The sequence below is a fragment of the Brassica napus genome, chromosome C9 (assembly GCF_020379485.1).
Source record: "Brassica napus cultivar Da-Ae chromosome C9, Da-Ae, whole genome shotgun sequence".
In the NCBI taxonomy this organism is placed as follows: domain Eukaryota; kingdom Viridiplantae; phylum Streptophyta; class Magnoliopsida; order Brassicales; family Brassicaceae; genus Brassica; species Brassica napus.
In genome coordinates this window covers 45773227-45845315 of record NC_063452.1, presented here as the reverse complement: position 1 = coordinate 45845315, position 72089 = coordinate 45773227, and the positions used below count along the sequence as shown (strand labels likewise).

The 72089-nt window shown below is 39.4% G+C and overlaps 1 protein-coding gene, 3 long non-coding RNA genes and 1 pseudogene across 8 annotated transcripts; 2 read left to right on the top strand and 3 right to left on the bottom strand.

The window, feature by feature from the left end:
* Positions 1-1804: 1804 nt before the first annotated feature.
* LOC111211693 lies at positions 1805-9691 on the bottom strand. Of its 5 annotated transcripts, none has more exons than XR_007328748.1 (9): positions 4337-9690; positions 3906-4153; positions 3745-3807; positions 3333-3414; positions 3111-3224; positions 2853-3010; positions 2655-2769; positions 2389-2567; positions 1805-2299 (listed from the first exon to the last, which is right to left on the bottom strand). It is a non-coding gene; the product is annotated as an uncharacterized LOC111211693 (long non-coding RNA). The 5 variants fall into 5 exon arrangements; XR_007328750.1 differs by adding an exon at positions 3535-3592 and having other exon boundaries at positions 3906-9687; XR_007328749.1 differs by having other exon boundaries at positions 2383-2567; positions 3535-3807; positions 3906-9691.
* Positions 9692-22308: 12617 nt separating this feature from the next.
* On the bottom strand, positions 22309-22614 carry LOC125592935. The gene is made up of 2 exons (XR_007328744.1): positions 22442-22614; positions 22309-22347 (listed from the first exon to the last, which is right to left on the bottom strand). It is a non-coding gene; the product is annotated as an uncharacterized LOC125592935 (long non-coding RNA).
* Positions 22615-23286: 672 nt separating this feature from the next.
* LOC125592936 lies at positions 23287-24451 on the top strand. The gene is made up of 2 exons (XR_007328745.1): positions 23287-23494; positions 23717-24451. It is a non-coding gene; the product is annotated as an uncharacterized LOC125592936 (long non-coding RNA).
* A 390-nt stretch (positions 24452-24841) lies between these two features.
* Positions 24842-28436, top strand: LOC106355369 (annotated as a pseudogene).
* Positions 28437-32964: 4528 nt separating this feature from the next.
* On the bottom strand, positions 32965-45244 carry LOC111211692. Its single transcript, XM_022712958.2, has 16 exons — positions 42274-45244; positions 41910-42177; positions 41565-41679; positions 41365-41489; positions 41177-41258; positions 40966-41077; positions 40724-40887; positions 40535-40655; positions 35586-40405; positions 35244-35502; positions 35088-35159; positions 34297-34831; positions 33773-33877; positions 33532-33613; positions 33277-33420; positions 32965-33196 (listed from the first exon to the last, which is right to left on the bottom strand). Exons 1-9 carry the CDS (start codon positions 42718-42720, stop codon positions 40097-40099), a joined length of 1743 nt encoding a protein of 580 aa, XP_022568679.1. The 5' UTR covers positions 42721-45244; the 3' UTR covers positions 32965-33196; positions 33277-33420; positions 33532-33613; positions 33773-33877; positions 34297-34831; positions 35088-35159; positions 35244-35502; positions 35586-40096.
* Between the last annotated feature and the right edge of the window lie 26845 nt (positions 45245-72089).

The following is a 72089-nucleotide window of genomic DNA, read 5'->3' as shown; positions in this document are numbered from 1 at the left end:
TCATCGTTACAATAAATATATTCAAATATGGCATTATTAATTTCGAAATATAATTTAATTATATATTTTTAAATTATACAATTTTATTACTAAAATTTTCAAAAATGTATACAATTCTTTTAGAAAATTATAAAAATTTAATCATAAAATCATTATTTTCTTATATATCTACAAATTTTATAAATATTTTTTAATTTTAATTTTTGGTAATTATGCAACTTTTACATATTTATTTAATATATTTAATTAAAATTAATAGATAAAAAAATCCATCTAAGATTATAATTTCAAATATATACATGCATATTCTTAAATATAATTTTTATGTTTAATTAAATAAAATTTATATTAAAATATTATACGAAAAATAAAATTTACAATATTAATAAAATTTTATTTTAAAATATAATTTATATTTATCTATTAAAAAATATTTTAAATTTTTTTACTGCACATGGTGCAGGAAAACACCTAGTAATAGTGTAAATAACTTTGAAAACTAAGAGATATTTTTTAATGGTACTTCTCTTTTAATAATAGAGATATTAAAATTTTTGAACTTTACTTAATGGACCATAGGCATATGATTGTCTTGTGCAACCGCAATGTAATGAACTTCGCCCGACCAAAAACGTAAATGAAATCTGATTTTTATAGACTAACTTAGTGGTTATACATATATTGAGATTCCATATAAGATTATAAAATCAATTATTACATACCAAATTTTAGCACTTTTTCGATGTCATTAATACATTGCTAAAATTGCATTATAACTTATGGAAACTATCATCGCATACACCAAGTGTATTTTATATGTGTATTTTATAAAACTTGGCCGATACTTCAACTAAACCCGTATAAATGGCATATTTGGTATGAAATTTACATAGTTGTAAAGAAAAGGATGAAGTTTGTTTAGGACTTACCATTTTTTTATGGCTTTTTTTTTGGTTATAGATGATGATGATGCTGTAGAAGCTTCAGAAACATTAAGGTTTTTGGGAGGTCTCCCTCTCCCTGCTTTGCCTTTTACTTCAACTTGAGTCTTCACCATGTCTTCTGGGAACGTCGTTTGTTGAGCAATCGTAGTTAGAGAGTTTGCATCAGAACAATGAAGAGGAAGAATATGAGTATACGTCTGTAACGGCTGTCTGTTGAAATCACTTTGCATTTGCATTGCTAGTTAATCTTTATTTGGGAGTCGTATAGACACCATTTAGCAGTTACTATTAATTTGGTAATCGAAGTCCAAATAGTCTCCTCCATGAATATCTTCATAACCAATCTATAAAGGTAAGGATGATGAAATGTCAAGTGAATTTGGTTGTTGTACTAGCAGGGATGACGAGAATATAATAGGATGGCTAGTCAGAAACTAAACCTGAAGAGAAACAGTCTCTGGAGATGCATGTCCGATGTGCTTCTTGCCTGAAACATCTCTTCTCGACAACTGTCTTGTTGCTTGTTGAAGGTGGTAAACTGTCTCTTTGCTTGTACTGCACGGAAGCATGGTATTATTTTGTTATAATATTATGATGGCTGTGTGTTTAGATCATAGTTAAAATGTAATGTTTATTATAGCATGGAGTATAAATGTGAAGTTAATGGAATATATATGCTAACCGTCTCTCATTTGTGTGACTTATGGTAACAAAAAGTTGGAAAAACTTCCAAGCTCGGTAGGGAGAAGCTTAAAACTGTTGTTAAGTAAAATGAATTAAGTTGGATGACTGCAAAGTTTTAATCACAACATGTATATGGTAAGACTGTCTTTAAAACGGAAAAAGAGTAGTAGATTATATAATAAAAAGAACAACCACATTTTTTTTAAAAGCCAAAGATAAATAGTTCAAAACCATATGGAAAACACTAAAGCATAACACATTGCTTTATAAGAAAAAGAAGATTATATAATAAAAAGAACAACCACATATTTTTAAAAGCCAAAGATAAATAGTTCAAAACCATATGGAAAACACTAAAGCATAACACATTGCTTTATAAGAAAAAGAGAGAGAGAAATAGTCCAACGGGAAAATGGAAACACTAAAGCATAATTAGAAACAGAAGCAGTTGTGGTTGTTCTAGCTGTGGAGTGATGGACTCATTCCACATGTGCCTTCTTCGGGGCAGTCTTGTCGACATCGTCTTGGTCTTTGGCCGGTGGTGGACGTTTACCAGTTGAAGCATCAGATATAGTTGGCTTATCTGCTCCAGTGGAAGTGATTCCAACGTTGGCATTTGTTCCTTGTGCCACATCTTCGGCCTGAGCATCCGCAGGAACATTTGCAACTTCCTATAAATAATGCAACATACACATATATTAGTTATTGTAACCAGCAAGTAAGTAATATATTTGGCTACATATGAGGAACACACAGTTACCACAAAGGCTGGCATGGGCACAAGCACTCGCTCAGGAAAGATGCGAGAAATGGTGAAGGTCTGGTGCTTTGAGGAGAAATTGAAATGTTCAGTTTGAGCTGGAAAGTGTAGGGTTTTCCAACAATATCAGCAAGGGACCGAGGAAGTTCCGTGTCAACCTGAGCATCAACACCTATCCCCTGCAGACCGAACAACATAGTCTTATAAGTAATGTTATCAACAGCCATAGCACCAAGTATTAGCGAGGGGTTGATGTAAGGTCATACCACAATCTGAGCAGCCTCAGAAGCTTGAACGTTGGTCAGTTTAGCCATCTCCATATCAAAAGCTAGGAAAGATGCGGTATCAGTGTAGTCGGACACAGACAATGTGATTCGGTACCTATTTCATACAACATTAGTGACTGCAACTATATGTTAATTGCTTCTACTATGCTAAATACACACAATTTACATTTTTCTCACCTGAGTGCAGCAACAGCATTAGTTTCATTACATGAAACACATGCGAAGGAAGATATCTCTCAGACAAGTTTCTTGGAACACCCGGAGCAGCCAATATAACACCAACCGTCATCTTGCTGGATACCAGTAAACTTAGCGGTGCAAAGAAACTCTATTATCTGTCAAGGGTTGAAGATGGAGAACAGTCATAAGAATCACCTCAGCCTGTTTTATTAAAAAAAATTGGCAACATTTATATATAAGAAAAGAAGAATTCACCTGAGAATCAGCAGTAATAATAAACTGGTTAAGCTCAGAGGTGGTCATTGGTTCAATCTTCTGTGCACGAACTACCTTCGAAGTAAATGCTCCTAGGTCTGCTGACCTGGCAAGCTGAAAGGAGAAGGAAATCAAATACATTCACCAAATGAGGAAACTAAGCGTTGCTCTACTTGCAATATCAAAAACTTGAGCCACTCTAAGTAGAATTATGAGACGTACGTGTCAAACACTTTTTTCCCAGCAGCTGTCTCAGAGTCAAAGTAGAGATGTGTGCCGGAAGTAGCATTCAAAAATAAACGGCCTGACAAAAAATACAGGGATTAACAAGGAGGACTCGAGTCCAAAACAAATAGAGACTGCCATGCATTTGACGAATATATGTGTGAATGCAACCAAAATTCAGAAACATAAAAACATCTACCCCAACTATCTTAGGATTCACGCTTGTAGCAATTATGATTTTGGGCTCTCTCCCATAGCTGTCAAATTTGGTATGAAACGCAAGAGCCAAGGAGTCAAACATACTCACACAAACGTTCTCACCATTGCAGAGAAAGAAAAATGTAAAGTCAATTGAAGATATGCGGTAAAAACATCCCTTAAAACAACCATTATGTAAAAGAGAAAGAACCTTTCAAGACGCAGAGTTAGCATCACACGCTGTGCCCCTGGTATACGGTCCGTAATTGTGCTTCTGATTGCATTCAACTCACCAATTATGTCTGATAAACAATTAAGGGGGTACATGCTATAACAGAACCAACAAAACTACTCAGTATAAACAATACATACCAGGAAGTTGTTTGCCAGTGTTTGCGAGCTCAAGTATCTGACCATATGGCATGAATCTTAAAAGCTCCGTAGGTATGGGCCTAGCAGACGCCGTTATCTTCTCAAGAGAGGTTCCTTCATTGAACCGAATTGAGAAAGGAGCATAACACAAATGAAAATTGGTGTTGCTGCGTGTGACGTCAAATCCGGTTAACGTGTAGAGAGAGCCCTAGCTGAGACGTTTCCTGAACCTAAGCTGACGGTTTGAACTAACAGATCCTTGCGTAAGCGTTGATTGTCAGTAAAGAGAAATTAAAACGTTAAGAAAATGATTATGGAACAATCGCTAAAAGAACTAAACTTTACAGAATATGAACAATCCCTAAAAGCGTAAAACTTTCCAGAATATTAATGGAGTAAACTGTAAATCAGATTTATGAAAAGAGGCTTACATTCTCATTGACAAAGAGCATGTCAACACTCATCAGTTCACCACCTTTCCTAACATGTCTTGCCTCCCAGTATCGGAGTAACCGAACCTCCGCAACGTTGGAGCACCGTCCTGCGTTCAAATCGGCAAGAAGGACTTGGGGATTCGCCATTGTAATAACCAGAAATTGAACAGAGTGATCTTCTGGTTCTCGTCGAAGCTGTGATGCTCATGTCTGGATGAAGAGGTATTTATACCCGAAGCTCTACTGAGTAACTCAGGGAAGAGAAGGAGACGGATTGAATGCTGAGAAGTGGGGAAATCACGGTTTAACACGAAGTAAAGAAGAGCAAAGCGAAACGTTGTAACGTCCATGGTGTTATCATCGACTTTCATCTGCAAAATGCGGCGGCCGTAAGAAAAAGAAACGACCTAGAGGAAGAGGCGATTCCAGTCCTCAAACGAAAACACATAATCCAATTTAGTAAACAAAGCCCAATCGTAAATTATATCCAATGAAAAGACGACACGTGTCATTTCCCCTAGGAGAGAAAAAGTCTACTTTATTGGTATCTTACAATACTAAAATGACACACTCTCTTCACATTTGGAACTTTGGTGCAGAGGTTTCTATGAGACTGGCTTATCCTTCTTCCAAGCGTGTTAAGGACTGGGACAAGCTTGAAGCTGAAGTGAAGAAACATGAAAAGGATGAGAAGCTCGAAGGAGACGCGGCTTTGAACAAGTTCTTCCGTGAAATATATTAAAATGCTGATGAGGATATGAGGCGTGCAATGAGCAAAAATTTTGTGAATATCTTTTCTGTAGTCTTTCTTCTCTCATGGAGACTACAAATTTTGTGTCATTTTTTATTAACTCTCTTGCGATTTTTTTTTTGTACAACGAATAGGTGGAATCTAATGGGACAGTATTCTCAACAGACGAGAAAGAAGTTGGAACTAAGAAAATCGAGAGCACTCCTCCTGATGGTATGGAGCTCAAGAAATGGGAGATCTGATCTGTTGTGATATATGTGTGGACTTGAAACCTATTTGGTCTTGAGGGTTTTGCTTTTTCTACTTTTTATGGACAACGGTTGTTTCTTTTGTCTGTCTCTCCATCTGATTTTTCCTTCTCGTGTTACAGCCGTTGGCTAAAGCTAAGTCTTTCAAAAAGGTAAGCGAGAATGATGTTGTACATCTGAGTTTGTATGCTTTTACAACATATAGCTATTATGGTTAACCTGTAATCTCTTCTCATGTTTTATAAGCCGTATAAGCTGAAATAAATGAGAAAAGAGTTGGACGGTATAATGCAGGTCACAGAAGAGATTTTGCTAATGCATCAAAAGTTTGTTGATCCTAAAAGGAGATTTTGTTGTGCTTGATCTGTAAATAATTACTTCTCATGCTTCACGTCTGCAGGGCTGGTGGCTATGGTGGAAAAAAATTGAAAAGGAACTTCAAAAAGCCAAACGGCTTGAACCGTGGAAACGTTTTGTGAAAGCTAGAAGGATGAACCAAGGCTATGTAATCAAATGCTTTCAGTAATAATCTATATATATAAAGGAGAATGTTCTCTTCACCAGGCTGCCACCTCATCATTCACCTAATGATTCTTAGCTTGACACGTCATACTGTACTCTTACGGTTTTAAGTTTTTGTGTTTGCGCTTTGTAGCCGGTTTCATGAATTATAATTGTTAGGAGATTTTTGTGTAGGATGTTTTAGAGTACCACAGAACGATGGATGAGCTGATATTTAGTATAGATTTTGGAGTAGTAAAAGAGATTATGACTTGAATAAGCGTTTATTAGATCGAACTAGAAGAGATTACAAAGTATTAAGCAAGAAACCCTAGTCTAGCAGTCTAATTCTAGCCTTCAAGTCCTAAAGAGTCGATCCCTTGTTCTAGGGTTTGGGTTCCCCTTATATAGTCGTCTATAGGTCGGTTGGAGTAGATGGAAGTCTTCCATACTCGGAAATATGGAAGGTTCTCCTTATCAACAATTTGCCTTTTCTTGGAGCTGGAGGCGGTTCCTGGAACCGATACTGGGGTACCCGATATTGGGGATCCTGAGCGTTCCTAAAACGGGGACCCGGAGGTCTGGATCCTGCCTGGGGTCTGGAGGAAAGTAGTACCTGAGTATTTTTCCCCCAACAGTTTGCCCCTTATTTCTCGATTTCGGGGAATAACCTGTGCACTCAAGTCAACCGGGGTTGCTCATTCTCACCAGGCATCCCTCGGGCAGGACAGCGTTCTAGGAACTCATGTCTCGGGTTCTTTATAGGCTATAGTCCTACTCTGGACCCAAGCGAGAGACGGCTTTTCTGCAGAGAACTCAGTTTTGGCAATGTTTCCTTGGGTTCTTGAAGGAGGAGTCTAGAGATTTGATGATTTCTTCTGAGGGCTCTCGAATTCACCGGTTTGATATGAGGTTTCTTGCAAGAGATGCTCCGAATATTTGCCAGGGAGAAATGTAGATTTTTTCCCTTTCTGAAAGATTTCTTCATAAATATAGGAGATCCGTTGATATCTCACGCGCCGGAGGAGGGCTATTTGAATTTTGAAATCATCTCGAGATCCGAGGTTTCCGGAGCACGCGATCTTGGCCTTTATATGCTTCGGCTTTTCCCCATCTTCTTTACATCCAAGCCGACGATATCTTTACTTCAGGTATTACCTTTTATCCCTCTATCTCTTTGCTACTGAGAATTTCTCTAGGTAGATCGAGTCGTCTTAGTCAGTTAGGGTTAGAGATTGACTTCCTTACAATCCTCGCGGCTTGTTGAATAGGAACAATTTGAATTATGTCCAAGCGCTCTGCTCTTTCCGACCCTTCTGTTGTTGATAAAGCCAGATTGAAGAGGAAGGTAGATTCCTCTGCGTCTCACTTCGACAGTTCTTCCGACCCATGTGAGGAATCTGATTACAATCTGATGGCTCCCCTGCCACTGACTTATGCTCCGGCGGCTCCCACATTGATAGGCCCCGCTTCAACGGTCGTTGACGATGACTTGACGGAATGGCGGAGGAGGTATTCTCTTCCTTCCCATATCTTCCTCCGAGCGCCTGCTTCCGAGGAAAGGGCTTCCAGCTGCACCCCGGGGGAGATTACTGTTTATGAGGCCTTTTGACTCCGGCTTCAGAGGGGTAGTCCCAGCACTCATTGTTAATTTTTGCGGACTCTTCGAGATCTATCCTTCCCAGCTGAACCCTCCTGCCTGGAGGATCCTTATAGCCATCCAGAATCTGGGTGACTTGGAATATCTCTCTTTTGGCCTCAACGAAGTTTTGTTTGCTTACCATCTGGCTCCTCTTAATGGAGGGGAGGGACGATTCCACCTGCGTCCTTGTAAAGGCCTGCCGATTGTGGAAGAGCTCCCGAAGAATGACTAGAAATGGCCGGTTTTTAATAAAAAATGGGCGGAGAGATATGCTTTCATCGATGGAACATCATAGGTAGGCATGGGGAGCCGATTGTTCTTTAGTGCTTAACCGTTTTTTTTTATCATTATATTCTTTCTGCAGCTGGAACTCATCCTGCTCCTGCGGAAGGTGAAAGTACTGTTCTTCGGGCGCGACAGCTTCCTTTAGATCGTCGTCAAGTGAACTCCCTAGTTAGCGAAACAGTATTGTTGCGTAGTAGTCTTTGGAGTAAGTGTGTGTCTGACGGTAGTTTTCTTACAGGGAACATGTCTGGGAGCGCTATCAACGATCCTTTCGTGGCATATCAGGAGGCGGCGAAGATCATGTCCGCCAAAAAGGATTCCACCAGTAGGACCGCGTCTGGAGATGAGGTGATAATCACAGGTAGTCGCCGTGCGACAATGGTGAAGTTAGAGCCAACTTCCTCGTCTCAGGGAAAGAAGTCTAAAGGTGGGGGAGTTACAACTAGGTCTGCGCATCAATCAGCTGGTGCTGCCCGTTATGCTGGGGGTTTATCTGTGGCCTTAGCTAACCTGAATTTCAAGGTCTTTCCCCAAGATGGCGTTGTTCTTCCGGCCGGGGATCCTTCGGAAGTTGTCCAGGTTCTCCAAGGTGGACTTCTCCAGGTAAATCTTTGTATTCTGCTCCTTTCTTTTTTTCTTTAGTAGTTCTGACATTCGTTTGACCAGGTTACTTCTCAACTCTATCACCTGAAAGAGCGACTATCCAACGAGAACCTGGTGATCGATTGTGAAGAGCTCGAGAGTTTGAAGCGCCAAGTGTCTGAAGAGAGAGAGCAGCGTACGGCCCCGGAGCTGGAGATTTGTGACTTTAAGGATAAGGTGAGGGAACTGGAGAAGGTGGCTGAGACATATTCCGCTGGTGCGCTAGCAGCGAGCCAGAAGAGCCAGGAGTTGGAGGAAGTGGAGACTCTCAAGCTAGAGATGGTGATGGCCGTGAATGGAGCAAGGATTGTTGCTCGGTGGGAACTGATGAGGGAATGGCTAAACGAGCAGAGCGGCCAATGGGATCTGAGCAGGGCGCTGGATCAGAATAAAATGGTGGTCCTGGAAGAGGCTAAAAACAAGGGAGATCCGCCTCCTTCTTTTGAAGATGAACCTGCTATCCCGCCGGCTTCAGAGATGGATGTGGATTTGTCAGTGAAGCCTTGAGGGCCTGATTTCTTTTTAAGTCTCTTTTGCTTTGAACGATGCTTCTCTTTCTTTGGTTGCTACTCCTTGTTTTTCGCGTGGTTGCCCTGCTGTGGCTAATAAAGACAACTTTGGGTTTTTCTTTAAATCAAACTTGTGGTGAAGAAAAGGTGGTCTCGAGGACTTAGTCTTTATTGAGACTCAGGGAACCTTCCTTTCAGCTTTCAGGCTTGAGGGTCTTAGTCGAAATGAATAAGTTGTGAGGTCTTAGATTGGACCGAAGATGTAGTCATCTTTAATACTTGGAGATTCGTGGGCTCTTGTTGCCCTGATTGACCGTGGAACACATGGACCGTGGTTGTTAGGTGTTGGACCCTGGGGTTTTTTATGATTTCGAGAGCTCTTGGGATTTCTTGTGAAAGTTTTGTTAGAGGGCCTGTGGGCCTGGATCCGGGTTTCGTGTTAACCCGGAATTATGGTTTTCGCAGGGACCGTATTCCGCCTCCCTAGGAGAAATTACTACCGGTATCTGTTGGGATTTCACATTCTACAGCTTGGAAGCTGGTCACTATCAAGTTCCCGTGCTGCATGCTGCTTCTGCAGAAGGCACTATCAGACTTATTAAAATTTTGCTGGTGTGGATGAAAATCCAAGTGCCAGACTTTACCACTCTCCACGTCTGGTCAAGCAGTCGAGTGATCCATGTATGTCACAGTACTTTGGCACTTATATAGCGTCCCCTGTATTGTATAGCCTGGAGCGTTTTAACACAGGTACTTGCGCGTATTGTTTTTGGGGACCCCGATATGCCTTAGGCTATACAGGGGTTTTAGGTAGTATTGACAACATACTCAGGTTTGCGCAGACCCATTCCTGCTTTATGTATCATACCCATTTGTTTTCACGTGGAAATACCACGTGTCAGTGAGGTTGAGCTGGGATTCGAAGGTTTCGTGGAACCTGATCCAGCCCTATATGCCCCTTTAAGTATTGTGGCTTTCCTACTACTTTTATAGTCGTAACTATTTTATTATATAAGCTTTTGTTCGGAGACTCTTAGCATACATATAAGTAGGAAACCGAAATGCTTAAACAATAGATAATAGAGTAATATAAATCGAGATCCGGGGATCCTAATATAGAATAGTAGGTTGCAAGGTGTTCCAAGTAGGTAGATTACGTTTTACCTTTGCTTTTTGATAGCTCGTGGACTCTGTCCTGTCGTAGAACCTCGTCCCCTTGTTGGGAGATTCCTTGGATTGGGTCTGCGATCGTATCCACCTGGTTGATTGAGGACTTCGAAAGCTTTCTGAGGTCTGATCTCTTCCGAGTGTACGCAGAAGATCGGTCTCCCGAGTGGTCCTTTACGGGGAAAATGAGGTATATGATCCTGCTTTTTGGTACGCCTTATCTGGTCAGAGTTTTTGGGGTGTCGAGGTATCTGACAACATGTGGAGATGACACCTGCGGACCGTCGCCCTCTCCGAGCTGGGGAGTGAAGCTTCTCTGGGCCGAACCTGCTGGAGCTTATGAGTTTAGCGCGGATCCTCGACCCTGAACTCTTCCTTGGGGTTATCGTCGCGGGGATCCGGTTCTCCAGATACGATGCTTTGCATCTGGGCCTTGAATCGAAAGGACTTTGGATTTTGACTACCTCCGAACTAGCTCGATTTGAATCCAAAAGAGACCATGCGAAGCGGTCGATGTTAAGCCGGGGAGAATTCCTCGGCCTCCTTTTCTCGTTTCTGACTTGTCGCCTACCTTTCCTGTTGTTAGTCTCTGGTCCCAATGCGTGTGGAGCTTGGGACCCATGTTGTAATTGCTATAAGACCTTTGTCTTCCCCTTTAAGGTGGTCTGGTAGCAGGATAGAGAATTTTCTTGATCACCCCTGACAGCCTTGATGCCCCAGGGAGTTGGGAACTTCACCATTTGATGGAGTGTCGAGGGGACAGCTCCCATATCATGGATCCAGGGTCTTCCCAAGATCATGTTGTAGGATGATTGGCAGTCGACGAGGAAGAACTTAGTTGACATGTTGATTACTTCAGCATAGACTGGAAGAACCACTTCACAGGCGGTTTGCTTCACCTCTCCGCTGAATCCCACAAGTGGGGTTGTCTTTCTCGCTAAGGCATTTTCATCCAATCCCAGGTCCTGATAGGCTGTCTGGAAGATGATGTTGCTGGATCTTCCGTTATCTACTAGGATCCTCCTTACCAAGCAGTTTGCTACGGTAAGCGATACCACCAGAGCGTCATGATGGGGAGCTAGGACCGTCTCTTGTTCCTTTGTTGTGAAGCTTATTTCGTCTGATCCCAAGAGTAGCCATTTTGATTTGGACGTCTCCAGGCCAAGTTTGGCGTTTCGAGTGCTCTACTTTGCGGCTGCATGGCTTATGCTGCTTATCTCCGAACCTCCGGATATGACATGGATTACTCGGTCTTGGCGAGATGGTGACGCGGGCTTGGTTTCAGTGGATTTCCTAGTCGTTTCTTTGCTAAGGAGGTTCTTGGCCTTTTCTGAGAGGAACTCTCGGAGGTATCCCTTCTGGAGTAGTTCGTTGACTTCGATCTTCAGTGTGATGCAATCCTCCGTCTTGTGACCATGGTCACGATGGAACTCACACCAGAGATCGGGTTCCGGAAGGAATCGGGTCCCGTCATCTTCGGGGGCCATTTAACCTGTTGGCCCATCTGCCTCAGGGAGTTGATTAGTTCCGGTTTGGATACGGATAGGTGTGAGATGTCTGGCCAGGTTGATACCGACATCCCTTCTGCTCTCTCGAGTGGACGGCTCATGTACCTGCCCCGGTTTCTACCTTCTGGGTCTTTCGTGGGTTTCTGGGAGGATCTGTCGTCTCGATCACTCCAGTCTTGCCTGGTTGCTTTCTGATCTTGTTTATGTTGAGCCTTGGTGCGGCTTGCGACATCCTCTTCCCATTTCACTTGGGCTCAGGCTCGGGATAATACCTCTTCCATAGTTTTGCACTGATACTTGGTCAGTTCCTTGTAGAGATCCCCGTCTGGGAGCAGGCCTCTTTTGAAGGCTGAGATTGTTGTGGTGACGTAGCATTCAGGAATCGATCATTTTCCTGATTGAAGCGAGCTATGTAATCGCGAAGGGGTTCGACCCGATGCTGGAGGATTTCATAGAGGCTGTCTGAGGTTTTCTCCATGTTCCGGCTACTTGTGAACTTCTCCACGAACCCATTGCTGAGAGTTGCGAACGAAGATATGGATCCGATGGGTAGATTAATGTACCATTGTAACGCGGGTCCGATCAGGGTTGAGCCGAATCCCTTGCATATGGTGGCCTCGCGGAACTCCCTTGGGAGTGCTACAACTAGCATCCTTTGTTTGTGCTGAGCGATGTGGTCGTCTGGGTCGCCGGTACCGTCATACATCTTTATGTTGGGGAAGGAGAATTTTCTCGGCATCTCGATCAGGGCAATGTTGTCTGTGAAAGGAGTATCGGCATAAAAACCTGTTGGGGAAAAATATTCCATGAAGAGATTACTCCAGCTTCCGTCTTTCAGGTCCCTGCCCCCCAGGGTCCGGGTTCCTGCCTCTGGGTCCCAGGTCTCTGCCCCCAGGTCCGGGTTCCTGCCTCCGGTCACGGGACCCTGTCGCCAAGTCTGGGACCTTCCTCCGTCTTCCAGGCCAAGTGATTTCTCCTGCCTTAAGATATATGGAAATCTTCTATTTATCAGGTAATCAACTTAGAGAAGAAGGAATCTTCCTAAATCCAAGAGAAAGAGGAAGTATTCCAATATGATAAGCCGCCCTTGAGAAGAATGGAAATATTCTATTATCTAAGGATATATGAAATATTTCCAAACCCTAAGAGAAATGCACGACTTCCACTATAAAGATAGGTTTCTAAACCTAAAGAAGAGGGGAACACGTCCATCTATGAGAAGAACACGTCCATCTATGAGAGAAAACATCCAGCTCCAGAGCTCACGAATTCGACAGCCGCCAAGGCTATATTTCACCCCGAGAAGACCTTATCCTACGAGAGGTCTATGACAGGCTGATCCCGGCGATTACTACCATGAAGATGACGTTCTATGCTCTCTGCAGCACACCTACAACTCCACATACTGGTCCAGGCCACGATCTCCATCTCACCGACAGGGACACTCCATGCTCATCAAAGCATATCGAAGCTCCATGCTCCCTGCAGCGTATCGACTACTCCACCATCTGTTCCGGCCATGCACCCCCTAGAACAGATGGTTCCTATCACCTACGGAGCCACATGCTCATAAAGTCTTATGCCCAACAAGGACACGTGCCCATCCAGGCTCCACGCCTCCATCAGAGCTACGTGCTCCTTAGGCCATATGCCCACTAGGCTACGCGCCCACTTAGGCTCTGCGCCTCCATCTATAGATGAACTACGAACGGCTTGATCCCTCACTGAAGGGTACGTAGGCAATCCCCCCTGAAGGATGCAGATATAAATCCCAAACACCTTCCACGGTTCCTCAAGGACTGCCCTCTGATAGGCGGGACCATCAACTGCAGATCCAGAAGACCCTGTGGCCTTCACCATGGATAGGAAGTCCCTGCCTAACGATAAATCTCCCTCGCGGCTACTAAGACACCGACGACATATACTGGCCCATACCCGTATGGCAGTATCTTGAGAGCAAGACCTCCGGGTTCATCAACCACCTAAGTGGGAGAAAGCACTACGACAACCAGTCTCTTCCCTCCTATCATTCCATAGAACTGAGCACAGATCGCTTGTACACAAAAAACCCCTAACAGTTTGGCGCTAGATTGAGGGGCAGTCATATACTACGTGACGATGTGATAGGTAGGAGGAACATTACGTGTATCCTCTCGAAAGTCTCTTAACTCCATCCACCTGGGAACAAGGATCGACTTACTCTCATCAGATCTAAAGCTCGCACAGCTGGGATCCCAGAACACTCCTCTAAGGGAGTATAACACCATGCTAACGGTTGTAGCATAATTCGACGCAAGAACTAGCACTGGGTCCCTGCAGGTTCCAGGTTCCAACTTGGAATCCCTCCTCAACCGCATTTGGTTTCACCGGTTCCAGGTCTCAACCACGAGTCAGACCTCTACAGTATTTTATTTCTGCTGGCTGCAGCTCTAATCTACTAGTATGACCTCTACAGTCTATGGTCCCTGCCTACTCCCGGTCCCAGCCTGGAATCGCCCTTCAATAACATTTGGTTCCCCCCGGCTCCAGGTCTCAACCTCAAAGCCAGCCTCTACATTCTTTGGTTCCAGCTGGTTCTGGGTCTTAACTATATGTCACACCTCTACAAAAGTCGGATTCAATATTCCCAAGCAGGGGCAATCATCACAAACATCAAGATCAGTGGATAGTCCACTAGCATCAATCTAGCAAGCCCCAAACACCACCAATGCGTCAAGGCTCATAACTCCGCTCCATAGGAGAAAGATGAAGGGCTCTGAAGCAGCACACAACATCTTTCGGCCGGGTTCACGACTTTGATAAGTTACATAAGCAGGGGAGTCAAAAGAAGAGTTCCTAGGAACACCGTAAGCACACCAGACAACTACTAAAAGGTAACTGGAGAACCACCTTTCTCTTCAGGTTCTAGAATCTAAGTGGTAGTGGAATCCTATATAAGCCTGATAGCTAGGTGGATAGAACGCCTTTGAGTACTCGTCAAGTTCCGTTGGAGTTGTTCCACGAAAGGAACCCTGCCCAAGCGCCGGGAACACTGCTGCTCCACCTCCTGCAAAGGAGCCAGAGAATATGCTAAACTCTACATCAAGGGATGCTGGTCTTTATATCCTCAACTCATTTGAAGCAAATGGGAGTAAAAGGAGCCGGAGAACACTTGTTCCCACTACTGTTCATCCAAAAGAAAAAAGCCAAACTTCTGGGTTCCAGATCCCAGCTTCCAGGTTCCGGGTTCCAGCTTCCAGGTTCCAGATCCCAGCTTCCAGGTTCCGGATCTTAGGCTGTTCACCTTATAAGGAGGTCAAACCCAATGACCCCAAGAAATAGCAAGCACTGGCCACCTTACTACGTTTTCCTGGCAATGTACCCTGATATACTTCTAAAGGAAGCTAAGGCGACGTGCTTCTCAAGATTTCCAAGGCTACGGGCCTTTACATATTTCCAAGGGAAGACACGACCGCGGGGAAACCAGGGGCTATTGAGCTAAGCGTTAACCCAAGGGGCAACACGCATCAACAAATCCCATCAACATGCACATGGCAAAGGAGATTCAAGACGAGGCGACGAGTCATCGAATAACATCCAGAAAACGTTGGGAATGGCTCACCCAAGTGGGAGCAGAGAACGGCTTGGACGCATCATTAAATGACATAATAAAACGCAGAGAGTGGCTCACATAAGCGGGAGTAGAGAGCAGCCAGAACAAGTCATTGAACAACACCTACAAAAGGAGAATACACAAACCCCTGACAACGGATTCCGACTTCAGAACCGGATCAATTCCTACCTCTGGGTCAATTTGGGCTTGGGTCTTAGAAGATAATTCAACCCTCGCGATGAAAGCCCAAGGATGAAGAACTGCTGTCACTACAAGATCCGAACATAAAGCCCTTCAGAAGATCATCTCCAGACGAGTCCAAAACCTGGGAATTTCTCCTAGACCCCTGTCTACCTCAGGAAAGCTGATCCTTCTCCAGGTTCAAACACGGCCCAGACCTAAGAAGAACTCGGAAAAAGGGAAGCAATGTCATGTCCACGATAAGCATGCAGAGATGGAACGACTCCGGTTGGCCAAAGTACACATGTTTTCTCCCGACTTCACCCATGAAATCGAAAGATAAGGGGTAAACTATTGGGAATAAATAATTTTGGAAAATACTACTCCTGCTTCCGAGCAGGACCCTGATCTCCAAACACCCGCATGAAGAAGTTCCGACTCCGGCTCCGGCTCCGACTACGGAGCTCCGGCTCCGACCCCTGCTTCTATCCTTAACACCAGGTAAAAATGAAATGAAAAAACTCTTCAAAATCATACACATGGAGCATCGTACGAAACATGCCAATCCATGCAATAACGCAGAAGGCATAAGTACAAACGCAATGTACTATATTCAAACTTAGAGTTTGTACAGGGAGCGACAATAACAATGGGTATGAGACATAAGGTAGGAATGGGTCTGCACAAGCCCGAGTATGCCGTCAATACTACCTAAAACCCCTGTATAGCCTCAGGCATATCGGAGTCCTAAATGTGAAAAGCACTTGTATTAAAATGCTATGTGCTAAATAATACAGGGGACACAAGGCATAATCGCCAAAAAGTACAAAAGTCCGGGAGCACCCTATAATATCCTGCTTCTCCAGACGTGGAAAGCAGCAAAGCCTGGTACTTGGGTTTTCACCCATACCAGCACCTTCTAAGTCTGATAGTGGCTTCCTACAGAAGCAGCATGCAGCACGAGAACTCGATAGTGGCCAGCTTTCGAGCGGCAGAATGCGAAATCCCAACGGGTACCGGTAGTGGCCTCACCTGAGAAGGTAGAATACGGTCCCTTAAACTAAAACTCAAAGCCCCCGGGTTATTAAGAACCTTCGGGTCCCCAAGCAGTATCCGGGTCCTGAACAAAATTTTTCAGGGCCTGGAAAAGGTAAACCTCCAGGCTCTTTATAACCCCCGGGCCCAAAATCGACTTCCGGGTCCAAACGCAACCTCCGGGTTCAAGTTGACCTCCGGGTCCTAAATACGACCTCAGGGTCTAGAACCTCCGGGTTCCCAAACGATCTCCGGGTCCCTAAACGACCTCAATACGACCTGAGGGTCTAGAGGAACCTCAAGATTCCCAAACGACCTCCGGGTCCCTAAAAGACCTCCGGGTCCTAAATACGACGTCAGGGTCTAGAGGAACCTCCGGGTTCCCAAACGACCTCTGGGTTCTTATTCAACCTCTGGGTTCTAAATGCGACCTCCGGGTCTATGGCATCCTCCAGACTCCAGAAATGACCTTCGGGTCCCAAAAACATCTCCGGATTCTGAAGCAATATCACGGTTCCATTCGATCCCAGAATCCATGTATTGAATTTCCGGGTCCATAAGAGAGACCTGCTATCTCTTGGGAAAAATTCACGAGTAACTTATCTACAGAAGGTGGAATGTGAAGCATCCCTATACTCCGGGTTCACGAGCCTAACACATATGGTTCCGTCTTTAAGTCTTCCCAAAGGGTAGTTGGATAACGCAAAGGAAGACACTGCTCCAAAAAGCCTACCTAGAAATCAACAGGAGTCTACCCGGCGAAGACGACTTCGAGTCGAAAGGATATACGAGAAGGTCCCCTTGAAGTTGGCCTGGGAATATGAGTTTTTACCCGCGGGGCCCGGGCCGTTTGACCCGCCGCAGTAGGCCTGGGATTTTTATCCATAACCGAATACCCGAACCGGAACCGACCCGAAATGGACCGGTTCGGTTCGGTTTCGGTTCTAGGCAATTTATCCGATGGGTATTAGTGTTAATTATCCATGGGTATCGGTTCGGTTACGGGTTTTACCCGAAACCGAACGGGTACCCGTTTAACCCGAATTCTATGCTTAAAAAACATAGATTTGTATCTTTCGAGGGTTGAACCCGGGTTGGATAGGCAAAGCAACAACTGCAATACCACTAGACTAGTTCAACTTCGTTGTATTTAATACATATTACTAATATATATACGATTTCTATTAACTTTTTTTAAAAAAATAAAATAAATAAATAAAAAACTGGTATATAATTATTTTATTTTGTAAATATTTATATAATTCACATAAGAAACGGGTACCCGGAACCGACCCGAAACCGGTAGTACCCGATCCGAAACCCGAACCGAAATTTACTAAGTACCCATTGGGTATAGAATTCATTTATCCGAAAAACCCGGACCCGATCGGATCTTATCCGAACCCGAACCGAATATCCGAAGTCCCAGCCCTACGCCGCAGGGCGGGTGCGGGTCGAACAATTTAGAAAAATCGATTCGCGGGTGCGGGTGCGGGTTATGAGCATTTTATGCGGGGCGGGTGCGGGTAGGTGGATTTTGAAGCGCGTGTAACCGCCAACCCGCAAATTTTTTTTTTTACATTTTTTTTTTAAAAAATATATTTTTTTTTTGTAAAAATGTATATTTTGTAAAGAAAATATGGGAATTTTCAAAAATAATAATCAAAATATTTTAAAATATTTAAAATTTTAATTATAAATATATAAAAATTTAATTATAAATATATTATTTATATTATATTTTACAAAAATTAAATTAAATAAATATTTTTTTAAAATAAAAATATAACCCGCGGGTCCCGCGGGTTATCCGCAAAATTAAGCGGGGCGGGTGCGGGTACAAATTTATTTGTTCGCGGGTTGTGCGGGTCGGATTTTTTGACAAAAAAAAAACTTTGTAACCCGCGGGTTGGCGGGTCAGCGGGGCGGGTTTGACCCGCAACCCAGCCCTACCTTGAAGGTCCACACAACCAACAGATTCCTTGACGACAGTCCATCCAGCCTCCGGGTTCTTGGACGAAAATCTATACAACCTCCAGTTTAAGAAGAATCACGTCTCCGAACCTATGGGTTTCAGAAGAATATACCTCTCAACCTTCATATTTTTGGAGAGCATGCCCAGGATCCTCCGGATTCCATGAGAGCACAACACAAGGTTATCCCAGCATTGATTGTGGCTTACCTCCGGGGGCAGATTGCAGTACTACATAGTTGAGAGTGGCCAAGAATCAATGGCAGAGTTCAACTAGTATCTCCACCTTCCTTAGGCGGCGTGGAAATTACTGCTCGCCGCAAGGATGCTAAGCGCAACAAGGAGACCGGTATGGAGACCCTCCCGAAAGTCCATTACAGTCTTTACAAGCTCGAGAGGCACAAGCAAGGCCAGTAGAATCAAGCATGAGGATCCTCAGTTTCGGCCTCCGGGTCTTATTCAACCTCTTCGTCCTCCTGATCCTTAGCCTCGCCAAAATTCTCCCTCTCAGAATTTCTGGGTACCAACCCATACACTCCTCCACACGATTCGTGGAACCACAAAGTCCTGCCTGAGCTGAGGCCGAGTATAGCTACAGAAGCCGCACAAGCACCTGGGGTATGATCAGACGCATCACCCTTTATGCCGATGTTCCCGGCTTCTCCATCAAATTTTCGGCCAACTCCGGCCTATCTCCATCATTGGGGCACCGTCTCATCTTTATAAAACAGAAGAAGAAAGTCTAACAAGTCATCCGAATCAAAGGCCATACATCTCCAACCAGGCTGCAAATCCTTATACACCGAGCGCAAGTGCATCTGAGAACGACCGACAAGGCAGCGTGATACTATGGTGCAACTTATAAAGTCCTATGAAGAAAGTCATGTTATTTCCTGCCTTCAAAAATGAAGCCAGAAAATAAGGAGCAAACTGTCGGGAAAAAATATTCCATGAAGAGATTACTCCAGCTTCCGTCTTTCAGGTCCCTGCCCCCAGGGTCCGGGTTCCTGCCTCCGGTCACGGGTCCCTGCCCCCGAGTTTGGGACCTTCCTCCGTCTTCCAGGCCAAGTGATATCTCCTGCCTTAAGATAAATGCAAATCTTCCATTTATCAGGTAACCAGCTTAGAGAAGAAGGAATCTTCCTAAATCCAAGAGAAAGAGGAAGTATTCCAATATGATAAGTTGCCCTTGAGAAGAATGGAAATATTCTATTATCTAAGGATATATGGAATATTTCCAAACCCTAAGAGAAATGCACGACTTCCACTATAAAGATAGATTTCTAAACCTAAAGAAGAGGGGAACACGTCCATCTATGAGAGAAAACATCCAGCTCCAGAGCTCATGAATTCGACAGCCGCCAAGGCTATATTTCACCCCGAGAAGACCTTCTCCTACGAGAGGTCTATGACAGGCTGATCCCGGCGATTACTACCATGAAGATGACGTCATATGCTCTCTGCAGAACGCCTACAATTCTACATACTGGTCCAGGCCACGATCTCTAGCTCACCGACAGGGACACTCCATGCTCATCAAATCATATTGAAGCTCCATGCTCCCTGCAGCATATCGACTACTCCACCATCTGTTCCGGCCATGCATCCGCTAGAACAGATGGTTCCTATCACCTACGGAGCCACATGCTCATAAGGCCATATGCCCAACAAGGCCACGTTCCCATCCAGGCTCCACGCCTCCATCAGAGCTACGTCCTCCTTAGGCCATATGCCCACTAGGCTACGCGCCCACTTAGGCTATGCGCCTCCATCTATACATGAACTACGAACGGCTTGATCCCTCACTGAAGGGTACGTAGGCAATCCCCCTTGAAGGATGCAGATATATATCCCAAACACCTTCCACGGTTCCTCAAGGACCGCCCTCTGATAGGCGGGACCATCAACTGTAGATCCAGAAGACCCTGTGGCCTTCACCATGGATAGGCAGTCCCTGCCTAATGATCAATCTCCCTCGCGGCTACTAAGACACCGACGACATATACTGGCCCATGCCCGTATGGCAGTATCTTGAGAGCAAGACCTCCGGGTTCATCAACCACCTAAGCGGGAGAAAGCACTACGACAACCAGTCTTGTACGCAACTGAGCACGGATCGCTTGTACACAAAAATCCCTTAACAGAACCGGGATTACTTTTCCGAATTAGAGGTGCCACTCCGGGGAGTCTTTCTATCATAGATTGCATGGCGTCGAGCTTTTTGGAGAAAATCTGCTCCAGATAGGTGGTCAATGAGGACTGCAATGCCGCGGCTCCTTCGGATGTTTCCTTCTCGGATTCTGGCTCGGAGTCGCTGGATATTGTTTCATGGACTCGCGTATCTCCAGCTTTTTCTTCTGATGCCCCAGCTTCATCTGAAGGCTGTCGAGCGGTACATCATGCGGTGTTGGGTGTGTCCAGGCTCGGCATGGATCGGACCTGTGTGTGGAAGCGGCGCTTCTTGTTTCTTGCCGTGTTGAGGGCTTGATTCTTGTCTCAGAGAACAAGGTTTTCAGATTCGAGCTGAGTAAGCTTCTCAACACTTTGCTCCAGCTGCTTCGAGTGTTCGTCTAGCTTTTCCTTCAGGCTTTAGACTTCAGAGGAAAGCTCAGGGTTCTCGGTGGCTTCCCGAGCCTTGTGCAAGTCGGTTACCTGGCTTTGTAATCCGTCGAGTTGCCTTTGTAGCTCGACTTCTCTTGGAGTAGATTCTGATGGGTTGTCTTGCTCATCCACCGTCATCGTCACGTAGTTTAGATTATTCTCCTCCTTCTAGCGCCAAACTGTTAGGGGATTTTTGTGTAGTATCTTTTAGAGTACCACAGAACGATGGATGAGCTGATATTTAATATAGATTTTGGAGTAGTAAAAGAGATTATGACTTGAATAAGCGTTTATTAGATCGAACTAGAAGAGATTACAAAGTATTAAGCAAGAAACCCTAGTCTAGCCGTCTAATTCTAGCTTTCAAGTCCTAAAGAGTTGATCCCTTATTCTAGGGTTTGGGTTCCCCTTATATAGTCATCTATAGGTCGGTTGGAGTAGGTGGAAGTCTTCCATATTCGGAAATATGGAAAGTTCTCCTTATCGGTAATTTGCCTTTTTTTGGAGATAGAGGCGGTTCCGGAAACCGATACTGGGGTACCCGATATTGGAGATCCTGAGCATTCCTAAAACAGAGATCCGGAGATCTGGATCCTGCCTAGGATCTCTGGAGGAAAGTAGTACCTGAGTATTTTCCCCTCAACCCAAACTTGAAATGAAAAGATCAAACGTGAATCGGAAATATTGGCTTCGAGTATATGTGGCCCAGTAGTAGTATTTTCATGAAGCGTGGGCTTATGTTTATTTCCGCTTGGGTTTTGAATAACTTAGGCCCGATTCCAGCCTTCTTCTTCGACGCCGCATGCTTCTGAACCCTAATTTCGTCTTCACTGTCGTAACAAAGTAACGGAATCACGATTGCTGAAGCCATAAACTCCGCATTTAATCCCAGTAATTTCTTTCCCCACTACTTCTCATTTCACTAGAACCTTCGACCTCTTCGGTTTCTTCAGTATTTGGATCTTATAAATAGGCGTTCATGGCTTCATCGTTATCACTGCATCATCGATTTTCTGAGAAGCTTCTTCGTATCCTCCACCGTCAAACTCGCCGTCTCCGTCATCGCTGTCGACGAGCAAGGCCGCCTAATCGGATCCTGTCCTTGATGCCGTCCATTTCGCGGAGCTTCTCGATCAATCTCCCGATCGGCATCTGCATGATCTTCGGCCAAATCATGGCGGTGTTGTAAAGAAACCTCCGGGAATCTCCAGGCTCCGGGGCGATTATGGCTTCTCCAGATTCCTTGGGGATTCTGGTTCGTACGGATAACGAAGATGACGAGATACGACAGTTCATTAGACTCTGTGATGCTACGTTTGAGATGATGAACTTCGTCTAAAGATTCCTCATGCCATTGATGAACGATTTTTTCTCCCTATCGAGCGAGAGAGAATAAACAAAACAAAATAAAAATAAAAATATTTTAAAAATATGAATGAAATATGAACAGAGGGAACAGAACAACCAACTTCATCCCAGCATTTTCACGGACTCCTCCTCAATCATCGCTGAAATAGAACTTCTCATCAAAAACAGAGTATCATCTCTCAAGGATTCCAACCCAGATTTCTCAAGCAGAGTCACGCAAATTTGGTTCTCCTAATCTCTCCGGCATTAACCAGCCGTAATCTCTAACTCTCTAAGTGGGCTCACCATATGATCCTTCTTCTCCACTATGGGCTTCATTTTGATGGGCTTCAATAAGAGCTTACTCCATAAACATTTACTTAGAGCATCATTATCGCCTGTATTCAGGGAGTCTCTTATGTTTAATTTGATTTAAAATAAAATCAAAAAGACAAATAAATCTAAAAAACGTCTCGTAATTTGGTACCGGAAGAGACGTCTCTTCGTCTTCCTCTCTTCCTCTCTGTCTCTCTCCACTCCCTCTCCCATGGCGGCTTCTTCTACCTTCTCCTCATCAGCTCTTCTCTCAAACAACCGCACTCCACCGCCATGCTGCTCTATCAGACCCTCGATCTCTTCCTCCCCGATGCCCAGGAGGAGATCTGTGTCTTTGCTGAATCCTTTTGTGGATGCGATGATTGCTTCGAAAACGCCGGTTTGGGTCCATGCGGGTTTGTGGAGATATTACATTTTGAGAGCTCAAGACTTGAACTTTCTGTTCAGGAGCTTCCACCCTTTGAAGGAAACGCTCAAAGACAGAGACTTTAAGTATGGTGGTGAACGGTTTTGACGAGGAAGCATAGCTTCAGGTCTGTCAATGGAGGTGGCGAGACAGAGTTTTGAAAGATGGGTTTTTTGTATCGTGAGCTGAAGAAGAAGATGGAAGAGAAAGTTTTGTTCTTTCTGTCTCTGTACTTTTCTTCTTTGATTTAACTGTTGAAGAATGAAATAACGTTGGAGAGATGATGGTGCTAGGAGCTGGAGTGCAACAGCTCCTTTTTGGGATAATTAGAAAGAAACTAGATGCAGTCGAGCGGGATGGAGAGGCTGATAAAAGAGCAGCAGACTCATCACATCAAGAACTCATAGAAGAAGGTTCTCATCAAGAAAGTTAGGTATGGGTTCTCATCAAGAACGTAGAGTTTAGGTTATGTTATTTGACCGTTGGTGTAGAGTAAGCTTAATGGTTGCTCTGTTTGGTTGGTGAGATGTTTGGAATCATGTACTCACAGTTGATCTGCTAATGAAATATTTTTGGGTATGAGAAAAAGATTGAAACTTTAGTAAAGATGTTACCAAGAAGATAACACTTAGCTGCTACACGGCTTGGACTACAGTTAATGATGGTGGCTGGCTTGAACTCCGGTGATCACGAAAAGACTCTTCGGTGACATGGCTTGCTCCTCCTATATATGGCTCACCGTTAACGATGATGGTGGTTGGTGTTAAACGCCGCAGCTCCAGTTTAGATCGTGTCTCCTCCGCATCTCTCGGTTATGATCGCATCCATGACGAGGGTTGATAAAGGCTCCGGCGTGGCAAGGATCTCAGACCCTCATCCGGTGAGATGATCATGACGGTGGCGTTGTAACGGTAACTGCGATGATCACATTGTTCTTCGGTGAATGATACGAGTTCGAGATGAATGACGAGTGGCGGCGGTGCAAGTGAATCTCCAAACCAACAGAGTATTGAGATTAAGTGGAGGAGATAGAGATCAACAATGAAGGAGAAGAACATGGCTCAGCTCTCGCTCTCTATATTAAGGTTGATGATATATCTAGAATTATGTACTCACGTTTAATTTGCTTATGAAATTTTTTGGTTTTGTCTGGTTTGAATGATTGGGGTATGAGAAAAGCTTGAGACTTTAGTAAAGATGCTGCAAGAACATCATACACTCTAGGATCTGTTCTCGGATCATTGTTGTAAAGTAAGCTTTGTGTTTATAATAGGAGTCTACTTGCTGTAATGTTTCTCGCGTGTTCTTCTTTGCAGAGGTTTATAAGAGATGAGCTGCTGCTATAACCATTCATTCCATTACATTCTCTATATATGTGTTTATTCAGCTTGGTCATTTTATAGACAAAGTCATTCACTCATCAAACAAGCTCCTTGTTCTTTCCTTCTCACAATCATCGCACAAGTTCTATTTAATTACAAAACAATTTTCATTCTTCTCACAAAGTCATCAAACGAATTCCTTCGTTTTTATTTTTTATGTTTTTTTTAAAAAATCAATGTTTAAAATGTTATCTTGTACTATGTTTTAAGAAAAAATTTAACTTTAATAAGAAAAACCAAAATAAATTGGTGATTAATTAAATTTTTTTTTTAAGAACCCTTAAATAAGAGACTTGCAATAAGGTACGTAAATTTTCGGGTCTCTTAATCCAGTCTCTTAATTCACTTTTACAATTAAAAGTATTAAAAAAAAAAAAGACCCATTTAGGGTCTCTAAGATAATGGTGCTCTTAGGTTCTTCACATGGGATTATATTATAGTTTTATAAAACAATTCTTGCTACTTTTTAATTTAAATGCACCAAATTTAAGCAAGAAAAAAAAAAGCGTGGGCCAAAAGCTACTTTTGTTACTTGCTTTTCTTTCTGGAGTCTCACTGTATATTAAACCAATATTCATAAATAATAAAAAAACTTAGACCCAAAATTCATACTCATAAAATTGTAATGTTTTTCAAATACTTACGCAAAAATCTACACAAATATGTAAAAAAAAGAAACAAATCCACTCTACAAAACAAAGTGATGACCAGTTCCAATAAACAGATGAACCTATTACCTAATAATAGGTGAAACTCCACATGTTTACACGTAACCCCTATTATTTCATAAAAAAAACACCCCTCATACAAATGAACTTCATACCTAGTAAAACACCACCTCAAAGAAATAAAAATATCTTTAATGGCTCAAAAATACAAAACAACAGCTTCTGCAATTTGCCTAAATAAAAAAAATATAACAATAAAATAAACATATTCACAGAAATCCGCGCGTAGCACGGACACACTCCTAGTATAAAGTTTTTTTCTCTCCTGGTGCTGCCACCTCAGCGTCCAGCTAGAAAAGTCGTTTAACCAGGAGATGCCACGTGTCCCATGATTCTCGACGCAGTGTATCATTTAATCGTTGGTATGTTGGGCTTTGTTTTGTTGGCTTATTTGTGTACTTGGGCTCCTAAGATTGAAGATTTTTCTGGGCCGATGGAGTACGGGTGAAGTGATGAAACTAGGCTCGTCTTCGTCTCTCCTCTTCGTGTGGCGGCGATGCGGTGACGATTGTGTTTCTTCTCACAACCTGAACGGTCGGTTTAATGGCTCCATGATCCATCATCCACGATCTACATTCAATGAGGTTAGCTCTTGCAAAGCTGTGGAAATTCAAGTATTAAAAGGTTTGCATCCCTCCTCTCGAAATCATCCGTCGTCGACGAAGACGATCCGGCATCTGCTACCCATTCAGTGGCCTCAGCCTCAGAACGAAGAGATTTGTCTTGCCATGGAAGAAGCTAAGTTCGAAGAAAAGGTATATCTTCTCTTCTCTGTATTCTTTCATTGGAGTTTTCGCATATCACTTGAATGTAATTTGCCAAAATCAAATATTTAATCACGTATGATGAAATCTGTGTGATAATCATGAATGATGCATTCTGGGTTTTGATTCCCGATTTAACTTTTTCCCGCTACCAACAAGAGAGAAGAGAAGAGAAGAGAAAGTTTACGCAGAAAGAAACTGAGAGTTATCGAAGAAGAAGATGGCGATGGAAATAGCAACACCGGCTCCTGCACCGATCACATCCCCAGAGATAAACATCATCCTCTCGCCAGCAAAGACGAAGACTCACAAGAAGAACATGATTCAAGTCTCCAACACGAAGAAACCATTGTTCTTCGACGTTAATCTCGCCAAGGTATTGTTACTTTAAAATCTCTTTGATGGGAACGAAAATTCCACACCGGATCTAGGTTTTTAAGCATCTACTTCTTATATTTCGTTTGTGGAAGCTTGAGATCGGCTTGGTTGATTTAGTTTTGATTCCTGAACAATCTCTAGCCTTTATATGTCCACCAAAGTGTTTGTTTGTATTCCAAATAGAGCAATTTAAAAAAGTTTCTGAATCAATTTTGTGTGATATGCATTGCGTTTGATGCAGAGGTACATTCAGCAACACAATGAGGTCGATCTCTCTGCACTCTGAATGGGTATACACCACATTTTCATCATAACTTAAAATCTTATCGAAAAAGCATGGACTGGTCTCTCTCTCTTCTTTGTGTATTTTACTTTTTAACTGTTTTAATTTGCACACAGCAATAATGATGGTGGTAACAATCTCTGAGATCTTGAAGAACACCGGATTGACTACAGATAAGAGTAAGTTCTTTTTTTCATGATGATAGAAAAGCTTTCAATCTAATTCAAGTCTGTTTTTTTATTATTATTATTGTTCAGAAGTGTTGACATCCACTGTGGGAATGAAGGATGAGGCCAAAGGAAAGATGGTTCAGAAAGCAAAGGCATGTTTCACTACTTTAGCATCATCCTCCCCTTTGTGTAACATTTTGACTTCTTATTTTTACATTATGTTTTACGCAGATTGAGATTGTGTTGGGGAAATCAGACAAGTTTGACTCTTTGGTGCCACCTGTGACCAATGGCAAGACTCCTTAGGAAGTAGCTAATGCAAAAACGGAGGCGACTGCTGTTGAATCACAAGAAGCCGCAGCCACCGACGCCTAGGGACTGATAAGAAACACCACATAAGAATGATCGTTCTATGTTTTTTTTAAATGTCTTTTTTTTTTGTTTCAGTTGTGACAAATCGAACATAATATTTTAGATATGTATGTAATAAGTAAAATGATGATTGAAAAAAGAGTTCTCGGTTTTGAAATTGACGTCGGTTTAGTCCATGTGTGATGGCGTATTGGGTGAATTTTGCTGATGAATTGAGAGATTATAAATGAGTAATCTTTGTGTTTCCGTTCAAATTTGATGAAGGTGGTTTTGTTGGTAACTGACAAATCGAAATGGTTTAAGGCAGAACGTTTCACATGACTATAAGCATTATTGTATCTGTTCACTGTTTGTTTTTGTGAATGCCAAAGTAAGTCTTGAGTAAACTCCTGTTGTGTCTTCGTTTTGGTGCAGTGCAACGAGATCAGAAAGATGAGTCATAAGCTTACCCATGATTGGAAAACCAGTAGTTGACAACCATCAAGAAGAAGACGATAATGAAGCAGATGACGCTGATGATGCAGACAATGTAGAGGACTCAGATGAAGAAGAATTCGAGCAAGAAACCAGTAATAATCCTCCTAACATACAAAAAAGTTTTTTTTACTGCTATTAGCTTTGATTTGGAGAATACACATTTCTTCTAAAATCTTTATGTGCCGAAACGAGTGTGATTTTGGAAGATTAGTTTTCCTTTTGCTATGAACAAGTTCAAATGTTTAATTATGGATTACTAGATCGTTTTCCGTGCTACGCGCGAATAATTGATTTTTAAATATTACAATTAGTTTTGTTGCGTGAATATAAAATATTACAGAATTATCATATGTATATAAACTATGTACTATGTAGGATATAGTATATGAGAGGAGACATGGTCTATTTATTTTCTGAAAGTTCTATATATAGATCTTCACATTTTTGTAGTAAAATACTTTTATTAGTTTGCAAAATTTCCAGACTTGAGTTTAGAATAAAAAACAGCCCGGATGATGTCGAAAGTTGTTCTTAGATGTGTTTCCTCGATCGTTATCTTTTGAGCTAAGGTGTAGATGAGAGATGTAGCTCTAACTCATATCTTGAATCTACTCTTATCTTTTCTTTGAAGTCGTTAACGATTTTTATTGTCTTGTTAAATAAAAATGTGCGGCATATCATGAGAAAAGAATTATATTTCTTGTTAATAAGGTTTTTAATCAGTAGGTATTAGACATTCAAGTTTTTATTTGTTTTTAACTTTATATATTGTAGGAATAGTGTTTGTTACCACAACAACTTTATATTTTTGATTATTTATACTTTATAGATCCCTCAATAGAGATGTTTGATTGTTCCGTAATATATATATATATATAAATATATAAAATATTTAAGAGCTATATATATAATTAAATATTTATATTAAAGTATGTGCATGCCTCTCCATTCATTTAAAAAAATAAAATATTTAATTTAAATCATTAAATATTTTATATTTAACTATATAATATATTTTGTCTAAGTAAATTATACGATGAAGTTATAAATATGGAAATTAAAAATTGATTGTTAATATAAGAAGTAAATTTGGGATAGTAAGTACTAAGGAATATAAATACAAAGTTAAGTAAACTTAGTTATGATTCAACTATTCTTTTATATTCAGATTGAATCTTTCTTCATCTTTTTCCTTTTACTTTCAACACAACTATGTTTTTGTACAATATACACAATTTTTCTCTACATGAGATACTATAATTAAAACCAAAATATAGATACTATATTTTGTTGACTTTCAAATTAAAACAATTAAAACATAAGGAAATAATTACATGAAAAGACAATAGGTCTTATAGTTGGGTAAATTTTGCATATATATATTATAATTGTTAACTAGAATATAAGATATACACCAAAAAGTTGTTTCTCAAGCATAAACTCAAATCTTTTGAAAATTAAAAATATGTATTTTTCTTGTTTTCTTTCTTTCTTTAATTGCATCATAAAATAAATGAGTAAGTGTTTATGCTTTTACCAGTGCAATTATTATTTTTAGAAGTTTATAATTAAAACTTATCATTTTTCTATGATTTTGAAAATGTTAGAACTAATGATTATTCTTCAGTGATGCTTTAAGATGTATAATCTTAATAGCTTGTTGATAAATCAAAATGGAACTGTTACAAATGTTGATAATATTAATAGCTTATGTATTTATATTTTTACACTGTATATTAATAGTGTCTTTTATCACCAAAAAGTATATTTTTCACTATTTATCTATAACTTGTATTTTAATTCTTAGTGGAAAATATTTTTCTGTGTTTTTCGATTAAATTTTTCATTATTACCCTATAAGATATTATAAAATTTTTAAAGAGTAAAAATAATAATATGATCAACTATATTGAGTTTTGAATTATAACATTTTTCTAGCAAAAGTATCAAGAACTCCTGAACTAATTTAAGGAACTCATGGCGGCCTATTTTGATTCCAGCATCCAGTGCACATATATTTATTTTCTCTTTCTATGTGGAAATATTGAACAAAAAGTAACTTCCAACCTCTAATTGTATATACAAATAGATTTTCGTTTGGATTAGTATTCTTATATATTTCAAATTATTTATTTATGTATTACTTAGCATACCTTAACAAAATCCGTATTATGTCAAATTGAACAATATTTTTTAATTATGTAAACTTTAAATATCCAGTTAAAAACTATGATATATGTTTTTTTGTGAATAACTTCATTCAACACTCGACATGCCAGAGTTTTGAGACAGATTGTATTGAGATGATCGTTATGATTAAGGAGCTTCATGCTTGGTCAAGCTTTGCAACATAATTGGAGAGGATATAGACTCTGCAGAAATCAGATTTATGACTTTTTAGCTAAGACTGCAAGGTCTTTCTATAGAGAGCTTTGTTTTATTGGTTGTTCTATTCCGGTCTGGTTACCCAGACCACCTCAAGTTTGAATAATGGAATAACCGTTCGTTGTCAAAAAAAAAAATTACCATTATTGATAGTTTGTAATATTTAGTTTTCAGATTTGTTTTAACTTCCACATTAGTAGAGGGGTTAGAACCGAATAGTTTTTCGCTTCCACACTTGCACTCTCAAATTTTCTCATAGCTTTTCAATATTTTGCATTATAAATTATATAATTTTAATGGTTTTCAAGGTGAAGCAATGCATGAAAATGTACAGTTAAAAAGTACAATTTTTTTGAAGAAGACAAATTGTGATGGGCTTGTAAAAATAAAATGTCTGTAGATCATCTAATCTAATCTATTAAAAAGGGAGTACAAATTAGAAATGCCCTTTAGTTTTGTATGTTATTTACACTAAAATGCCACTGAAATTATAAATAATATTTTCTTTTAATAATGTTGTCTTTTCTGATTAATAAATGCAGTTCCTAATTCTAATTTTACCAACAGAAACGGAAACAATGAGCAAAACGTAATCTGTTTCAGTAGCTAAACTAAAACATGTGAAAAACGAAGAAAAATGAAATGGTTTTATTGTTCTTTTATTGTGCTATCAGCCTATCACTTAACTGAAACCTGCAACTTTCTTCTTCACCTATCATACATATATTAGTTAATCCTAAAAATCCAATGTTCAGTCATGTTTTCATTTGCTATCATACAACTATTAACCGAATCAATACATTCCGAATCCAAAAAATGCATAGGCTACATCAACATTCCAATCTTTATTAATATATCTAAAATATAGAAACTATAGCCTACATTTTCGCTAACTATTATATTACGCAAATAATATATTTTCTATAAATTGTTTCCAAATCAATTCTTCCTCGCTTGACTTGCTGAAGAGTCAACAATAAATGAAAGATTTTGTGAATAATTAGTATCCAAGCAATTGCTTATATTTTCCTATGCTAAAAGATATTTTAGAAACAATTTTATATGGTTCCATAATATCACGTGATTTTCTCTTCCACAGTACGTTTAAGTATATTCTATACATTAGGGTTTCACATTCACATTATATATAAGAAACAATGAATACGTATTCAATATCACCTCAACAACTCTCACACAAATCTTTTCATCCTCACTTATAGAACATAATGTCAACCAACAAGAAGATATTGGGGATAATCGATTGAGATGTAGTTTTAAATTTTATATTGTAAAATTTGGCTGTATAATTTTTGTTGTAGATATATCTGCTATAGCTGTTCATTTTTCTATAGTCTATTAAATATTTCTTTATAAAACAGAAGGCTTACAGCCATTTTTTTTATGTAGCTTTATAAATTGATTTACAACATGATTGGTATTTCAAAAGAACGTAGATAACAATTAAAGCTAAAGTGTATATCTACAGCCCAATCAATCATTCCCATTATTTGTTGGTTGGCTTTTCTGGACAAAAAAAAACTATATTCAATTGAGCTGCTGACAAATACAATTGGACCTCCAACAATTTATGATAACTCAAATTATTATTTTTGTATACACAAATTTAAGCCCATAAAAAGATGTAATCATCTATCTTATAAATTGATACTTTCATTAATATTTATTTACAATTATAATCCAAATGTTGTATATCATACAAATTTTATAGAAATTGAATAATTTTTTTCCTTCTTAATGTAATAAATAATTTAACAAGATTATATATCATACTAACTCTTAGTTCTCTATTTTTTCATATTACCAAATTCAAAAATTAGTTTTCTATATATACTTTACATACCTCTAATTATATATACATTTTTGAGTTGTTTATATGATACCAATAAATTGTTAACAGACACAAAAATATAACTCAGTGTAATATGACTAACTCTGGCAAATGCATCATTCAGTACACCAAAAACTAAAACGAAAAAGTGAATACCCGCGCGGTCGCGCGGGTCAAGGTATAGTGGTAGTTATTTCTTAAGCATTATAATTAGACGCTCCTATTAATAAACAACGTTTAATTGTTTTAAACAGATCTATCTAAACTGGTGTATATGAAATTACAAATGTATTAAAACTCATTATAGCTAGAATAAAATGTAGTTTACAGTATTTTCTATGATCAATATATTTTGTAATATATTAGAGAAATATGTGATGATTTAATCTGATATTTTCTAATTTATAATATTAACTTCTTATTTGAGATAAAAAAATACATGTACTTAAAATCTCTTTTTAGAGAAAAGATATCTCAATTTCAGTCATTGTAAAAATGGAGTATATATATATATATTAGGTTGAACTTAATTCAATATTTTTGACCAAAAAAAATACTGAACTGAATATCTATATATCTTTCAAAAGTAATTTATAGTTTTAATATGAATATAGTTTTAATATGAATATGACTCACTTACATAATTTTTTGTAACTTTTTTTTTTAAATATTTATAAGGGCATGGTCTATGCTGAAAGATTGTTGTCTAATTGGACGGAGTTATTTTTTCATATTTTCCACGGTGATATACATAACCAAAATGATTTTTTCGTACTTCTCATGACTTAAGATCTTCACTATGAGCAATTCTATTTAAAATTAATCAGAAGAGTGGAGACTTTTTTCAGGTTTGGATCTTAGACTCTGTGATATCTCCGTTTCATATGAGTTTCTCTGTATCTATGTATCTGTCACACCTTGGGATCTGCCACTGGAGCTTCTGAAACAAATGACCTTCCAACACTTCTGGGTTCAAGTGAACAAATAACATGTCTCTTACCTCAAATCTCAAACCACTCAAATCCACTTTCACAATTCACAACTTTTCTCAAAAAACAAAGAGGTCATGGGAGAATACACAGGAGAAGTGAGGAAGCTAGCGAGCAAGATGATGGTAGTGATGGATGAAAACTTGGGTTTACTTAAAGGTTACATAAAGAAAGCTTTTACTGAAGGGATGGACGATGGAAAAGATACAACTTTCTTTGGAACCCAAGTTTTTACACTAAGTAAGATCCAGTAAGCTGTTTACAATCTTACAATTTGAACATAATTATACATTCAAAAAGAAACAATCTTCTTTGCCATAGACACGCTGAAGTTCCTAAACCGCTGGTTGGAATGATTCTGAACGAAGACATAAAAAACTGGGGGGTTAAGAAAGTCGGAAGGAAATGCAAAATACATGAAGACTAAAAAGATTGGACCTTTCCATATGCGAAAAGCTTTCTGATTGATAGCAGTGCCAAATGTAGTTTGATCCACATCAAACAACATAGTTTTTGGAGTGTTCCTAGGTTCATGAACTCTCTGATAAATCGTCTCTGAAAGTAAATATGATTGTTTGGATGCTTTATTTTACATCCGGCACAATAAATGCATACACATTAAGCACCTTGATTGAATTAAAGTAACCACATTATTAATCAGTCCGGGTTCCTCCGAAAAAAATGTTCACTCACCTTTGTGAAATCGCATGCTTGACATCTCATAGTTAATCTGATCTTTTGATGACTTCTCGAAGCTCCTGCTTCTAGATTGTTTCTATGCAATTACAAATTCCAAGACTTTAGAAAAAAATGGAAAGCTTTAAAATAGGTTGAGCTGAGACAATTAGGTTTTATCTCACGTGAGAGAGCCACATACTTCACATGAACACCATCGAGTATACCACCAGTTCAAAGAGGAGAATCAAACTTATACCTGAATTTTGGGTAGATATTTTTGGAGAAGCCACGAGAACCAAAAAGAATTTCAACAATGTTCTTCAAACCATAAATCTCAAGAATGATGATGATCTGCAAAAATCTATCGAACAAACAATCATAAGAATTTTCATAACATCTACAAAAGAGTCTCACACTATATTTCTCTATAATGGCAAAGTTTCAGACATAATAAACTCACATGTCGGATTACATTATTGAGACCAAGACATAACCCACTACGGTGAATCCTAATATTCCACCAAAATTATGAAAACCCCCAAAACAAAATTTAATATCTAAATCCAAAAAAAAAAAAAAACAAATCTATAAGATTTACACCATTGCTCAGCGATAAATAAATGCACTCAGCTCGAAGTTGGTGATGCGTAACTAATAACTTGAAAAGTCCACAGCACAATGGGATATCAAACATTTTAGAATGATATTTTGTGACTGGTCCCTGCTCCATGTTACTAATCGAAAGCAACTAATATTGTGAAACAGGAAAGTTAAACAAACCTTTGCTAAATTATGCTTAATTTGAAGTCTACCCTTCATGCCGAGTCCATCTTTTGTATAGACCAGTTGAGGCATTTACCATTATTCATCTTCAACTGTTCCTTCTTATTAATTAAAAGCTAAGATTTTCATAGTCTGTTTTAACTATTTTGTTTCTCCGCATCGGTCATAGACTCATTGTTAACCGCTTTCAATCCGGCTTTTTTGGCCGTCTCAAGTTGGAATCCAGAAGGTTGATTGATCTGCACACTGTTCCTTAGACCATACACCAGCGGAAGGAAAGACTCCCATGAGAAAGAAAAAAGAAAATGTACAATAAAAATCATAGTGATAAACTAATAACTCCTAAAACTCTCACAAAGAGTCTACTATATCCTCTGAACTAACAAATTAAAAATCAATTCATCAAACTAACCTGCTGAAGCTATTTCTTAAAGTCGAGTAGAGAGAAAGAAATGCTAGTATTTGTTTTTATTCCCAATACCACCTCGGACAAACACTCGTCTGCTGGATATGTGCCTCCTACAGCTCACATCTACCAACTCAAATCAAAGCAAATCAATTCGATATACATTTCACAACATCCAGGGCTGGCACATCAAAAGAAAAACCCGCACTTTAAATAAAAGCTCATCATCTCAATTATACAAATGAATTTCATATACACACCATACATAATCCCGAGGCTACAACTTAACAGATGATAATCACTTTATATACACTATTGAGCTCCTACCATATCAATCAATTATAGCGAGATAAGACATCAAAAAAAGGGAAGGGAAGCTTACATGGCTGTACAAATTATCTGAGTAGCCTTGGGATAATTTTTAGCCAGTTTCTACAACGCTGCAACCACACATCTACCAAATAGATCCAACGAAGGCATCATAGAGTTGATTGGAAGTCGCGAGGGAAGATTCAAAAGAGAGAGAGAGAGATGGAACCTGATCAATTAGGGGCGGCGCGTTGAAGGTTCAACGTCAGGCTCGCCCACATCTCCGGCCCGTCGAAAGCATCCCCAAACTTTTTAGGGGTGGCGTGGCGCTTGCACATATTCTTACCCGAATCAAACCCTTTGTTGATTGAATCGATGTCAAGCTCACTCACTCGTACGGCGTATTCGAACTTATTGAACCGTAACTGATCATCACCGACGGCTGTAACCATTTGCCGAATCCGGTTTTAGTTCATCGATCTTCTTCTCTGCAGAGATTGAAGCACTGATTAAGCGACACCTGAGCAACAAACGATGCAAGTAGTGGACGTATTGATTGTAGGTTGATTACATGGTGATTAACGGCGGCGTTGAAGTCACCGGAGTTCTCTCTATATTTGAGTCTAAAAGAAGAGTGAAAGAGTAAAAAATGTTAAATAATGAGTTTATGCAATTAAACCTATCAGAAACGAAATACAGAGAAGGAGAGGAAGAGATCAATGGTAAATAGGAAATTAATTTTAGGGAAGAAGGCGAAGAGATGAGATTGCCGGTGGATAATTTTCGTAAATGTTAGCTAGAGTAGCTAGAAAGTGAGTAGGCAAAATGACGTGACAGAACAATTGCATTTGATTGGATGGTTATTTTTGATGATGTGGATAGCTTAATTGCTCACTATATCTTGATTTTAGTATTGTGACTAGATGCTTCGTCCGCGCTACGCGCGGAAAATGTTTGAGTCTTAATGTGCTTCTACATTTTTAACTTAACTTAACTAATTTAAAAATTTGTTTTAACTATGAAGAATCAACTCCGAGATTTTATAGTTTTGTATAAAAAATAATTAGGTTTAGAATATAATTTCTCTTATTTAAAAAGATGGGAATCTCATCTCTCACTCACACCATAACATCACCTGTCTTTTAATTTATTCTCTATATATTTAAATTGCTTAGCAAAGATTGAAAGACAGAAGTTGAGTTTTAGATTTTATATAGAAGTAGAGATATAAAGAAAAACAATGATAAAATAGTTTAAAATGTAAATAAATCTAGGTATCAAGATCTGTGAGAAAGAGAATAATAATCCGAATGATGCATGAATTAGAATCACTCTTTGCTGCATGCTTTTGCATGATCTCCTATTCGCCTTTTGAAATGCTTTATATAATCAATTGATTTGTTGAAGTAGAAATTTGTTGCTGGTGATGTACGGAGTAGTAGTTTGCCTGGAAAATATTGGATATTATTGTTTTGTTGATAAAAAAAATTTAGATCTGTATTATTTGTTGATGTGTTTAATAAAATTATTTACCTTCGAAAAGTTTAGGAATTATGCTTGTGATGATGACAACTTTAAATTTCCTATTCTTCTTGCTTTGTAGGATGCTAAAATCTGCTGCTTGCTTGTCGCACACTATGAGTTTAACAATTGTCGACCTGAGATAGAGATGTATGTATGAAGAGAATTATTATATCGTTTTTAACTATTGTGTTAGACTTACCTGTTCAGGCGTAGACCAATCGTGGCATCAATATTGAGTTCTGGGTGGTACGGTTTTATTTTTTGTATTATGAGTATCTGCCCGACGACATCTGCACATTGATTTTAGAATAAACATCCATGTTTGTTTAATTATTACTGGAATGGCTTACGTACCTGGTAAGTAGGTGGGTGTAGTGGCTAAGCGCAATAGATTTCTGTAATTCTGAGGAGATAAATTGTGAACTGGAAATATCGGACCGATGTTTGTAACGTTCAATGTTATTGTCTTTTGGTCGATCTGAATGTAATACGGCAGTTGGGTGAGTTTCCGATGTCGTGAATTATGTATGACAGAAAATCCTGAAAATTCATATATATCTCCTTCGGTTAAGTTTTTTGGGTCATTCTGCTGAATTTTTCCGTTGAGCCGACCTTCTAGTAGTTGTCCCTGAGTGTGAACAAATTTTGTTGTGCCGAGCCAATTAAGTAAATAGTGAGTAGTTTAAATAAAATATGGTGGATTAGAAAATACATATATGTATGTATATGTTAAAGTTTAAAAAGGCTTACGTGGTGGTCATAGCACAAGAAGCCGATGGAAGTTTGAGTATTATCTGTTTGGTGTTTTCTGATGTCCCAAACATTTCTTATACATACCGTGATAGGACACACTTAAATCCCTTCCTGAAGTTGGTGGATTCTTTGAGGAATGTGTTGCATGGAAGATGTCACTGTAAGACATGCGATTTTAATTAAGGGCATATGTTATTTAGAACTTTACAAACAAAACTATAAATTGTAATAAGATACATGAATATCCAACTATAATTATTACACACAGGAATGTATTTTCAAAATTAAATTTTTGGGTCATACGGAGGAGATAAATTATGAACTCGAGATCAGTAAGAAATTAATTCTTCTTTTTAATAAAAAATTTAAATTAGTATATTGAGTTTTTTTGTTTCAAAAAAATATTAAGTGTGTATAATTTCAAATATAATAACTTTTATACAAAATGGAATGATAATATATTGTCATATCTTTATATTACTTTATTTAAGGGACAAATATCATACGTACACAATAACAAATATTCTTGATATCTTTGAAATCTTCTTTTTGAAAACAGATTTCCCAGAATAAGTCATTTTAGGTAACATAAATATACTTTGTAATTCGATTTTAATTTTACTTTTAGTTTAACGTAAGTATAAAATATATTACAATTAATGATACTATAATCCTACGCTATTCTAAATTGTGGCTCACCAAATTGTATAAAAAAAAGAACCATTTATAATTTTTATGTTTGAATAATATCTCTAAATAAAATTACAATAAACAAATGAAAGCATGTCAAATCGAGTAGATAATTTACTAAAGATTTTTAACAATTATATTAGATTCCAAAATATCATAAGCTTCCGGTCGGTAACTTTTTGATCTTGAATATAATTGTTGGAATATCAGAAAATATTATGGTTTTACGGCATATACCAACCTTCCAAAAAATAATATATATAAATTATTGAAGAAAATGCTAAGATTTCACCCTTGATATATCATTTATTAAATGACTATATAATAAGTGTACTCGGCTGCATGATTGCTAAAATAACTAAATTATATATGCATATGATGGGATCGTCCTCTTTCGTTCTGATAGTTTCCAACGACAAATTTCATAAATACTGATTTTTAAAATGGTTAAAAGTTCATAGCTAATAACATGTATGGGATACAGTTTTGATATGGAGGTTTGACAGTATGAGTATATTTAATGTGTTAGATATTTACATATATATTTGAGACTAAAAATCATATGTCGATGTATCTATATATGATGTTCGTACATGTTTATGTAATTAATATAAGGCCATTAAAGAAAAAATCATAAATTAATCGAAAATTAAATAAATATCTAATTAGTCTATGTATAAATAAAAAGGTGATTTGTTTGAAAATAACAAAACTGCTTGCTTAATCATTGTAATATCAAAACATATCATTCCAAATATAGTAGTCTAAGTAAATGTAAATTATAATATATAATTGATAATGAATATCTGATTTATTTCAAATATAGTAGTATAAGTATGTGTAAATTATAGTATAGAAATTTGGTATCTTTTTTTTTTTTTTGCAAAGTTTATTAGTCGAAAATATATGACATTTCTTTTTTGTTTTTTATAGTATTATGGATCAAAAATATTTGAAAACATATTTTTTTATGTGTCTGACCAACTTGATGCCTACGTAAGACATATGGAACATATCAATGGCATTTGAACTTATCTTTACTGAACATAGACTATACTAACCGAGCAGAACACAACGGTTCGGTTCGTAGCTTTATACACAATAGCTAATGAGTCTATTTTTATTCATTTGTTTGATTCACTCCATTACGGTTGATGTGACAGGGTATATTCATTCGAGTAGATTCTCCCAAACCATTTTATTGCTTGTATATTGCAATAAATTAGTCAAAAAGTTTCGGAAACCCATCGAAAGATTAAAAAGAAATTATGCGCATCAAATATGTTGTTCTTGTTGTGGGGAAAGATGCAGGGATTACATATTTACCTGTGTTTTCTTGGGGTTGATCAGAGGGCGGTGTATCCATTCCGGCAGTACGCTGAAGGTTGCGAACAATCTATTATCACTTTGGTAACTGCATTAGCTTTTATAACTGTTGAGATACGATTGTATTAAACTTACACAATTTGTGGATGATAGTCTTGAGAATATGGATATTATGTTTCTTCAGCTTATGCAAGATAAGGATGAGCTTTAGAAAGAGTTGAATTTTTTTTTTTCCGTTTGAAAGAAGATAGTAATTGATTGATATGGCTTGTGTACAAAATTATCTTACATTCCTTTTATGATGTAGGATTGCCGCAGATATGATGATTCATAAAGGTAATGTATATTGCCAAGAAGCTAATATAAATGAGAAGATCCCATGGTTGACATATGGTAAGTTATTCATTATAATTCTTAATAACATATACAATTAAGATAAGTAATGGAAACAAATGTTTTAAAAACAATCCAAAGCACTCGTATAATCAAAGTATAATCTATGCAAGAAGCTTACGTGAAGTAAAAATCAGAGTTACATATCAATGTGTGAAAATTTGGTGCCACTAAGAAGTAAATTTGAAGCAAACTATGATAATCTTCACATCAAACAAATAAAAAGATCATAATAGAATAAGCAAATTCCTCGAAGGGATATAAAAACCCATATAACGAAAATTGTATCCAGCAAAAACTTAGACATGAAAAGATAAAATTCTGAGAATGCAAATGTCAAGAACGCAAAATTATTAGGGAAACATAAAAACACACATAAAAACACACACAAAATTATTAGCCACTCTTAGAACGCTTGGCTTCATCTGACTCAAGACTCTCAGTTGCTTTTCTAGCCCTATCACCTGCAGAATCTCTAAACGCCCCGAAAGGTCCAGAGCCATCACCTCCAGTCTTCGAAATACCATCGGGCGTTGATGGAAGAGGAGCTTCTGCTGGGAGAATCTTTGTGACAGTTATGGTCTGTGTCTTGCCTGTCAAATTATGATCCGAGACTTTCACAATGAACTTGCATGTCTTCCCTATTGCTTCAAGCAAAGCATCCGGAACCGGCACGCAATGATCAGATCCAACTCCCACATTAGTCTGACATTAAACACAGTCTACGTGAGTTCATCTAATACTGACTTCTCATAGTTCACAAACCAATGATTTTCTAACCAATTCGATATTACACAAAAAATATTAGATATGTATAAATAGGTCTGAAAGTACCTCAAAGTAATTTGCAACCAATTCTGCTGCATGCTTGCCAGTCAAATCCTTCCCAGCATCACCAAGAATGACAAAAAGTGCTTGCTCACTCTTATCATAAACAGAAATCTTCGTCAGGTACCTACAATGAAAGAGTATTAGATATGAAAGCTGACAAAACATAGATGAAACTAAGACTACACCACTTACTGAGGAACGCCTGTGACTTCACTTTTCCCACACCTCTTATTGTTGCAAATCAGAGAGGTAGGCCCTTTGACCGCCTTACTATTGCAACCACCACAGGAAATGTAGTACCAAGCAGAACCCTGGACAACATCATCTATGGTTGCGGTGCATTCAAACCAAGCAACCTTCATTGTGGAAAACAAATAGACTTCACAAATACCCAAGTATATAAAAAGAATATACAAAGAGGACAATTCTTGTACCTTAGAAGTTTTCTGCTTGATGTAAGAGTATAGTTCCTCAAGTGTCACTGACTCGGGCTTAGTGACAACCTCAGCAGCAACTCTATTGGCAATTTCTGAGTTCGAGACCAACCTGATACAAAGAGTGAAGCCCAAATATTTTAGAAATGATACCGCATTAAAATATAAACAAAAGTTGCAGGAAAAATTAATTGAATACATAAATACATACCATTCGAGGTACTCCTTGCTTGGCTGAACATCGGCATCCATAAACACTCGAGAGGATGACATCGAAGTGAGAGCAAGTGTTCCTGTTAATAACAAATGAAAGGATGTGATTATCAGTTACAGCTTTATTACTGTCTATTTTAATAATAAAGAATATAAGAAATGATGTTTTGATAGTGATATGCTAACCTCCAAGATGTTTAGGGTTCACTGTGGTGACCAAAAGAACACTTGGAATGCTTCCATACGATTTGAATTTCTGGCAGAAGTCGGATGCAGCCTTGTCCCATAGATACAACTTCATCACTGGTCCACTACAAAGGGTACAAATCATGTGTTAAAAATAACACACAAAACAATGAAAGCGACTAACAAAAAGAAAAACTCACTCATGTGTCTGAACATGTACACATAGATGCCGCTTCTCTGCTATGTCAGCTTCGTCAAGAACAATATGGTCAGTCATAGTCTGACCATTAACCAGCTTCATGTGGCCAACATAGTCTGAGACAGAACCAATACAATCCGCAGACATCAAACATATATAACAAACATCACATAACTAATACTCTACCTACTTATCAAGCTCAAAAATTTGTACATTCTTTATAACAAATTTATCAAATTATAACATATATTAAATAAAATTAAAAGGATAATTTTCAAACATATATAACAAACATGTCTATAAGATCACATACTATATGTACTATAAAAAGATCAACTTCGCTTACCATAAAGATCACCCTTGGAGTCACAATTGGACTTAAACTCCTCATAGGTATGGAACCTGAACCTATCTTCTGGAATTTGAACCGGAGGATTTTCAAGAACAGACAAAGAAGAATTCCAACTGAATGAGGCAGTGGCGCTATGATCGGCAACGCGATACTGATCCTTGCTTCTGGATCCGAAAAAATTGATCAGTTTATAGACAGAACCCGCCGCCAGTTCATATCTCCCAACTCGACTGGCTGGAACAAAACCTTGAATAACAGTCCCCTGCAGATCGTTTGAAAGCATAGATAAATTTAAATATCATCTCAATCGAGCAATACCAAATCAGACAGAAAAAGTATAAAACAATGGAAGACAAACCTCTCGGTCGATAAGGAGCATCTCTTGTCCAATGAGCGTCTTCGTGTTTGGATTGCGAGCCTCCCAGAAATGAATCACACGGAACATCAACTCGGCTTCGCGTGGGCCGAGAGAAACCTCTCTGAAGAACATCACTTGGTCACCATGCATGGAGGAGAGATCGGTAGCAGCGTTTGGTTCCATCGGATTGGCAGATGAAACAGCAGCCTTTCCGTTAGGTTTCACCACAATCACAGAGGAAGCAGTGGACTTCCCGGTTGATTTCGCAGTCGCAGAGGAGGCGACAGTCTTCTTGCTGGTCTGGTGGTCCCGGAAGCTGGAGAGTTGCCGCTGAGATCCATCGGGATGAATATTTAAGAGAATATTATTAGTTGTGGTGGAGAGATAAGGTAAGAAGAGATGAGCTTTATAAATAAAAAAAAGGAGTGGAAAGCGAAAGGAATTCATCGAATCAGCTCAAAGGGAGGTTTGATTACAGCAGTTATTGGTGAGGCTATAACTGGTGAAATTAATCGTTGAACCCGATTCGCAGAGAAAAGTAAAGGAAGATGTGGAAGACGAAAGGGGATCGAAGAACAAAATTAGGGTTACAATCCAATCGCGGGTGAGGGAGTAAATAACCACGGGCTAAACCGGTCATGGGTCATAGACCAAAGAGCAAGCAGGCCGAGAACGTAAAAGCCCAAAACAAAGCGAAGGAGTGGTGACATGGAGCCCAAAGGAAAGCGGAGGAGTGGTGACGTGGACGAATGCTGCTCCATGAGTGGCTAATTTTTCAGTCCGACGTGGACCACCTAAGAAGGTTTAGTATTTGCCTTTTAGTGTAGTTTTTGATTTTATCTTTGTTTCATGATGTTCATTTTTATATTAAACTTGACCGGTCTAGATAAGTAGCTTCGATACGTTTATAAAATATAAACCAGTATCTGAGTAATGCCCAAAACCAAAAAAAAAAAAAAACCCCAAGTAAACCAAATTTTAGACTAACCAAATATAAACCAAAAATATAAAATAATTAAACATAAATGGATCTTTTGCGGTTATGGATTCCCAAAATGAAAGATCTCGATATGCTCATCTAACAAATCCATACTTAGGTTACACCATTTGATAATTTGCTAACTCAAGACTTGATGCAACCAACATCAAAGAACAACGGAAGTTTGGTTCAAATAGTAGTATTAGTTATATTTAAAAAAGCTCACAAAAAAACTTAAAAAAACTACTTACAGAAACCAACTTTATAGTTTTTTTTCTTATGTAATATGCTTTTACACCCACAAATGAAAAAAATATTTTTTAAAATAATTTTTCAAAGTTCTCAATTATTGTTTTACAAAATATTAATCATAGATTTTATTGGATAATATATATATATATATAACAAATCATGTCATCACTTCATTTTGTAATCTTAAAAGCTAAAGATTTTCAAAAAAAAAAATTGCTTCTTTCTTTATTGACAAACAATATTTCCTATCACAGTATATTTTATATATATTCCTCAGTTGACTACGGATGGTATTTTCAAAAACTCAACTCCCAATTTTTACTTTTTAATCCTATTTGCTACTGCGAAGAAACTATCAACTATTTTAATCTCATTTGTTGGTTACCAGAAGTATTAACAAAAAAAAATATATGGATTGATTGTTACACTTCATGGTTTGAAATCAAATTAGTCACCGAAGTCACTATTCTATAAACTACTAAAATGAAAATGAACGAATAAAACAATAGACCGGTGTTGATGACCCTCATCGACTAAATTGCACTGTCAACCAAATGAACATACAAAAACGGTTACACAAGTTTTATATTTTCACAAAAACATACATCACATTCCGCGCGTAGGAAAACACCTAGCTCAATATATAAATGTGTTTCCGGCTAAGCCACATAGGATGCCATGTCAGAAAGTTTGGCTCTGTGAGATCGACACGTGGCATTGCATTTTAAATCAATTCTGATTTGGGCTTCGGCGATTTATTCCTATTTTGTTTAAATGGGCCTCTAAACCTCGCGATATGTTCCAGTTAATTAATTCCAACGCGTGAACCGAAACATCAAAGGTCGATGAGTTCTCGCAGTCGTCTTCCTTGATATATCTAGGGTTTTTCTCTCTGAATCTGTGATCAAGCCAGACTTTAATGGAGGTTGTTCGAGGTTCACTGTCTCAAATATCTGTTTGGAATCACTGATTTGGTGACTTTCATGATGTTTCGCACATGATTCGTCGACTATGTTATGTTACTGTATTAAGAGCATTTCCAACTCCACTCCATAATTTACTGCAAAATGAAGTGGGAAATAGAGTGATAAACAAACAAAAACGTGATTACTGCATAAATGGAGTAATGGGTTTTTTGATTGTTCATCACTCCATTTCCCACTCCATTTTGCAGTAAATTATGGAGTGGGGTTGGAGATGCTCTAAGTGTTCCTCCCCTTAAGCATTAATCTTTACTCCTTGGACCCACGACGCCCACGATTTCTCATTCATTAGTACTCATCTCCCTTACGGGCTGTGAAACTCCTACTATAAAAAGGTATTTGTTCTTTCCGTAGACATCATCCTCACAAATCCTACTACATTAGAAACTTATTCCTTATTCTCCTTATTCTTATGGCTAACATATCTACCATTCTTGCTAATCTCAAATCTGGACGTTGCTCATCCATGGTGGAGGTGCGGCTTCTCCGTTTTTGGGAAGCTAGAAACATTAAATGTGCTGGCCACCTCATGGTAGTAGATATGCTCATTCTGGATTCTAAGGTGAATCTGATTTTTAAATTTATGTTCATCATTGTTTTGAACAGCTCTTTGGTGTTTAGATTCATATTTAACAGGATTATGATGTCGATATTATTTTTTTCCTCTTTGTATATGGTTTTGAATCCAGTTTTAAATTGTGTGATTTCTGTTTTAAAATGTTCTCAGGTAGGCCTGGGCATAAAATCCGGAACCCGAAATCCGAACCAAACCCAAGCCAAAAAACCCGACCCGTTATCCGACCCGAAACGTAAAAATACCCAAACGGGTCTTGTAGGGTGGTACAAAAAATATCCGAACCCGAAGTGTTATTAACCGAACCCGAACGGGTAACCCGAAAAATCCGAGATTAATAGTCAATATAAATATTTTGAAATATATATAAGTATTCCAATTATTAAATTCAATATTTGTGGTAGTATTATATATAATAATAAATATTAAAATTCTAATAAATTCTTTAAGTACACAATTAGTTATAAATAAGTATTTTATAATTTACTCATTGAAATAAAAGTCTACTCTCTATAAGGCAATACATATTGTTTACAAATGATGTTTGTTTTCATGCTTGATTTAACATTTTATTGTTATTTTATCAATTTTATATGTGATAGATTAATTTTTATTTAATTTAGATGTTTTTCTTTATGTTTTACTTCAAAAATTTTGTTTTTTATTTTGGTTATATCCGAACCGAACCGATATAACCCGAATTCGTATGATATATGATTACTTTATGGGTTTTATGATGCAATACAATTTTAAACCGAACCCGAAGTGTTATTATCCGAACCCGACCCGTACTAATAAAATTTTAGTGTGGGACCTAGAAGCGTAAACCCGAAAATCCGAAAACCCAAAAAACCCGACCCGAATGCCAACGGGTACCCGAACGCCCAGGCCTATTCTCAGGTGACGCTCATGCCCGCCACCATCGATGTGAACCATCTTCCCACCTACCGGTGACACTTGAAGGCGCAGGTTCTAAGTTCTCTATGAGCGGCTTTGATATCACTAGGTGTATCCGAATTTTAGGCTGTCAGACTTTAGTCTGATGATACGGTTCAGTAACTCAACCGGTTTAATGAGATAACCGAACCGTCTCTCCAATTCTGAAGAGCACTTCCGGTTCCGTAACCGCAGTGAACTTCTTGGCCTAGCCAACACAAATACCCAGCTTCTTGAGAATTTATTGGTATGTGTCTAGCTTCACACATTTTAATATGCACTATCATCTTCACGTTATTCTTTTATTCACTCACAATTCATTAAATGGACATATAAGATGCAAGGGAGAGAATCCAGAGAACACTCAGTTACCCCATTTATTGCAGACATGGTTGGGAAGACTTACACCCTCCAGGTCAGGGTTAGTAGCTACAACTTCACAGCCAATCACCAAACCTTCACTATATCTCGCATATTGAACGAGCCTGATCGTCGGCCACTGCATGACTTTGTTACCCAAGTACGTTTAAATCTATATTCTATCATGTTTCTTCTGTAGTGTGAAAATAATGATGTGTGCTGTTTTTAATTGGACAGCTACGATGATAATAACGCTGATATGCCTGGGAGTGTATCGGTGCCTACTAAGGTGGACATTGATGATACTGATTATGAGGAGGTACCAACTGCAGGAACTACTTCAACGGGTGTTAACAACAATAAGTCTCTCACTGCAGGGACTTCCATGGTTTCCAAGAAGGACCGTGTCGCTTAATGCTTAGGCATCAATTTTCTCTATTTCAATAATGCTTAGGCATCAATATCTATATATTATTAAAAGAGAAGTACAAAATAGAGATACCCCTTAATTTTACCATTTATTTACATTAGAATGCCATTGAGATATTTATTGAACTTAAATAATTTAAGTATGCTTGTCTTTTCCTAATGTATTTTCCTAATTTAAACAATAGATTTCCTTAATCAAATCTTAACCAAAATATTTCCTAATATATTTCATATTAACATATTAAATATCTTTAATATTTGTTAGTAATAAATAATAAAATAAAAAATCACACATCATAATCAATTTATATAACATATAAATAAAATATAAAATAGTTTATTCATATAATATTGGGTTTTTTATAAGATACATTGTGATATAATAGACATTTAAAATCACAAAATATAATTATTCAAAGTAATAAATAAAATTGTTATGTTTTAAAATTTTATATTAACAATTATGTAATTCATTTTAATTTTAAACTATATATATATATATATATTATGCCATTAGTACAAAGAAAAAAATTTAAGTGAAAGCAAATATTTATACGGTCACGGGTCAAGCTCTAGAAAAAAACAACAATATCGTAAAATTATTTTTCTTTAACAAATTTATTTTAATAGAAATTATAGTTCCAAATATGTTTATTTATTTTATATATTTATAAATTTATTTTCTTTAATGTTAAGGGATGCTAAGATTTTGGAATTGGAAAAAATTATGACTCACCTCTATATTATTTTAACTAGGATAAAACTTATATCAGAATGTTTTATTAAAATTTTAATTTTAATTTATTTATAACTGGGAAGATTAATTTTTAATATAAATTTATGTTTAAATATTACAAATAAATCATTTAATATAAACAAAAAAAACTAAAAACATAAAATAAATATCCGTCCGGTCGGACGGGTCAAGATCTAGTTGGTTTTTTAAGACGTGACATCTGCTTCTGGTTTTTTAATTTCTGAACAATGTGTATTTTCTGAAATATATTTTAAATTATGTTTGGCTTTAAGGTTTGCACGACTGGTTTAAGTTTACTCAAACCTATAAATGTTTTCCCTTAGTTTAAAAGATTTTGTTTAGAATGAATCATTAGTAAGTAAATTAATTACAAGAATCCATAGAAAGAATTCAAGTAGATACAAGGGATGGTGCACCTAATTCCTACCCATTAGCGATGAAACATTAGCCGGTAATTCTATATAATACTATCAGACCTAAAACTATTAGGTACGGCTCAGTCATTAGATAGGCCCATACCTAAATCCAGAGAAATCCTAAATCATTTTAACAAACAAGAATAATGGGTCACGAAGTCTAAGCGCTGACAAAAAAAGTTATTATGTAAATATTTTTCACACACGTTTAAAATACATTAACCTAACTAAGCATAAAATTCCTATGAAAGAAATTTAATATTTTGTAGTTACGAATACAAAACTATTCCCAAAAATAAACCTCGGGAGGTTCAGGAAAATATATACCAAAATTAAGAAAATATTTAAACAAATTATTGTGCGTCATAAAAGAATAATACTATATATATAATCAAAACTTTCAACAAAATAATTTGCTGAATCACGTCTTATTTTAAGTGGATAATAAAATCAGATGAGTTTTTTTTTTTTAAATGGGCCGACTAAAGATGGCAAACCTTATGCAAACAAAATTATTCACACACAAAAAACATGATTATCATATTTTCTTAAAACATATGTAAACTAATCTGATAATTAAAATACCCTTTTTAGATACCTCTTCCACTCACTATCATCACCCACAAACACCAAGATCAAATAACAACTACACGAACCAAAATATGTGTACAACATTTCTAAAAATATTTAAACACAAAACTAAAGTTATAAATGATAACAAGAATCAGTAAGCTAAATAAGACATCCCCCCATATAATCCCTCATCCAATCAAACCGCCGGGTCGTGCGAGCAGTGCACCCGCTCGGGGCCCGCCTAAACTCAATTTTTTTGTACTATAAAGGTCCCAGATTTTTTACTTCTTTGACATCAAGAGCCTTAAGACCAAGTTTATCGCGGACTCTAAACTGAGTTTTTAAAGGAAATTATCCATTTAATTAATTCAAAACAAAATAAAAAGCCCATTACCGATCCTTAATGAAGGTGTTGTGGGAGCGTTTTTTAAGTTGGTTTTTAACACACGTGTCGGTAGGGATGGGCACTTTACCCGATATCCGAAGTGGTATCCGAACCCGATCCGAAAAAACCGAATCGAAATCCGAACCGAAGTAGTAGAATATCCGAACGGGTATTGAATTAGGAGAGATTGGATATCTGAACCCAAACGGGTAATATCCGAATCCGAATGGATATCCGAAAATAACCGAACATATGTGTAATTAACCTTATATTTCTAGTTTACATCTCTCATTTTATATAGAATATTTATATTGATACTACACATATTTTAAGTTCATATGATATACATAGAATTACGGAGAAAATGATTTGCTACTCACTTAAAATGCATGTCAAGCTTTTTATTTCAAGAATTAACAAAAACTTACATCAAAATTTTAAAAACAGTAACCAAATTAATGCCTTTTTAGTTACAAAATTTTATGTCGAAATCTATTAACCATTCAATCTATTAAAAATAAAAAAAATTAGTTAAGTGAAAGTTATATTTTTAAATACAAGAAATTTGAGAAATGAAAATTTAATTTTGTTTTTTCAAAATCTAAATATCCGAACTCCGATCCGAAATAACCGAACCCGAACTAAAAATATCCGAACCCGATCCGAAGTACAGAAATACCCGAACGGGTTCTACACCTCTATACCAAAATACCCGAAAATCTAAAATACCCGACCCGAACCCGAACAGATACCCGAACGCCCACCCCTACGTGTCGGCTTGGGAATAGATGAATTTTATTTTTCTTTTTTTCTTTTCTTTCTTTCGCTCATTTGTGTCGGCTTCTTGTTTTCTCCGACACAAAGGAGGCGATCGAAACGGCGATCAAAACCACGACAGACGATGACTCTCCTCACGGCGTCATCTCCGGCGGCTGCGGTCTTCTCCGTCTGAAGACCGATCGACGACGACGACTGTCTCTGTCCTCATTGTCTTCTCCGTCAGAGACCGATCGAAACCCACCACGGACGACTACTCTCTCCGTCGTCAGCGTCTTCTCCGTTAGAAACCCATCAAAACCCGCCACCGACGGCTACACTCTCTGTGTGGTGAATGCAGCGCTGGTGAAGACCCGTATCATTAAGGTAATCACTACAAGAAAACGTGGGAGTAACGACTACGATTTACAACTACAAATGTGTAGTCGTAAATTACCTTCGACTTTACGACTAAGTTACGACTAACTGAATGTTCGTCCTAACTTAGACGTGATTTTGCAACTAATAGTTTTCGTCGCAAATTGGTCGTAAACTAACTTCTCGTTTATGACTAAACTTTCATGTAGTCGTAAAGTAGTCGTAAATATATGACTAAAAAACATCAACGCTGCACCATCTGATTAACGACCAATTTACGAGGAATGCAGTTGCACATTGGTGGTTACATTATTATCAAACGTAAATTCGTTGTAAACCCAAAATCGAAATTTCCCTATAAATATGATATTCTCCCTCAATCTTAAGATGCACAAAAAAACGAGAAAGAGTAAAAAAAAAAGTCTAGAAATATCCATGAGCTTCGGAGTTGGATGTATGCGCATAAAGATTCAAGCGGAAGAGTAACAGAAGAATTTCTCAACGGAGCAGAGATGTTCATGTACCATGTCGGACAGACGTCTCTCACACTAGAAACGGGTAAAATGTTTTGTCCCTGTCGTAAATGAAACAATACCAAGTTTGCTGCTAGTGAAACGGTTTGGAAACATATAGTAAATAGAGGATTTACTCCACATTACTATATCTGGTTTAACCACAGAGAAGCTGATAATAGGAATGAAGCTAGTAGTAGTAATCAGGTTGAAAATGTTCGTAACAGAGAGGAACCACATTTACCCTTCTGAAAGTTTTAACCTTCAAGAGGATCATATGGTAGATCATGATAGGATGCATGATATCGTTACAGATGCATTTCGTGAAACAAGATCAGCAATAGAGGAGGTAGAAAATTTAGAGGGGCCTAATTTGGATGCAAAAAGATTTTATGAGATGCTATCAGCAGCTAATGAGCCAATTTATGAAGGTTGTAGAGAGGGTCTTTCTAAATTATCATTGGCAGCTAGGATGATGAATATCAAAACTGATCATAACTTACCTGAAGTTTGTATGGATGCATGGGCTGAGTTGTTTAAAGCGTATTTGCCTTAAGATAATCGGTGTGCTGAATCTTATTATGAGATTCAAAAACTGGTTCATAGCCTTGGTTTACCTTCAGAGATGATTGATGTGTGTATAGATACCTGTATGATATACTGGGGAGAAAATGCAGAATTGTTAGAGTGTAAATTTTGCAAGAAGCCACGATATAAACCGCAAGGACGTGGGCGGAATAGGGTGCCGTACCAGCGGATGTGGTACTTACCTATCAAGGATAGACTGAAGATATTATATCAATCTGAAAAGACGGCAGCAGCGATGAGATGGCATGCAGAACATACTCAGAAGGAAGGCGAGATCAATCATCCCTCTGATGCAAAAGCGTAAAAACACTTGAATTCGGTGTACCCTGATTTTGCAAGCAACCCCCGCAACGTTTATCTTGGGCTCTGCATAGATGGCTTTAGTCCATTTGGAATGTCTGGAAGACAATATTCGCTTTGGCCAGTTTTCTTAACGCCATACAACCTTCCACCAGAGATGTGTATGGGAAAGGAATTGTTTTCATGAGTATATTGATACCTGGGCCAAAGCATCCGAAGAGGTCCCTTGATGTTTTTCTACAGCCTTTGATAGAAGAATTGAAGGAATTATGGTCAACAGGCGTGCAGACTTATGATTGTTCAACGAGAACAAACTTTACAATGCGAGCAGTTCTTTTGTGGACCGTTAGTGACTTTCCTGCATACGGGATGTTGTCAGGTTGGACGACGCATGGAAGGCTATCTTGTCCTTATTGTATGGGAAGCACATACGAATTTCAGCTGAAAAATGGTAGGAAGACGTTCTGGTTTGATTGTCATCGGAGATTTCTTCCCATTAATCATCCGTACCGAAGGAACAAGAAATTGTTTCGGTCAAAAAGGGTTGTACGAGACACCGCTCCGCCATATTTATCTGGCGAGAAAATCGCGAAGGATATTTATTACTATGGTACACAAGACACAATCAAGAAAGGGGGTAATTGGCATACTACTGCAAATATGTCTGCTGGTTACGGGACACAGCATAATTGGCACAAGAAGAGTATATTTTGGGAACTTCCGTATTGGAAAAATCTACTTCTACGCCACAATCTTGATGTGATGCATATAGAGAAGAACTTCTTTGACAACATCATCAATACATTGTTGAACGTCCCCGGGAAGACAAAAGATAACAAGAACTCAAGGTTGGATTTGCCTGCATTATGTTTTAGGATTAAGCTGCATATTAGAAACGATGGAAAAATTATGGTTCTCATTTTTCAGATTGTCAGCAGAAGCAAAAGCAGCGTTGTTCAAGTGGGTGGCATCATATGTGAAGCTTTCTGATGGATATGTTTCAAATCTATCAAGATGTGTTGATCAGCAGGGACAGAAGTTTTCAGGGATGAAGAGCCATGACTGTCATGTGTTTATGCAACGACTTCTACCATTTGCATTTGCGGAGTTGCTTCCAAAAAATGTTCACGAGGCACTTGCAAGTAACAAATAAAGCTATTATTACTTCTACTTGGAAAAAAACTTATGAAAAGTATCTTACGTTGGCTTGTACATTTGCAGGCATCGGAAATTTTTTCAGAGGTCTTAGCGCACGCACCTTAACTGTAGATGTCATCAGACAACTTGATGAGAATATCCCGATCTTGATGTGCAACTTGGAGAAGATTTTTCCTCCATCATTTTTTGACGTCATGGAACATTTAGTTGTCCACCTTCCGTACGAGGCATTGCTTCGTGGGCTTGTTCATAACAGATGGATGTATCCTTAGGAGCGAGCCATGAAATATTTGAAAGGGAAAGCCAAAAATCTGGCTAGGGTGGAAAGTTCAATAGTTGCTGGGAGTTTGAATGAGGAAACATCTCACTTCACGTCGTACTACTTTGGGTCCCAAGTCCGAACACGAAAAACGACTACGAGCAGATATGATGATGGTGGTGTTATGCCGACATATATTGTTGAAGATGTTCCAGACATATTCTGTCAGATTGGACGTCTAGGTGGGAAATTGAAAGAAGTTTGGTGGTCGAGTGAAGATGATGCTCACAGTGCCCACACATATATACTTCTTAACTGCGAGGAGATTGAGGCATTTGAAAGGTAATTAAAATTAATTTGGCCGTTAAATATTTTTACCACATATATATATATATATATATATAGTACTCTTTAATGATATATATATTGGACTAAAACAGCGATTTCGTTGCCCAAGTCGAAGAAGCTATACCAGGGATATCAACCAATGATCTCAACAAAAGGAAAGACCAACATTTTGTGAAGTGGTTGAAAACGCAGGTATACACATCACAATATAGTATTTAAGGTTGATTATGAAGTTATATATTTATATATATATATATATATATATGTTGATGATCCAGGTTGATTATAATGATTCATTCTATCCTCAGTGGTTTCACGAAATGATACAAGGTCCGGTCGCTAAGGTCACCATAGCATCAATGTATTTCACACGAGGCTACACTTTTCACACTTACGAATATGAAAGTTGGCGAGCAACAATGAACTATGGAGTATGTGTGAAAGGTGAAACTAATTTCTATGGAATCTTACAAGAGATCATCGAAGTAGAGTTCCCCGGCCTGGTGAAGCTGAAATGCGTTCTCTTCAAATGTGACTGGTTTGACCCCACCGTCAATAGAGGTGTTCGGTATAGCAAGTTTGGAGTTGTTGATATAAATGCTACACGAAGGTACAACAAATTTGAACCCTACATATTGGCATCTCAAGAAGACCAAGTTTGTTTTATTCCATATCCGAGGATTAGACAATCTAGGATATCTTGGTTAGCCGCTATAAAAGTTACACCTCGGGGTCGAGTCTTGACTGATGAACAACCACTTTTACAAGAAGATACCGTAAATGAAGTAGAAGTACCAGAGCAAGCTACAAATGATATCTTACTTGTTGATCCATACAACCAGGGATATGAAGAAATTCCAGACGATGCAACAGACGAAGCCCACGAAGATGAATTTGAAGAAAACGATGAAGTGGATGATGTTTCTGATGATGAGTGGTCGAGTTTCTATTGTATTATTAAACACTTTGTATTACATATAATATTTATATAACTTATCCGATCATGTTTGTTCAATTAGGATGTTTGAGGTTTGTAGTTTGGGGTTTGGAAGTGTATTATAGCTTATGATGTTTGTGATTTGGGGATTGGGGTTTCGGTTTTAGGGTTAAAACAAAAATCAAAGCTAATTAGTCGTAAATTACGACTCTCTTACGACTAGTCTAAAAGATAACGAAGCTAAATAGTCATTAACTACTACTAATTTACGACTAATATAAAAGGTATCGAAGCTAAGTAGTCAAAAATTACGGCTCCGTTACAACTAGTCTAAAATATAACGAAGCTGATTAGTCGTTACCTACTTAAAATTTACGACTAAATGAAAACGAGACGACGCCTATTAGTCGTAAAGCCTCCGGCAGTTTCCTATAAAAGCTCACCACTTTGCTCCCCAAATCAAACACAATTCCAAACCAATTTCCTCATCAAATCATAAAGATTTGAATAAAAAAAGAAGGAGAAGAAAGATCCTAGAAAACATGTAGTTGGAGACAAGGCGAGACTTACGTATGTTTTACGTAGGTTTCGCTTTGTCTCTTTCCACCTGTGTTTCTAGGTATCTTTCTTCTTTTCTTTTTTTATTCAAATTTTCAACGGTAGTCCCTAATTAGTCGTAAAGACTGCGTCCCTTATTGGTCGTAATGTACGACTTATTTATGACCACTAGTATCTGATTGGTCGTAAAAAAAAGTAGTCTCTCATTGGTCGTTATTAATCTTGGTCCCCCATTAGTCGTAAACTTACGACTTATTTACGACTGCTCGTCTCTCATTGGTCGTACATTTACAACGAATTTACGACTAACAGCAAAACTCTATATATAGGCAGACCTCGCGAAGCCATTTAGTTGCTCATTACCCTCTCTCTAACAACGACCCCCCATCTCTCTCTAGGTATTTTTTTTTTTTTTTAAGATTTAGGTGGTTAGTTAGTTTAGTTTTGGAATTAGTGTACGTTTGGAATTAGTTTAGGATGGAATTAGTTTAGGATGGAGTTAGATTATGATCAAATTAGAATAGGTTTAGATTATTTTTATATAATAAATTTGTATTGTTTATAGCCATGTATTTTTTATGTTTGTTTTTTCAGATTGACGATATTGCTATGGCTAGAGTTGACAGATAATTAGGAACCTTACGCATAGAAACTCTTACGCGAGTAACTTTTTTCCACAGTCGGATCCATCGGCTTCTACTTCCGGCACTGCATCCGGCCAAGAGAATGTGCCTGATAGCCAATATGCCGATCCGTATGTGCCTCCACAGGCATATGACCCTGAAGCTTACTATCCGCGGTTCGGTAACCCTGCTCAATTTTTCCCCCAGTACGATGAGCCTCCACAGCAGCCTCAGAATGAGCAGCATCATCCTCCGCACCATCCTCAGCAGCAGTCCACCGCACCCGAAGCTGCTCCGGCTCCTGCAGCAGCTCCTGCTCCTGCAGCAGCTCCGGCTCCCGCAGCTGCTCCGGCTCTTGCATTTCTTCATCCAGATTTGATGGTGCCACCGAATGCACCATATGCAAGATATACAGTGGAAGACCTTCTCCAGATGCCGGGACGAGAAGGTTTACGAATCATCAACCCAGATCAACCACCCCACACTTACTGGTAATTTTTAATTTATTAAAGTTTTAATTGCATTTAAATATACTAATTATACAATTGCTCTAAATATATGTATTCTTTCAAATTTTGTAGGTTTTCGACGGACAATTGTGTGGGACAGAGCGTTGGAGATATCATCAGGACAAACTTCCTATTGGGGTCGAAAACGGTTATGACGAAGTTAACGTCCAAATCCCCGAAGAAGAAAAATTCTTCGACAAATACTTTTTCGAAATAGATTCTTCTTTACGAAAAGCTTTGCGGAAGAAACGCGAATCATCGGACAAGAGCTCGAGAAGGATCGTTACGCAGCGACCAAACACGTGCTCCGCTCGGTCGCTACGTAGCAACCGAGTTTGAGCCAAAGCTCAATCGCTACGTAGCGACCAAACATCCATTCCGCTCGGTCGCTAAGTAGCGACCGAGCGTTCGGTCACTAAGTAGCGACCGAGCGTTCGGTCACTACGTAGCGACCGAGCTCTTCCGAAACGTTGATACGACATCAGTCCATGAAATCTCGTCTACCCTTCGATGCTATCTCCCGAATACCGTAGCGAACCCATCTCACATTCCCCGCTATTTCTAAGTTATCAATCAAACTTTATCGTAAAAACTGCGGAAAGTTCATTCTTTATCGAAAGAAGCCGTAATAAACGCTTTGAGTCGAAAGATGGCCCAAAGGGATCTAAGACATGACTCGAGGCCCAACTTACGATTTCTTAACCAACAGCCCGTAAACCACATGTCGGTTTACGCTTGGTTCGCAAGGGAAGATAAATGTCAAGTTTCCGCGGATAAATACGAAATTTTGAAGATAATTACAAAGATCGGAAAAAATGGAATATCTCCATTTTTATGCTATGGCGGCTTAAGGGCAGAAGAGGAAAAGCGTAAACCGACCTTGGAACCAGTATATAAAGGGTCCTAGGCGAGAGGCATGAGGGAGAACTTTGGAGAGAAAACTTAGCACTTAGAGCAATTAGGCAACTTTCCGTTTTTGTTATTTCGAGCTGCCACTCAATTAGGTTTAGCCGTCTTAGGGTTGCTAGAACTAGAAATCTCGCTGACAGCTCTCGAGCCCAGGCTTATACCTTGTTGTAAACGCTCATACGCAAATTCGGAATAAGACTTCTCTTTGCTCTCTTCTTACGATTTTTATACTTCTTCGTTGTCATTATTGTGTTCTGATTTGCTTGGCGTGTGGTATTAGCAGATATTCGGGACCTCTGGGAAATTAGGGTTTTCCTAGTTTCCTTATTTAAACGAAAATCGACAGTGCGAATTTCGGTTCCCATAGTTTGGCGCTAGAAGGAGGGGGGGTACGGATCAATCTAACCCGCAAAACCCACTCAACGATCAAGAACGATATGCAAGACTCAACGTGCGCGAACGTCATCTCGTTCAAGGGGGGAGCAACGGTCGATCGAGCCAAACCTCAAAACGATCTCCTTGTTATCGAACTGACGATCCGAGATATCGACGTCGCAAGGGTGCTAATCGACACCGGAAGTTCGGCCGATATCATCTTCAAAGATACTCTCGAGAAAATGGGCATCGATCAATTCAAAATCGTGAAATACCCTAGCCCACTACTGGGACTTTCGGAAGAAACGACCAAGGCCTACGGATCGATTAATCTCGCAGTCAAAGCCGGAACCGTGACAAGAGTGTCACAGAGTTTCTAGTTGTTGACCGTTCTGCATCTTACAACGTTATCATGGGAACGCCATGGTTGAACGCCATGCGTGCCATCCCATCCACGTACCATCTTTGCCTCAAGTTTCTAACCCCTAACGGAATCGAGGTAATATGGGGAAACCCAAGAGTATCACAGGTGTGTTACGCCGCAGAACAAAAAAGAAAAAGACCAGACCTCGAGACCGTTCCTAGAAAAACGGAGAAAAAGGTCTCCGACCAAGGTTCGCGAAGTCAAGATTCGGCTGAACTCTACTGGCAGTCTCGTAACATCGCGGCCCTAGAGGAAAAACCCGAACCAACTTGCGAGCCTGTGGTCACAGTCTGTCTCGACGAAGCATCTCCGGAATGATGCGTCTAAATCGGAGCCAATCTCCGCGAGCCTTTGAGGATAGAGCTCGTAACCTGTCTAAAAAAGAACCTCAATACTTTCGCATGGGCCGCGGAAGATATGCCAGGGATTGACATTGACATAACGTGTTACGAATTAAATATCGATCCGACTTTCAAGCCCGTCAAACAAAAAAGGCGGAAGCTAGGACCTGAACGAGCTTCGGCAGTCAACGACGAGGTCGAAAAATTGCTTAAAGTCGGGTCAATAACAGAAGTGAGGTATCCAGACTGGCTCGCCAACCCCGTAGTAGTCAAAAAGAAAAACGGAAAATGGCGAGTTTGCGTAGATTTTACCGACCTAAACAAGGCCTGTCCAAAAGATAGTTTCCCCCTGCCACACATCGATCGATTGGTAGAAGCAACAGCAGGAAACGAACTTCTGTCTTTCATGGATGCCTTCTCAGGTTACAACCAAATTATGATGGACACTGATGATCGCGAAAAGACTGCGTTCATTACCGATCGCGGAACCTATTGCTACAGGGTAATGCCCTTCGGCCTCAAAAACGCTGGCGCAACTTACCAACAACTCGTGAACCATATGTTCTCTCAACAACTCGGTAAAACGATGGAGGTTTATATCGACGACATGCTCGTCAAATCCCTCCAAGCAAAGGATCACGTATCACATCTCGAGGAATGTTTCGCGCAGTTAAATTCCCATAACATGAAGCTCAACCCGACAAAATGCAGATTCGCCGTGGCATCAGGGGAATATCTCGGCTACCTAGTCACATTCCGTGGCATCGAGGCTAATCCAAAACAGATCGACGCACTGATCGAGACTGCTTCGCCGAAGAATAAGCGGGAAGTCCAGAGGTTGACCGGTAGAGTCGCGGCACTTAACCGTTTTATTTCGCGATCAACAGACAAGTGCCTGCCTTTCTATGATGTCTTACGGGGAAATAAAAAATTCGAATGGTCGGAAGAATGCGAAAACGCTTTCCAACAGCTGAAGCGGTATTTGGCTTCCTCCCCAGTCCTCGCAAAACCAGTGGAGGGGGAACCTTTGATCTTGTACATCGCTGTATCAGCAACAGCTGTGAGCGGCGTGCTAATCAGGGAAGAACGCGGCAAACAGAAACCTATTTTCTATATCAGCAAAACCTTGCTGGATGCCGAATCTAGATATCCGCTAATGGAAAAATTACCATGCGTGGTCGTAACATCGGCCCGAAAACTAAGACCATATTTCCAATCCCACACGATCGTCGTCCTCACGACTTTTCCCCTACGAACGATCCTGCATAGCCTGAGTCAATCGGGCCGATTAGCCAAATGGGCGGTAGAACTGAGCGAATACGATATCGAGTACCGACCGAGAACAAGCGCAAAGTCACAAGTACTTGTGGACTTCTTGGTCGAATTACCGACAGAGACCATAACCAACGAGGAACCAAATTCCACTTGGCTCCTTCACGTCGACGGATCCTCGTCCAAGCAGGGATCAGGCGTCGGAATTCGCCTCACATCTCCAACGAACGAGATCTTAGAGCAATCATTTAGGCTGGAATTCCACGCCTCAAAAAACGAAGCCGAATACGAAGCACTCGTCGCAGGACTGCGTTTGGCTCACGGCTTGAAGATACGAAACGTCCACGCTTACTGCGATTCCCAGTTAGTGGCAAGTCAGTACAGCGGAGAGTATGAGGCCAGGGACGAACAGATGGATGCGTACCTCAAACTGGTCCAAAAACTAGCTCAAAAGTTTGACTGTTTTGCCCTCACGCGAATTCCTTGTTCCGAAAACATCCAGGCAGATGTTCTAGCGGCCTTAGCATCAAGTTCTGATCCAGGACTTAAAAGGGTAATTCCGGTCGAGTTCATCGAACACCCGAGCATCGGACCACCAATCGTCATCAACCTCATAGAATGTCAAGATGACGAAGAAGAAGAAGTTGCAATACAACCACAATCAGAGCTATCTGATTACGGCTGCGATACCCCGTGGCTGCAGAAAATTGAAGACTACATTATCGTCGGACGCCTGCCCACCGAGAAATGGGCAGCCCGCAAAGTCCAAACACAGGCCGCGCGCTGCGTAACAGTAGACGCAAAATTTACAAACGGAGATTCTCTGGACCACTCATGACGTGCCTGGAAGGGGAAGAAGCGAAAAAAGTGATGGAAGAAGTACATTCTGGGTCCTGCGGCAATAATTCCGGCGGAAGATCACTGGCAGTGAAAATCAAACGCCATGGATACTACTGGCCAACGATGATCAGAGATTGCGAGAAGTTCGCACGAAAATGCGAAAAATGCCAGAGGCATGCTCCAACCATCCGACAACCAGCCGAAGTCCTCTCCTCCATCACATCGCCCTATCCTTTTATGCGCTGGGCCATGGACATCGTCGGTCCCCTTCATAATTCAAAGCAAAAGTTTTTCCTTTTAGTCCTCACCGATTTCTTTTCAAAATGGGTAGAGGCAGATTCGTACGCAAGTATAAAAGATGTCCAAGTCGAAAGTTTCGTATGGAAAAACATCATCTGTAGACATGGAGTTCCTTACGAAATCGTAACCGATAACGGATCTCAGTTTATCTCCACCCGGTTCGAGGCGTTCTGCGAAAAATGGAAGATACGGCTTAACAAATCAACGCCCAGATATCCGCAGTGTAACGGACAAACTGAAACGATTAATAAAACCATTCTCGACGGACTGAAGAAACGCTTAGAGGCCAAAAAAGGCAGGTGGGCCGACGAACTTGAGGGAGTCCTCTGGTCCCACCGTACCACCCCGAAGCGAGCAACAGAAGAAGCCCCTTTCGCTCTGGTGTACGGAACGGAATGCATGATTCCCGCAGAAGTAGAATTCCCCGATATTCGAAGAAGAATACTTCCCAAACGGGAGGAGCTCAACAACGCAATGCTCCTCGACGACCTCGATCTCATTAACGAGCGCCGAGATCGAGCGCTCATCCGAATCCAAAATTACCAACACGCAGCCGCGAAGTACTACAATTCCAACGTACGGAATCGCAGATTTAATCAGGGAGATCTAGTCCTTCGCAAAGTCTTCCAAAACACCGCTGAACGAAATGCGGTAAAACTCGGAGCAAACTGGGAAGGACCCTATAAAATCGAAAAAATCGTCCAAACAGGATCCTACGAAATAGCCAACATGCAAGGCATAAAAATTCCAAGGACCTGGAACGCGATGCATCTCAAAAAAACTATCACTGACCAACTCGCAATCACCGAACTACGAGACTGCTTGATCTCCATAAGGAGTACGTAAGCAGTTTGTCAAAAGGCAAATTCAGCTGTCCCCCCTCATCAAAAAGGGGGGGAGTGGATACGTATACTCGTATACTCTCAAGCTCGAAAATATCCGACCACGCCTTCGATGTTTCCGACATATCTCAACCAAGGAAATTATCTTTTATCCGCGAAACATTTTTCGAATTTCGAAAATAAATCAGCCGTTAGGAAGAAGCAGCCATTGGCACCGCGAGACGTCGCGAGAGATGCTTCAAGGATTACTTCTTCCGAACGACGAAAACGGACACTCCGTCAAAAATGATGAACATTTTAACACATATCTTGCGCAAAAACTCTAAACAATGGCATTTGCCGCCAAGTTCGGTGCTGATCACATCGAACTCTCGAACGTCCTAAACAGACATAGCCATCTTACGAAGATGACTCTCGTACATCCGACACAAGGATAATAGCGCTATAAAAGAAACCCGAAATTTTGGTCCAGCACTTCCGGTTGGTTTAAAAATTGTCTCCAGAGAGATGCTCGATTCGTATCTAACAAGTCATATAAGCCGAGAACCTATCGCGGACTTTAAATCGGTACGAATCAGGTTAAAATCGCGACAGATAAATCGATAGCCGGCTAGTCACCGGACAAAATCCTAGGTATTGCCCTAAACCCAGCGCACTGGTCTCTAACATCTCAAGGAATGATATCCAAAAGATACGAGATCCCAAAACCATGCCTCTATGTTTATGTTCGACATCTTCAGATATCCCGCGAAGTCGATACCTCGCGGAAAAACTTTCGAAACAGATCTCGAAAAAACATTTCACATCGAAAAAGGATGAGACGACAACTCATTACCCTTCTTCCACTTCATACGTAAGCTTATGAAAAATGCAACTCGACCATCTTGTCATAATAGCCGCAGAGCGGCGGGGATTCAAAGCCACACACGGCCAGTCCCGAAATACGAAATAAGGCCATTTAAGGCCGAAACATCAAACATAAAAAAAAAAATCCCCCGCAAGAGATCTAACCAAAGTCATCCTCAGAGCTCACGCTCCCTCTTCACCCGTCGCTTCATCTAAACCTGGAGCCGCGTCACCCCCGAGTACCGGATCCTTCCCCTCAGGGCCTTCTGAACACGTCGGAAAGAGGCACCCGGATTTCAGGTCAGCTAGGATGAGATCGAAATCTCCATCCACGACTGCCAAATCTCCCTTGCAGCCGGACAGTCGGGCCTCTTCGGCCTCTAAGGTCGGAGGAGTCTCACTTTGGAACGACTGAACCACGGCCATCCCACCCTTGATCGTCGCCAAGGCTGAATCCCTGTTCCGAATGCACTCGAGAGAGCCCAGAAAGGCGGAGATCTTCGCCAAGCGAGCTTGGAACTCAGAACTAAGAGCGTCCTTGGCCTCTCGAATCCCGTGGCTCACTAATCCTGCATCATTCTCAATCTGACGCTGAAGACGACGAACCTCCGAAGATTTGGCCTTCTTGGATTTCTTCTCCTTGAGCAATGAACTCGCCGTCTTCCCGAGGTCCCTCTCGAGCTCCCCTATCGCGATCTCAAGTTTCGACACTTTCACGGAGTGAGAACCCTTGACAGCCATCAGCATGGCCTCGGTTTCGGACCATCTACCCTGATGTTCCAACAACTCCCCGGCAAGACGACTGGTCTCAGAACCGCACTCCCTGATCATCCCGTCGATCAACGACACGAACTGCGAAACGAGAAGAAAGTTAGAGATTCTTTGTCTTTTAGAAAAATATACAACGATCAAGAAAGTTAGTGAGCGACAAACCTTTCCGCGAAGCCCCGACGCTATGCTCGAGCCTCCTTGCTGCGAAGATTCCCCGTCACCGCCCTTGGTAAACTTCCTCTTCCGGCCCTTAGGCTGAGTAACCGGAACAGCACTAGGAGCGTGCAGCACTAGAACGATCTCCTTCCTGGCAGGAGGAGGCGGCATAGAGTCAGCGGCCCTCCCCTTATCTTCGACGAGAATCGGAGTCGTGGACGATCCAGCAGGTAAAGCCGAAGCATCCGGAACAACCGAGCCTGCGAGAGTTCCCGTATCTCGTGAAGTTACGCCCTCGGTCCCATGACCCGGAGAAACAGCCAGTGCAGAAGAGGACGGTAACTCGGCGCCGGCTCGAACCTTTTCTTTCTCGGCTTGGCGACGAACTAATTTCTCTCGAAAGGAGAGATGATCGGCAACGCAAGCCGGCGCTTCAACCGGAGAAGTCGGAATCGGCGCCGGAGATGTAGCCTCGCCCATCTCCACATCGGAACTTCGCTTGTCACCATGGGAAGAAGACATGTTAAAAACAAGAGATTAGGAGCTAGAGAGTTTTTTTGAAGGTTTGAAGAAGGAAAGGTGTGAAGCAAATGAATGACAAGAGCTCACTACTTATAGAAGTATTGGTTCGAAATTTTATATTTTTTAAATAAACATTTTCTCGAGAATTCTCTTCCGCGGAGTTTGAAGTAAACTTTGTTCAATACGCTTAACTTCGCCAAAATCGTTAAACCGCCCGCAAGAGTCTCGACTCTAACGAGCTGGGGGGGCTAACTGTTGGGGTCGAAAATGGTTACGATGAAATTAACGTCCAAATCCCCGAAGAAGAAAAATTCTTCGACAAATAGTTTTTCGAAATAGATTCTTCTTTACGAAAAGCTTTGCGGAAGAAACGCGAATCATCGGACAAGAGCTCGAGAAGGATCGTTACGCAGCGACCAAACACGTGCTCCGCTCGGTCGCTACGTAGCAACCGAGTTCGAGCCAAAGCTCAATCGCTACGTAGCGACCAAACGTCCATTCCGCTCGGTCGCTACGTAGATCGACCTTGATTACGAAATTTTGAAGATAATTACGAAGATCGGAAAAAATGGAATATCTCCATTTTTATGCTATGGCGGCTTAAGGGCAGAAGAGGAAAAGCGTAAACCGACCTTGGAGTCAGTATATAAAGGGTCCTAGGCGAGAGGCATGAGGGAGAACTTTGGAGATAAAACTTAGCACTAAGAGCAATTAGGCAACTTTCCGTTTTTGTTATTTCGAGCTGCAACTCAATTAGGTTTAGCCGTCTTAGGGTTGCTAGAACTAGGAATCTCGCCGACAGCTCTCGAGCCCAGGCTTATACCTTGTTGTAAAAGCTCATACGGAAATTCAGAATAAGACTTCTCTTTGCTCTCTTCTTACGATTTTTATACTTCTTCGTTGTCATTATTGTGTTCTGATTTGCTTGGCGTGTGGTATTAGCAGATATCCGGGACCTTTGGGAAATTAGGGTTTTCCTAGTTTCCTTATTTAGTTTAGGTTTGGAATTAGTTTAGGATGGAATTATATTAGGATGGAGTTAGATTATGATCAAATTAGAATAGGTTTAGATTATTTTTATATAATAAATTTGAATTGTTTATAACCATGTATTTTTTATGTATGTTTTTTCAGATTGACGATATTGCTATGGCTAGCGGTAGACAGATAATTAGGAACCTTACGCATAGAAACTCTTACGCGAGTAACTTTCTTCCACAGTTGGATCCATTGGCTTCTACTTCCGGCACTGCATCCGGCCAAGAGAATGTGCCTGATAGCCAATATGCCGATCCGTATGTGCCTCCACAGGCATATGACCCTGAAGCTTACTATCCGCGGTTCGATAACCCTGCTCAATTCTTTCCCCAGTACGATGAGCCTCCACAGCAGCCTCAGAATGAGCAGCATCATCCTCCACACCATCCTCAGCAGCAGTCCACCGCACCCGAAGCTGCTTCGGCTCCTGCAGCAGCTCCTGCTCTTGCAGCAGCTCCGGCTCCCGCAGCTGCTCCGGCTCTTGCATTTGTTCATCCAGATTTGATGGTGCCACCGAATGCACCATATGCAAGATATACAGTGGAAGACCTTCTCCAGATGCCGGGACGAGAAGGTTTACGAATCATCAACCCAGATCGGCCCCTCCACACTTACTGGTAATTTTTAATTTATTAAAGTTTTAATTGCATTTAAATATACTAATTATAAAATTGCTCTAAATATATGTATTCTTTCAAATTTTGTAGGTTTTCGACGGACAATTGTGTGGGGACAGAGCGTTGGAGATATCATCAGGACAAACTTCCGGGAAGCGCATCCGAACTGGTCTCTTACACCTGACCACGTTCGGAGGACTTGGTTCAAGTGCTTCGCGGCTAGTTTTAAATATCATTTTTTATTGTTTATTTTAAAAATAATTATTTATTTAATTTATTTTTTTTATTGTAGCAAAAATGGAATTGGTCCATTGCTGTCAACGAAAAGGTGATGGAAGAATTCTACAAAAAGGCGATGGCTCGCCTAAAGAACATTGTTGGTGATTGGAAGGAGAAGTGGAGGGTTTTGGGGGACGACGCAAAAGAAGCATACCTCAGCAATGACGTTTGGAAGGGCTTGAAGGCTTATTGGAATTTGCCGAAGTCAGTTCAGAGGTCTCTCACTTGCTCTACGGCTCGGTTGACCCGCGATGATGATGGTAACCTGCCAGTACCTCATACTTCCGGACAGATTCCACACGCTGGGAGGGCACTACAAATTGTAAGTCTTCGATCTTTCTTAATTTTTATTAAATATATATTAATTGACTATTTATTTAATGCGTGAGTATAATTAAAAAAAAAAATTTATACAGGCTGCCCAAGAAGGAGCACCACCATCTCTGGTCCGAATTTACAAGACGACACACCAGCATTCTGATCGCACCTTCTCGCATCCTCGAGCAGAGAGGATCTACAACACTGTTGAGGCTCGCATCTAGGAGGTCCAAACTCAGTTGTCGCAACAAAATCCGGAAGGTGCACCGGTCTAGCTGTCCACCGTCGAACAAGACAAAATTTTTGAGCAGGTTAAAAAATTTATCTCTTAACTATATATGTTTATTTAAATTTTTTATTCTTTAAGTTAGTTTTACACATGTACTAATTAAATATCTATTTCTTAATTGAAGGTTGCCCCGAAGAAAAGGGGACGTATTATCGGGATCGGGTCTGTCAACGATGTCCCGAGGGCAAGAGCTGAACAAACTGCAAGAATGGAAGAAGAATCTTCTCTCCGTAGGGATTTGACTGCGGCCAAAGAAGTCATATCTGATCACAGGGACAAATTTTCATTTATGCAAATATGTTCGATTTGATGATAGAGACAACCCCAAACATCAACCCGGTTTTTACTCTAGGTGGCAGTCTCTACGTCCGAGCTTTGTCCCCGAGCCCACTCCGGCAGAGCAGGCAGATTTAGAGCGACGTGCGGATGAGCATAGATCCGACCTCTTCGACGAAATAAACCTTAACACTTAGTTTTTTTGGTTTTAGTTAATTAGTATTATGAATGTTTTATATTATGGATACTATTATGTTTCTGAATGTTAGATATTTTCTTTTAATTTTATCAAATTTTAAAAATTAAAATCAAAATAAATTTAAATATTTGATTTTAATTAATATATTAAATTCGTAATCAAATACAAAATTCTAAAATAAATAAATAAAAGGCTTAATTTACGACCAATGAACATCTAACGTCGATGTAAAGTAGTCGTTATATTTCGACAAATAAACATCGACATAGAAGCAAATTGGTCGTAAGTTTACGACCTATATACATCTAATTTGCGAGACGTAAATGTGCGTCACATGTACGACTAATACTTTTACGTTGAACTTACGACCAATTTACTTAGTCGTACATTTACGTCTTCTTTACAACTAAAGTCTTTACTCGTAACTTTACGACCAATATGCCTCGAATAATTATTTACGACCAGCTTCTAACGACAATCGTTTTTCGAAGCTTTTTGGTCGTAAAGCCTATATTACGACCAATAGGCTACTAATATTGTAGTCGTTAAGGTCCTGTTTTCTTGTAGTGAATCCCCATCCATCGTCCAATCAATATTAGATACATCTCTACTTCGGCTTAATTAAGCTTGATTTGATCTTATCTGTATGATTTGAGAGGGTAGATCTATTAGGTTTTCTTGGAATATAACGATCACGGTGGTGTTTTGGTGTTTGATCAAAATCGATTACATGTTTGGGTTTTGTCTGATTGTTTAGTTAAAAAGTCATGAGGATACACTGACATTAATCTTCAACATGCTTGTTCTGTTTTGATCTGTGAATGCATATGAACTAGGATGTTGTTGAAAGATTAATTACAGTTTCTGTTGATTGCTTAATAGCATTCGTTCAAACATCACTCCTCGGAATGTAGTATCTGTTGTAATATAACTTGTAAGAGTCATTACAGTTTGTGTTGATTGAAAGATTAATTATAGTTTGTGTTGATTACAGTTTGTGTTGTTAATTATGGCAGGGACTTTTGTCATTCTATGGACTCCTGTTGCCTTAGAGGCTTTGACCTCTCGACTGAAGCTCCTCCTCCTGTAACTTCAAGAAGCAACCACTACACAAGACTGTCAGTGAGGTTAGTACAGCTCCTCATTCGCTTACTTTTTACTAATTGCTTTGGTCTGGCTAGTTGTTAGGTTAATTAAATGCTTGTTAGAGTTAGGACTGTGTGGTAGTAATTGCTTAGATGAATGCTGCTTTTAGGGTTCCATTAGGACTGTGTGGTAGTAATAAATAAGTTAGATAGATGTCTACTCATCTCAACTCAACTAAACTCAAAGAGTAATGGCAATTAAAAAACCTGTATCTAACTTGATCTTCTTCTTCTCTTTTCCTCTATTAAAATGTTGCTTTCTCTCTTTCTTTTTCATCTTTAACACGGTCTTCTTCTTCTCTTTATTCCTTGTGAAACACATTTCTTCTTCTTCTCTTTTATTCTCTGACATTTGAGGATATGGATTCTACGAATCCATATAGTCAGTCCAGCAATTTTGTTGACCTTTTGAACAGTCAACAAGATTCATTCCTTCCTGAACAGTCACCAACCTCCATTCCTTCCTGTCCCTGTGCGAGTATCTCGCATGGTGGTGAGCTCCGATCATCACAGCTCCATGTGTTCAGTACTCAATGTACTGAACCTTCAAGCTTCTGTGAAGACTCACCTACAGAGCGGAGGGAAAGAAATAAGTGGACAGTCACAGATGATCTAGTGCTCATTAGCGCATGGTTAAACACTAGCAAGGACCCTGTGGTTGGGAACGAGCAGAAAGCGGGTGCTTTCTGGCATCGGATTGCAGCGTACTTCGCAGCAAGTCCAAAGGTGGCAAGAGGTGAAACGAGCAGCCATCCAATGTAAGCAAAGGTGGCAGAAGATGAACGATCTTGTATCCAAGTTTTGTGGAGCCTATGCGGCTGCAACAAGACAGAGAACAAGTGGTCAGAACGAGGCTGATACTGTAAAACTGGCACACGAAATCTTCTACAACGATCAGGAGATTAAATTCAATCTTCACCATGCTTGGGAGGAGCTGAGGAATGACCAGAAATGGTGTGAAGTTGCTAGTAGCAGGCGCGATGTAAGTGGTAAGAAGAGAAAGTGTGATGATGGAGCACAATCAGAAAGCTCTCAAGCAACTTACAAACCTCGGTGATGAACCAACTAACCGACCTCCTGGCGTTAAGGCAGCCAAAAGAGCCTCTGGTAAGAGAAGCATCGCAGATAGCCTGTCTGCCTCTGAGTATCAGACCATGTGGTTTATTAAAGAGAGAGACTTGGCAGCGAAGGAGAGACTTTCGAAGATGGCTTTGCTTGACAGGCTCATTGGCAAGAAAGATCCTCTAACTGAATATGAAGAAGCGCTAAAGAATAAGCTAATTTCAGAGATGTTGGGTTAATTCTGTTTCTGGTCTGTTTCTGGTCTTTGGTCTAACTCTCTTCGGTTTTATGATCTGTTTCTGGTCTGTTTCTGGTCTATTTGTGGTTGTTTGTGGTCTGTTTCTGGTCTATCTGTCTTTGGTGTATGTGAAATATGTGTTGATGTTCGAAATATCTTTCTTTGTGTATTGTGTATTGTTTCAATGTTAATGTGAAATATAGTTTCAATGTTCGAAATATCTTTCTTTGGACTTGTTCACTGATGCATTTACATGTATATGATTGCAGGAGATGCTTCACGTCTTCAGAAGATGGTGTCATTAAGCAAGAGAAGTCACTGGTTGTGTACGTGTACTCAAGTGAAGTGGCGATGTTTGTCTGTTAGTGTGACAACTTGTTGTAGTTTACTATCACAAGCTCTGCTACAAGCTAGTTGTTTGTAGTTTAGTGTCACAAGCTGTCTGTAACAAATAATTCAAGCTAGTTGTTTGTATTATTAAACGCTTCAAGTTGCTTCTTATATAACAAATGCTTATCCTTCTCTTATGTAACAAATAACAAACTCTTTTCTCCTTCTCTTATGTAACAAATAACAAACACTTCAAGTTGCTTCAACTCATCAGAAACTCAAATAATTCAAATGCTTCTCCTTCTTTATGTAACAAATAATTCAAGCTACTTGTTTCAACTCATCAGAAACTCTCCGTGATCTCCTTACCAAAACTCTCTTTCACTTACTCTCTCTCCTTCTCTCCTTACCAAAACACGTTTTAAATTTTGATCATCTCCTCAAACACTTTCTAAATTGCCGTGAACACGTTTTAAACACTTTCTAAACACGTATATGGCATCTTCTTCTCATAACACGTTTGACGGAGAGGGAGTAGATGATGAAAAATTTGATCAATATTTTGATCAGCCTTTCGAAAATTTTCCATTGATCCAGAAGAAGAAATAAAAAGAAGGAAAAAACGAGTTCATATTGAGCGGAATCGTGAAGAAGACGATGTATGTTTATGGAATGATTATTTCAGTGAAACTCCAACATATCCTGAAAATCTATTCCGACGCCGATTTAGAATGAACAAACCATTGTTCATGCATATTTTTGATCGACTCTCCAACGAAGTTGAATTCTTTCGACAAAGAAAGATGCTCTCGGACGGCTTAGTCTCTCTCCATGACAGAAGTGTACAGCAGCCATTCGTGTCTTGGCCTATGGTACTGCAGCTGATGCTGTTGACGAATACCTCCGACTCGGTGCAACGACAGCTCGGTTATGTGTGGAACAATTTGTGGAAGGAATATATATTATTCGGCGATGAGTACCTCAGAAAACCAACACCGGCTGATCTTCAACGTCTACTTTATACTGGTGAGCAACGTGGCTTTCCCGGGATGATAGGGAGCATCGATTGTATGCATTGGGAGTGGAAGAATTGTCCCACCGCTTGGAAAGGTCAATATTCTCGTGGTTCGGGAAAACCCACAATCATTTTAGAGGCGGTTGCTTCGTATGATCTTTGGATACGACATGCGTTTTTTGGACCTCCAGGTACCTTAAATGATATCAATGTTCTCGATCGCTCACTTGTTTTTGATACATATAAAAGGTCAAGCTCCGCAAGTCACTTACTCTGTCAATGGAAGAGAGTATCATTTGGCTTACTATCTTACCGACGGAATTTATCCGAAATGGGCAACTTTGATCCAATCTATTCCAGTACCACAGGGTCCGAAAGCGGCTTTATTTGCTCAGCACCAAGAAGCTGTCCGAAAAGATGCCGAGCGTGCTTTTGGAGTTTTGCAAGCTCGATTTGCCATTGTTAAAAATCCAGCACTTTTTTGGGATAAAACCAAAACTTGGAAGATTATGCGAGCATGATACTCCATAATATGATAGTAGAAGACGAACGAGATGGATACACTCATTTTGATGTTTCGGAGTTCCAACAAGGAGAAGACACCAGAACTTCACATGTCGATCTCACGTATTCTACTGATATCCTTTCAAATATCACCAATATGATGGGTGTTCAAACTAGAAATTTGTGATAGACAAATGCATCAACAGCTCAAAGCTGATTTGGTTGAACATATATGGCGTAAATTTGGAAGTGATGGAGACAACTACTGAGCTCGGATGTTTTTCCAAATTATTCTCGATTATTGTACTAGTCTTTATTTTTATGTTTTTTTTAAAAAAAATCTATGTTTTAAATGTTATCTTTTAAAATGTTTGAATTAATAAATAAATTTATCTTTAAAAAAAATTATTTAAGAACCCCTAATTAAGAAACTCCCATTGGACCGCTCCAAATGGGAGTTTCTTAACGATGGTTCTTAACCCCACTTAAGTAAATTTAAATTATTAAATAATCACTAAGAAACACACTTAAGGATCAAGGGATAACATGCTCTTAGGTTTTCTGATTTTCTCTCTCTCTTTCCTTATTATTTAAGTTGAAAAATTATATTATATGCCCTTAGATTATCCAATATTTGTGAAAAGACCCCGAAACTACGGAATCTACTAAACAGCCATCAAAGATTCAAATTGTTTAGAAAATAGCCCAATATTTTTGTAGAAATGTCACGTAATTTTTGTAAACCGTATGTGTCTTGTACGTTTCAATAAACCGTATGTGTCCTGTACGTTTCAATAAACCGTATGGTTTGATGTTTTCAATTGATTAAAGAGCTAGCCTAGGGTGAAGGATGAGGTGTCGAACGATCATGAGCCAAACATCTATTCAAGGTTTTATTAAGCGCGAGTCTAGAACTCAAATTACACAAGTAGATCGATCCACTTTCGTGGTATCTCTCCTTTCATCAATCAGTCTTAATACCTAAACTCTCGTTTGGATTAAAACATGAAACTAACAATAAGCACAGATTTGATTAGTTCACAATTTGCCCTAACATCTACTTTCGCTGGTTAGGGACAAGCTGCTCATTCATGTTGTTTCTAGCAACCTAAGCACTTTTGATCATTAGATTAAACCTAGGTTCAAACAATAAATAGCTAGTTTAATGCAGGCAGTAAGCTTAACATGAATGGGGACAATCAACAATGAACCTTATTTGTGTTTTAGCTCATTGATCTAAACACCCTAACACCTAGACTAAGCAAGCAGATTACTCAGCTCATGGACAAGAAAAACATAGAGATAACAGATGAAGAAAACATGTCTGAATCAATAATA

Bases quoted from the DNA above. Each gene is read 5' to 3' on its own strand.
- LOC111211692 (XM_022712958.2), bottom strand. From the start codon at position 42,720: ATGAATTCCTTTCGCTTTCCACTCCTTTTTTTTATTTATAAAGCTCAT. The intron at 41,490-41,564 runs GTGAGTTTTTCT...TACCCTTTGTAG, and splicing joins GTACATGTTCAGACACATGA to TGGACCAGTGATGAAGTTGT. The intron at 40,406-40,534 runs GTACTTTCAGAC...GTTTAATGTCAG, and splicing joins TGGTTGCAAATTACTTTGAG to ACTAATGTGGGAGTTGGATC.